Raw genomic sequence first — 72,089 nt, 5'->3', positions numbered from 1 at the left:
ACTAACTAGCAGGCTAGTGGACAGGCTCTAGTCTAACCTATCTATTTAGAGACACTGAGGTGATTACCAAAGTGATCAAAAACAGTATATACTAGAATTAAGTGTTGAGTTATGTATTAACTGATGATGATTCATGCTTTAGTTAAAGCATTAATGAATGCTAATTAATGCACCCTTATTTCCTTATTGTAAAGTGTTACCGATTATCCTATTAATTGATGTGCAGCATTGTTTTTCATTCCAGAATAACATGTGATACCTCATTCATGGCATGGCAGACATCTCTTTTCATAAAAAAAAAATCATAGAATCTGCACCTGTCCAAATGCATTGCATGTACCTCCCTCAATTATTGTTTAATCATGCATGACATGTTAATGACTGTTCAAACCTAAATTCCAAACTGAATATAACTGTTCACTACATTCACTAATTCAAACCTTGAAATCAATTTATACTCAATGACTTTGGTGGTCCCAATGTCTCTTACCACTCATTCAGCTAGGCCTTGAGAGGGAAAACGTAATTCAACTATCACTCTATAAATGCTATTACATCTCTGTGGGTATGACTGTGAATGTGTTGTATCAAATGAAGTGCTTGCAGCAAACTGACTGAACTATGCAGCTGTAGCACACATCACAGAAATACATAAATGGAAGGAGAAAGCAGATAGTTGAGCAGATACACTGTACGTCATGTTTAGTTTTTTTTGTGTTTTTTTTTGTCTCTGGTTGCATTTAATGGGAAGAGCATGTGCATCCTTCTATGGGGTGCACGCACACACGCACATACACACGCACATACACACACACAGGCATCTGTTGTTACTTCCCAGGACTAAAAGGAAGAAAACCCATGGCATCCCATCATGCAGATGCCATACCATTTCCTGACTCTCAGCCACTAAACTGCAGCTTGTGCTCGGTAAGCCTAGCTGTCCATCACCTGCAGCAGTGTTTGGGTTCTTGCCTAACTGCCAAGACTCACTGATTTGTGGGAGTGTACAGATGAGCCATTCGGATGAGTCAGCGACTTGGAGGTGTACTAAGACTCTGCATAAAACATACAAGGCGGAGGTCACTCGCAGGGCTCGCCATCCTCCCAAACAAGTGCGACCCCTGATGTGACACTTTCAACAAGACTTTAATCTCCACAGACACATCCACCACCCTTACACATGATGGTGAAAAAAAACGTCAAGATCAGACACACAGTCTTGATATAGCTACAACTATCCTGATTGACATAATATGGATAAATAAATACAAATTCAATATTAATGTTTCCATGTTACTGTAAGAATAAATGTTAATTATGATCAGTAACTGTATACTCCTATATGTAACATTAAAAAAAATGAACACAAAAAACTCAGTAAGTTAACTTTTTAGGCTGTCATTCAGTTACTCCAGTAGCTTAAGTCACAATAAATGTGTTTACAGATTTCTCCCTTGGACTAGAATCAGTACTTTGTCAAAAAGATTGATGGCGTTTTTCAAAATTGTTGAAAGCCCCCCTAGCACAATGGGTGCCAAATAATTGTTTGCATTTCACTGATGAAATAAACAGTGTAAAATGAAATGAAATCCTCATAGACCACAGCCATCTCTAAATTGAGCAGTGCAATTTGATGGAAATTAGCAAGAGATGAGGACAATCATAGCCTTGCCACCGGCAAAAAATGAACATAACACACACTTAGTAATTCACAAAACATTGACATATGAAAACATCCACCTCTCCATCTTTTCAATCTAATACAATTCCACCCAAAAGAAATTGGCAGAGAAGAGTGAAACATTTTAACTCTAGAGTAACTGTGCTTTAAGATGATCACATGTCCACATTTTTCAATACCTTTCTCAATCTTAAACATGTATATTCACTGTCAATGTCAATTGTATTTGCATTTTCAGTTGTGTCTTACACACTGTATTGTCATTCATCTACATCCACAGTATAATATTGATACTGTATATATTCCTGCTATATATTCCTACAGTATGTCAATGCCCTCGGAAAAGCTCTACATGCAGATATTGTCTGTGTATTATATGTCATTTAGTTGACTTCGAGGGACATATTTCCTTCGTTGGTTTGAGTTTCAAAATAGTGGTGATAAATGCATTGCATTTTCTTCATGTCCTATGAGCAAATATAAGGGAGGGCAGGATAACCTAATGCCGCTATCATTTACCGATTGTTCCAGCCCACCTCTGTGTAAGTGCATCGCCTAATTTCTATTGCCTTTCAGAGGCCATTACTGCTTCTAACCCAATAATGTAATTGGCTCTGTGCACTGGGCTTGAGGGAATATAGCTGCTTGCAATTTCCTCTGGGGGAGATGACAGGCTAAAATACTAACATTGTGTCAATTGTGCTGGGCTCTTGAAACAGTGTCCTTCTTGAATTGAAGAATATTTCATATTTTCATATTTCAGTACATGTTTAGACAGATTTTAGATCAACACCTGAGACAAGTAATTGTCTCAATAATAAATAAAATAAATGAATAACTAAAATGTTTCCAAAAGTGAAGTGGGAAATTAATTGTTGTTTATACAGTAGATACTTGTCATCATACGCATATACATTTACTACTGTATATCCTTATACTACACAGAAATCTTTACATACAATATAACTTAATACTAATAATAAACATGTACTATAAGTTTACTTAACATATTTATTTAGTCCTTCCAGCAATATATGACTGATTGCACATTACCAATCAGAGGGTCTTCTAATGTTGTTGATTGTTCCATGTTTTAATATTTCATGAGGTTGGATTAGAACAAATCATATGGACATCTCGTGGTGGTCACATCAGTTGCAGGAATCATATTGTAGAGCTAACTAACATCCAATCATCTCCCACTGTCAAATCTACCTCAATAAGAAGGGCCAAAGCCAGGTAATTTGACAGATCTACATTTGTGTCAGAGAACTGATGATTGCACTTTGAATAGGGTATTTTAGAGTAATTTCAATCTATGAAAGGCCATCTCTTCCTCTGATGAGCTGAACAATTTGTGATGGGTTGCTAAGCAGTGTGGCAAGGTATGAAGCTTCTTTTGAAAAGTCTGCACTTTTCTCACTTCCTGGAAAAACAAAATATATCATAGACCTTTCACTTGAAACACGATGATGCATTTAGTTGTTTGAATACATACTTTTGGCTCGTAGCCACCATCTTGTGCATGTCTTTGACATGATGGTTGTTGTCCTTGAAGTGAGTTCCTTAGGCCACATGTGGGTTGGTGTTGGCACATTCAATGTGCTGTTGATTGGTGTCCCGCTGTCTCTGTCATTTAATAAATCAACAATCCTCACCCGGTCCAACTCAAAGTCAAGCTCTAGCTCAGAAGCATGGAAACATTATTGTAAGAAAGGGTCAATAATACTGTTTACACCACTACCTCACATTTCACCCAGCATTCTTTAACCAGGAATACAGTATACTGTATCTTGTGTCAAATGGGGTTTGGTCATATCAACTACATAAACAGTACCCCCTATTCTAAATAAGTGTAATGAGGACACCTCCTTCTCTCTAGAGACGGATGGCAGAGTCTGAGGGCTGTCTGAGGCGGGAGCATTTTGTGGAGAGTGATTGCGAGAGGACGGTAGTGGCACAAGATGTCCTCTACAGCAGGGGTCGGCAACAGGCGGCCCGCGGGCCAATTGTGGCCCGCCAGCGATTTTATTTGGCCCGTCAAAATATTTCCAATGATATATTTTTTATAACGTTTTTTTCCCCGTCGACTTTTATTTTGAAACCGGAAACTGGGTATGGTGTCATTAGATGTTGTCGACTTCATGCAGCGCCGGCAGCGCCGGCGTCGCCTGCAGCCCGGTTGACTTGAAGTAACCAATGGCATTCTCAGCTTCAAGGCAGCCGGCTGTCGGCGCTGCCGTCGCTGCATGAAGTCGAATACACTTATTGACTTTTCTGAAGTATTTTTTCGCCATGTCATCGCTACCATATGATCGCTACACCTCACGGCTGACAGATCGCCTGAGGTGAAAGCACAGTTATGGTTAGTAATCATGGGCAGCGCTCTCTATGGCAGCGCTAGGAAGGGGCTAGCAGGTGCTTCAGCACCCCCAAGAAAGACCAAAGCACCCCGATAGCACCCCCCACGACATTGCTTATTAATTTATAGTTTCAGGCCCGGAATGGCCATCGGGAGAATAGGGAGAATTCACGGTGGGCCGCTTTGCCCGCTTATAAATTGGGCCAGAAGATCGCCTGCTTTCTTTTTGTTTTTTTCACACACCGAATAACAGGATATGCCTTAAGTTTGTTAAGTTACTGTGTGACTGAAAAGTAAGCTAATAGGCTACATTATGTTTTAATCTAATTAAGCGCATGATCAGACCGTGCATTAAAAAGTGCAGTTCAGTTGTCGCGCATGTTTCTCAAACACAAACCATAATTTATTGTTGTGGAGGGAGTTAGCTAGATTAAGCTGAAGCGAAAAAAATAAAATGGAAGGGATAAGATCCCAGGAGGAACTGAAAAAGACAGGTAAAAAATTAAATTTTTGCTCGCATTAATGTGAAGTTCCGATTTCACCTCACATTAAAACCTTGACTAGGTCCTAGTAATCCTATTCTCACTTGATGAGACAGTATTTATGTGCACCAACGATGACGACCCACCACGTTGGGATGACAGTGACGACCATGTTGATACAGTTCGTTAACAGACCACCAATGGGCTCATGCACATGGTTTATTATCGTTAGCTATTTGTAGTAGACCTACCCATTCTCCATGTAGGCCTAGTTGTTGCGAGTGCACGTATCGCAAGGGCACCTATCGCAGCGTCTAAATAGGCAGTAACCCAGACTCTGGCCCGCCGTCTAGTGGCGAGGAAAAATACTGGCCCGTGGCCCAAGTTACTTGCCGACCCCTGCTCTACAGGGTGATTAATTCTAGACCCAATGTGATTTATTGCCCATCCATGCCTGTTTTGTAGGTCACTTTGGTGCCATATCAGTCAAGCTGTGCAAACACTGGTCTGATATCAGTGTTGTTTAACTGTAAGGAACACACATGGTGGTGAGAAACAAAACTGGTTGTGTTGATACGTTTGAATTAGTTCAAGCCACTATTTACATTTACAAACCAGGAAAGGAAGACTAGGGAATTTTAGAGACATCACCATTTGCCATGCATGGATCAGTGAATGCATCACACGTTTACAGAGCACCATTTTGATAATTGAGAATATGTTGTGAATGTTTACAGAATTACATTTTGATCGTTTACTTTAGCATCGAGTGACTTTAAATTCTTTATCAGTGCAAAGATGAGTTCAGCAAACCCAGAGCAAGAAGGAGATATCAGCAAAGATACTTTGGTGACTATACTTTACAACGTAAATTAAAGGTTGCCAGGCAACATCAGTCCTGAAATCCATTTCTTTCCTTTCCTTTTTTTTCTCTTTAATTCAGACTTTTCAAGTTAATCTATTTTTTCATTGTAGCTCTGGGATGTTAACGCTCATTTCAAATAATAAACTTTTATGGAGAAGTCTGAAGAAGTTGATGAAAAGACTAGTAAGTGTTCAGGAAAGAGTGATATCGTGCTGTATATATCTGACAGCTTACTTGGAAGCTCTCAACTACTTCACCATCTTTGTAGAACTTCTGCTTTTCAGAGCAAGACATCCACATCTTTCTGTCTACAGTGTGTGTGGAGGGGTAGGAGGTATTTACCATTTGTGCAGCAAACACAGCAAATGTACTTTATAAATGAAGTTCTTGCAAAAGTTCAGTCGGTAAGACCATACTATTCTTTGTTCTATATATTTCCCAGACTATCCTGCTGTTCACTCCTTGCATGCATGCCTACTCAATGTCTTCACTGTCATCCCAAGGACTGTCAATTGTGATATCAGCAGTCCGGAACAGCTCGTCAGATCTATCCAATAGTGCAGTGAAGCACCTTCATCATTAGCCTATCATATTGTTGCTGTCTTTTTAAATGTGATTCTCTCTCTGCCTTACTTCATCCATGCTACTGTTGTGTGGGGTTTGGACTCCATAGTGTCTGGACTCCATAGATGAGTAATCATCACATCATTTGTTCAATAAACAATTATCTTTACTTCATTCACTGTCCTCTCCTGATTGAACTAATATTTTGCTAAAATCTCCAAAATCATGGTACAGTACAGAAATGAGGGACTGGACAACATGGAAGGACTCCTACTATTGAAATAGTGGACAATGATTAACCAGCTACAGTAGCCCAGCCAGACTGCTGAACAAAGCCCTTGACAATGTTGTTAATGAGCACACAAATTATTTTTAAATAATGTATTTCTCTGCAAAAAAGTACACATATTTTTGATCAAAACATGACCTTCCCAAGACATTGAACTTTTCAACAGTAGATTATGCTGATTGGACAAGGACGACTTGCAGGAACATCAAAAACATGCAAAATAGTGGATTCAAATTCAGCAAATTTTGTATAATTCTTCTTAGAATGTGCTCATAATGTTATACTTTCTATATTTACAGTATATGTTTTTTCATAGAGACAAAAACTGTGTGTCTAACAACAGATAAGTTCAAGCTTTGCCTGTTGGTCTCTTTGAATAATGTGGAAGTTGAGTCCTATTTATTTTACTTGTGTAACACATTCTGTTCTATGCTTCATAGAAAACCAAGTGAGGTCATTAACGAAGACCTCAAGTCAGCCCAACAACAAATAAATATGAAATGCCCAGTTAATTTAACTTATCATAAACTGTTCAACTGTCTAGCCTTAATATCGTATGAGCAACACTGTATTATCATGTCAGTTGCAATATGACATGTAACAATAGGCGTAATATATTATTTAAACTAAATTCAAACATTAAAACAATGTTAATTTGAAGTCTCAACAAACATGGTCTTTGATGATGCTAATTGAACCTACATTTTCAATGCACAGCCCATATTCCATTATGTAAATGGGGTCATTCAGGTTAGAGAAATAACTTCAAGGCTGGAGATAATGAAGTTACCTCCCCTCAATACATATCGCAAATGCATTAATTACACAGAGGAAAACTACCCTAGATAAAGAGAGGACAATGAGATTCAGTTTACAGAGGGCACTGTGCATACACACATATGTATGTATTGTAGATAGTTCTACTTGAGGTGCCTCAGTCTTCCTTCGCATGTACACAATAAACAGATTTATCTAACTCTGGCATTAGAAGCCTTCCTTGTCATTCAAGATTGCATGTGTAGACATCCAACATATGTGCTATGGTGAGACACAAACATTTAACCCAGCTGCATTCCTATAATAAATAATCAAGATTCCTGTGAGATTGTGTTGACCAATTGCATGTAATGTATGTATCAAATCGATTTCAAGCCTGACGTTGCATTGCGAGAAAACAGAAAACATTGAGCACTCAATATGTTATTTTGCTTTAACACAAGAAAAACCTATCAGGGGCACACATGAAAAAGAGTGAGTGGTGTTATTATCTATTTTCAACACCATGCTCCTTGCACAACATGACAACCAGAACAGGTGAACATATCTGAACATTGAATATTAGGACTGATATTACACTGAAACTTAAGTTAAACTGTTGCAATAATTTAGATCTTTGCACACTGTGATATTGAATATTTAACACTATTTGAATATTTGTATGCATGCAGCTGTTGTCTTGTGTAATCTTTAGCATCTGGCTGCTATCACACTTTCATTTCCCCACAGGGAATAATAGAGTCAATACAAATTCAGTCTATCTATCCGTACCGACATGGTGAAGACTAGTCTTTCACCTCTGAGATTCCATAGTATTTTATCCGGTTAGTACACTTATAATTTTGAGAAGAGGAAAAAGAACAATAAATCTACAACACTACAAACTGTGCATATTAAAATGGACATGAATACAATTGTGCAGCCCTATATTTTACCATAATAGAAAAAGGAACATGAGTTTCTACAGCCAATTGACAAGTCAAAGAACTCTTCCAGGCATATGAGATGATAGACAACTCTGGAACACAGCAATGTCCAGTTACGCTCATTTCATTAAAATTCAGACAATTCAAAAAAGTGAGCGAGTTTGACTGTGAACATTGTTTTGCATGTCAATACATGATGAATATACTACTTAAATGTCATTACAGGTGGAAATCTGGGACTCTGCTCCGAGGAGAACATTCAGAAACACAGTAAGTCTGTCTGAATGTCCTGAGGAACTGTAAATCCCCTGAAAATAACAGGATTCACTCTAATCCTATCCATGGGCAGTTACTTTCAAGGCTACCCAGACCTGCTCTACAGTAGTTTGAGTCAGACATCGCCAGATGAGGCTGTCATTAGGGGGCGCAAAAATAACCAGGCAGTCTCGTCTGGGATGTAGAGAAATTCAAGCTCAAAGCTTTAGGATCCTGTGAAGCCTCTTCAGTTGGAAGCCAGTGGTGCCAAAACATAATATGGTATCTTAATTTTTCTCAGTCACAATAAGCTACAGTAGTCCCTTAAGTTAAGACATCCCAGTCTCTGTGGTATCTACACAGAGGGTAAGACTCAGTGGAAGACGAGCCACTATTTCCTGCTTGATATAATTTTAACAAGCATCAATAATGAATTGCTGATATTAGGGTTTGTACTGTATGCAGCCCATTAAGAATAAGGTTAAAGTTGGCTGGTGTGTTCCTAGAATGGATTTTAATTTTGTTTGGCATACAACACGGTAAGGTCAGAGATGTTAATGGATCGTGTGCCAATGTTCAATGTTCAAGATCGTTATTAACCGAAGGAATTACTTAATTTGTTCCTGATTAGTTCAGTGATAAGTGATCAGTGATTGTTCTTCCGGCAATTGCAATGCTGTTAAACCACAGTGGTAAGGATATTATTACTGTACAATCAAGGAGAATAAAGGACACATTAAGGTATGTTTTTCAGGAAAGACAGTGTGACAACAAACACCGATCTAGTGTACATGTACAGTATATTGTTGCACATCACATATACTTTCCTTGTAATCTTGCATTGGTGTAAGACCCATACTATTATGGCAAATATGAATTACTGAGAGATGCCCATTATTGAGAGGTGCTATTAGGTTTTCCAAAACCACTGCAAACAGTACATTACAATTATTCGTGTATAGGTTAGCTGTACCAATTTACCCTAAACGTTCCATAAGTGTGTATGTGTGTGCAAGTGTGTTTGTGTGAAAGAGAGAGTCTCACGGTGAACTCTTCCCAAGTAAGAGTCATGTGAGATGTTTAACTTTACCCTTTCAGCTGAAGGTCAAAATAAACTGGGTTGTTTAAAACTGTCTGGGGATGCCACTTTGACTATATTGAGTCAGAAGCTTGAAGGAAACTTTAAAGACTATGTGGAATCTCAAGAGGTTCTGTGATGACCTTAATAAATAGTGTTAACAGCATGGCATCTAAACCGTTGTGTGTTGTTTGGGTCTGTGGGACCCATTTTCGATGTTTACCAAGAGAATAATTTATTATTTTTCAACCTGAAACTCATTGGCCATGCCTCATTTACTGTACAAGAGCCGAGGGTATATTATTATTTTTTAATAAATGTGTATTAGGGAAAGGTTCAACTTAAAGTTATTAAATTAATAAACAGGTTTTGCTGTGTGGCTTCATTTGGTCTTCCACTTATCTGGGACTGCTGTTTCAACATAACACCAATAATCTGTCTGTCTACATACCAGCCCAATCTCTCCAAATGTTTTGTCAAATATGTACGCTGTGTGGAGTTTTCAACTATAAAAAGGATTGCAGAATCTACACAATCTTATTAAATTACATTATTTTGATGCATCATTTAAATTGCAAATCACAATTGTCTTACTCTTTACCCCAGATGAGAAGATTAGGGATTAGTTATCAGAAAGATTTAGGGCACATTCTTTAACCCTATGGAGGTTGTGGGCCTATGATACTTGGTTACATTGGGTGAGTACCAAAATATTGACACCACCCAAGGGTTAATATTGGTCACAAAACCTTCCCTGATCTATATGGACAAATCTATCAAACTCAGTGTTACAGCCTCTTGTGAGGTTACTGGCCTCCCTTGACTTTTCCAATGGATAACCATACTGTATACAGTATGTCTACCATTATGGGCAACATCTGCATCAGTGGAATTATGGGAGAGGAGGGCATAACACATTGTTTCACAATAAACATTTATTATTTTAACAGATGGCTTATGTAAATCAACTTATTGTAACATACATATAGGTGGTGCAATAGATATTCAAGGGCTAGAAGTACAGAGATCTAAATGCATTACCTTTGTTAGTGCAAAAGGAACAATCTGGGTTTTACTAGACAGTGCAACTACAGCATCTCAAAATACAACACACAAATAAGGTAATATTATATGAAGTATTGACATTACCCGTACAGCTGCTTGTTACTCGAGCGGAGTTGAATGAATTGTTACTATAACTGGAGAGTAAGGAGAGAGGAGCATGGCATTGTGGTTAAGCAGGAAAACCTGCATTCCTTTCGCTAATTCCCTGGATTCCCTTTCAATTAATTAGTTGTAAATTAGGCATATTTCACTAGTGGCACAAATGAACACTTCTTTCAGACTCAAAAAATAATTAGACACAAGCTGTTAATATTCCATCCTCATTGGCTTCATTGATACGCTGATACATTAAGAAACAACCATTAGGAGACCAGCATGCACATTCTCTCCTTTTGGCCCCATGCTCCATATCACAAAACTCAAAACACAAGCCACGCATGGTGTCTAAACTGTGTAGAGGTAAGAATATTATCGTTCCATGTTGTGTTTTTATACATCTGAAACTCTGTGTAGAAACTGCTAAGAGTGGTGTTGTTTTATGAGTACACAACTTCACACATTTTGACCCCAGCTCCATAAAGCATTATTACCTGTATCAAAGGAAAGGATATTCAGGACAGGCCATATTGTCAAAGAAGGTTAAAAAAATAAACTACTGCAGTCTTATTTGCCACTTTTACTCACCTGAGCCACAACTAACACTGACTAATTATCAATTATAAATATAAGTCATGTACCCAAATAAATGTCCTGGTGCACGTAACTCTGTCAGGCTATTGCATTTTGTACTTCTGTCAATCAATTTCTTATTTCTTGTCAGTTAGCCTACTGCATCCAATCAGTGCTAAAGTGTAGTACCTACCCTTTCCGTTCAGAGTTAATGTAATGTGTTTTTGAGTTAATGTAATGTCGTTTTCCATTTGGGGGAGCACGTTTTTGTATTGGGGGGAGGTGAACAAGTCATCCGATTTAGGGGGAGTTGACTCGTATTGGGGGGGGAGCGCGTTTTTGTATTGGGGGGAGGTGAACAAGTCATCCGATTTGGGGGGAGTTGACTCGTATTGGGGGGGAGTATTTTCATTTTTGGGGGGAGGTGAACAAGTCATCCGATTTGGGGGGAGTTGACTCGTATTGGGGGGGAGTATTTTCATTTGGGGGATGTACTCATATTAGGGGGTGTCATTTGCACTTCAGGGCCACCGTACATCACCCTCTTGATAACAATGCAACAGTTAAGTAGATTGTAATATGATCATTTCAACCCTACACAGGATAAAGGGGGATTGCATCCATGAATTGCTTTCAGAGCTGTATTTTTAAATGAGCCTTAAATACCATGGTAAAATGACCAAAACTAAAATATCTTCCTTCTCTCCTGTCCCGTAAAAGAAATGGTTATGTGCCCGCTAAACTCTTTTGTATTCTGGTCCTGTCAGTTCATCTAGCACATAATGTGTTTGTCAGGCATGGAGAGCCCAGGGCTACCCTGCCTGAACTTAAGTAATATGTCTTTCTTTCATTACTTTGTCATAGGAATCCAGTGGCCTTGAACAGTGTCTATTAATCTAGGGCCAGCCCTCTGACTCCTAGTAGCATACATGTCCAGCCGCTAGGAGTTTTTAAACACTGTTGTTTGTCCTCTACTTAGTGACCCATGGCATGCTTCTACATAAACATGCATCCCATGAATACAGTGCTGAGTGTGTTATCACTGTAAATGTATACGTTCCGTACATTAAACTTAAAAGGGATGAATATAGATGTCTAAAAAGTTGCTATTGCATACAGTATGTGGTGTATTATGACGTTATTTGTACTGTGTGTATTATGTGACACAAGTAATTATATTATTTACCCAGCCATACTACCCCTGCCCCCTGTAATATAGCCTAGAGCATAAAAATGAAGGTTGTCTCATAAAATTGATGAATAAATGGATAGTCATTAGGATAAGTTACACTGCTTGCTTGACACTGATCAATTCATGTTAGTAATGGGTCTCCCACAAACACACACACACGCCCAAACACACGGGGCTCACACAAACACACACACACACACTCACACACTCACACAAAGGAGAGGGGGTTTAGGATTCACTTTGCATATAATGTGTAATGTGTGAAACAGTGGAGGGATGTACAGTCACATTACATTTCATTTTAATAAAATTACCTTTAATAAAAATATTGTCAACAGTTCCTTGATTACATTTCTCTTTCAATAGTGCTTGATTCACACATTTGAGTCATTACTTAGTCTGCAGGTTATATATGCACAAGTAGACATTATCAAAATATTGTGTCCTTCAATAGAAAGGTGAGAGCCTTTATTGAGCATTGGGATAAACAATGTTTACCATACAGCTTTCCTTAATCTGTCTTTATCCCCTTATAACTGGGTATGACTAAAGCATTCGTAATTTTGTTAATTTGTTGTGTGCAATGTGTACAAAGGGTCTTGGTTCGCTTGAATGCCTTTCATTTTCTGCAGCCAAACACATTAAAGAACACTTCACTAGGTCTCTTGTGTTTTCATGCATACCAATGTGCCAAAATCTGTCAATCGATAGGATTTTTAATTGAATATAGATAAAGACTTTCGTATTCAGTGTGATCCAATGGTCCTTTCACCCCTTCACCGATGCCATGTATTGCTGGTCTGTCTTATGGCTCAGTTACAATTTGGCTTTTTGTTCTGGAGAAATTGTCTGGAATCATTTCTCTTGAGATATAACCACTATTGCACTGAAGGGCTAAGGCTTTAATGTCATTAGTCAATGATAGAATGTTTAATCATGCCTCCTCTATTGATTTGTCATTAGGGAGCAACTTTTTTAAGAAAACCTTGTCATGTATTTCTGGACTCAAAGATCAAGATATCTTTATCACAAAGGCAAAATGGATGACCTTTATATGCTCCTGGCATCACAACATCAATGGACAAATGAATGAATAGTATATCATTTGGAGAACAGTGTTTCATTGAAAGGCATGGACGTGCTTTTGATTGTACTGTAGGTACAGTCAGTGCACATAAGAAATTCATGAGGTAACATGTACGGTCCCGGGGCCAAAACACAGAGGAGTGCTTTGTCCAAGGAGGTTAATAGGTTGGTACAATTTCTGTAAAGTCAATGAACCGACGCTCTGCCTCTTTCAGTGGAGATTGTAGACTAGCTTCAGTTCTTAAAATGCATCTGCCTCCATCTGGAACCACTCTGTGTCTATGGTGACCGGCATCCAATAATTTCTCACAAACAACTAAATGATTGAACTAGACTTAGCTTCACTGGTATATATCTTGGGACATATTATGTCATTTTAGAGTTTCATCTGAGTTAAGATATTAAGTGCCCCAACAATGCACTCTCCGGAAATGATATTGTAAAATTGATATACATTGATACATACAACCAATATATATCTGAGTTACTGTATGTCTCGTAAGACACGTAAGAGAATGTACTGTAAATCATCGAAAAAGATGCATGTGTTTCTTAGTTTTGCCTTAGCAATGACGTTGTATTTTACCTGCATTCCTAAATGATGTGTTCAGTAATTACATGCTGTATTGTCCCTTGAGTCACCACAATGGGAGGGAGGAACATCTTTCTTTTGAGACAAGTTCAAACTGAGTGTCAATGGAATGTTTCTGTTGAAATTAACAGCAAGATTTTACATCATAAAACGTTACTACTTACTTAAGTCATACCTACATGGTGCTGAGTCACACACTTATCCACCATCCATGCTGCAAAACATACCTAAATGTTTTTTATTTTTACATTTGGCACAGAAAACAACATTTTCCCACAAAACCTCAAGAGACACGACAGTGAGAGTTGTAATTAAATTTTACTAGCGGCATCCACACAATCTCACTCAGGAGGAATGCTTTAATTTGGCTGAACAATCCATTTTTTTCAAATAGCTGTAGTTTTCCTGGACCACCCGGAGTGCCTTCCTTGGAACATTCTAAGATTGTGTCCATCATGTGTATTTTTATTATTTTAGAAAAATTAAATTAGTTAAAATTTTAGTTGAGATAGGGTCCGCATTCACACCAGCCATTCTTGGCAAAATATGCTGTCACTTTTGAATATCCTGTCCTCCTTTTCTGTTTGAAACTATCCATTTCAGGCTTTTAGGATGGCTGTCATATGCACATGCAAGTATAGATTTAGATTGAAGCCACAATGACTTTCTGTTGGGATGGGCACAAGTATTGACATGGACATACAGGTTCACATTGTCACCCAGTGTGCAAAAAATAGGATTGACTGCCTTTTGATATTTGCTTTCTTAGCACAAAAAATATGTATAGAAGAACTACAACATGTTTTTGAGAATATTTCAATGGTCTTTTAGAGACATGATAATGCTACGATTACAATTAATTAGATCTCTCTTGGCACAGTAGTACTGAGAAAAACACATGTACATTTCCAACAAAACCCCAGGTGCATCAGTTACGGTTCTCCAAACTCATAGTCACAATCCTTAGTGTGGCCTTCCTGGTGTATTTACCAGATATACAAATGTGCAATGCTATAGCGTGATATTCGAGAATATAATGCTAATATATGCAGCTGTAGACCCTTTAGAATAGTTTGACAGTTAATAAATGCAGGGAATACTATACAGAATCCTGAAAAGTAAATCACCCTTTTCACTATAATATTTACCCACTTGTTGTTTTTTTAGGTGGGAGGGTGACATGGCTGGTAATAACATATGTGAACTTCTTGTCAATTTACCAAACATTTCCTGCATAACCCTACAATTAAAATTTGACTTGCAAATTAGGATTTAAAAGCCTCTGCAGATTGAAAAAGTGTTTGTTTGCCCTGACAAGAGTGGCTTGATTTCTCATTGGATAATGATGACCTGGCCTATTACAAACTGGTGCATGATGAAGGTTTCTTAAAAAAGGACTACATTATATAACATGTTTTGATTCTAAAATTACCATTCAAACAATAGACGCTACATTATTCTAATAATCATTGTATACATTATGCATACTAACACCTACTTTTAAAATAACTGTGTTAAAAAATTATAAAAAAATACATAAACTGTCAACAGATCAGAACATCCTGTTCATTGCTACAGTTGAAATATGTTTACATAATTTCAATATGGTGGCATGTTTTAATTTTCAGTTGTTATGAAACAGACATCCAGCTGTGCGGTGTATTGGTTGATAGGTTACTTTTTTTCCAGAGCATCATGTCCAGAGTGATTGATTGTCCTACGGCTGAAATTGGACTGGCTGAAGATTTATGCAACAGGCACACCTGTTTTCACTGACAACACCATAGTGAGATCAGTATGGGCCATTGTAGGCCACGATATGGTTCAAGAACAGGACATAACATATGACCTATACCCTCATTTCTATTTATGTATTTTTGGTTCTTCAGCCATTGAGGCTGCTATTAGGCCAAGGCAGCATACTAAGTTTACTAAAATATTGTTTATAAATCCTTTTAGGGTAGGCATACTACATTCAGAGATGTGTGGGGCCTTGACTGATGGTCAAGAGTATATTCATGCCTCACTACATCATCTGGTCAGGAATTGATTAATTACTATTTAATGACGTGGTGTCAGGTAAGATTTGTTGATTTAATCTTCCCTAGTGTGTTCCTCAATGGGTGCTTTGACGGAATCATTTGAGTACATTACCTGTCCACTTGTGCACCTTGGAGTCTCTTTCTTAACATAATCCCTCTCTTGTGGTTCTCAAACTGTTGCCACGGCGATGGCAATTACAGACAGCAGGGGAACGACACGGGTGGTGTTTGAGCTCAGTATCACTCAGACTGCAGGGGTCATTTAACCCGGCAAACTCAGCCTCAGGGCTCCACGGATTGTGTTTCATCCTGTCTGATATCACTTCAGAATTACTGCCCATCAGATCTCCGAATGTGGATCGTCCTTATGATAAATATTCCCCTAGAATGAGAAACAGACAATGGTTTTGATATGTGTTTTGTGGAAAACATCCTTCACACAAAAGGGTGATGGCATACACAGCGAGACACAGATCCCCTGCAGAGACACTATGGGAGCCCCAGTATGTGATGATGATGATGATGATGATGATAAGGGTACACTCTCAGTGTGTCTCAGGTGGGGACCTTGTACCAAGGGAAAGAGTACTTATTTCCTGGAGAGTGACCTCCTTGTTTGGTGGCTTTCTTGCCCTGATGCACTCTAAAGTAAATAAATAAATAAATAAATGAAACCCACCAAAACTCTTTCATCTCTAAGCCAATTATGGGTAACAAGCTTCCTACGCTCCCCAAATAAACGCAGTAATGTTAGGTTTAAAGAGCAACTTTGAACAGAGCCTTCCGATTAAATGCTGCTAACTGTAAAAGAAAATCCTATCTTAAACCCCACAAAACGGGGTAATGTGGCTCAGGTTTCTGTTGACTTGAAAGTGAAAAGTCACACATTTAACATTAGCATAAACTCTCAATGAGTACATCAAACCTTCACTGGAGCTGAACTCTGTCGCAGGGTTCATCCAAATACATGGTGGCACATTGACATGGTGTTCCACCGTTATTAACCTCTGTCTATAAGAACCACCCTGACAACCCTGCTCTCCATTTCTAGGATGTCGGGTGATAAAAAGGTAGAAGGAGACGGAACATGATGAATGTTGGTTGATGTTATATAATGCTCTGCATGGCATGCCACTCCATAGATCTCAAAATAGATTTGGGCTTATCTCTTCACTTACTTTTCTAGTCCTTTTATACCGGTACTGTGTGTGGGATCAAAACCACAATCCAAATGTACAATTCCCTGAAGGCTACATACACTGCATTTGTATATATGTTTCTACACGCACACGTTTCTACGTGTCAAATATGGGAAATATGTGTAAGCTGTAGACAATATCAACACTTGCAACTGCCAGATTTCAGGCTGCTATCCAGACTTTGTGGCGTGCAAAAATGTCATGCTTCATCCAGATGAATATGTTCACTTTACTGATCATTCAACTTTCTCCAGCCATTACGTTAGTATTTGTTCTAATTAAACAAATTAAAGCACAATCTGTGACCACTTCTACAATTAACAGAAATATACATTGAGCAATATGAAATGAACACTGTAATTAGTGGGATAAAGTTTAGTCATGTTGGAACAGTAGTCTTTTTTTATAACAGTATAGCATTTGTATATGACAAGAGGAGTATTGAAGCTGAAAAGAGCAGCAAAATACTGGGAACACATTTCCCATCGATTGCATTTTGCTGAAAGTATTATTTTTGGCAAATAACAACTGACAAAGAAATGACCGGCCATCTTTTCAGATACATGTTTACAATCACAAAGTCTCCAGAGATATCTCCAACGACAGTGTGATTAAATCTTATTGTCATGGTCCAAAATACATTTGCATGAAAAAACACCTACATTGAAGTCTCTTATAAATCATACCCTTTTCCTTTGACAACACAGAACCTTCTTGTGCTGAAATGTAAAGCAATCTCTGGCTGAAGGCCCTGCATAAGCACAATTACTAGACTACCAAACAGCGAGTCATGTTAAGTAATTTTGTGAAGTAAATCATAATGTAATGTATTCACTTGCTTATGGGTTGACGCTATTATGTTGTCATATTTTGTTTGCTTCACTAATGTTGTTGTGTTGTGCACCTTAGGGCCATAGTTCTTAACAGACGCTTTTGTCCAAAGTGTTGTAAAGGGGGATTTAAACCTGAGACCTCTTGAACTGCAGGCAAATGTTCCAATGAACTACACTCATGCACAGTGTTATTGTATTCCCCTGGGATCTGATCACTGTGCAGTAAAACAAATTGTGAAACTAAGAATGAGATTCCCATTGGCTGTTGCATTTGGCAGGTGGAGAGTTTGTGGCCCTGTGTGCACATTCATGTTTCCCAGTTCTCTGTGGTGGCAGAAGATTTTTGGAATCACATCAAACAGTGAACAATGCCTAGAGGACACAGGAGTTAGGTTTGTACTTGGTAGAATAATGATAATGTCAACCTTTTGCAGTGAGGAATCACAAAGAGAATATTCAATTTCCTAAGACTTTGTGAGTGCTTCATTGGAATAGTACACACTGTAGCTAACCAGAATGGTCACTCAGAAATCTATGTCATAGAGTCTCCCATTTAGCTTCTCAAACTCAAACTCTATCGAGGTGAATCTGGACTATTGGAAAATAAAGGCATCATATAATTTATTCACCTCTCTTACATCATTCAGTCGTGACCTTATTATGTCAAACCTGCTGTTAGAGGGAAGAAATGCAACCCTCAGGCAATCTCTTTTACTGAAAAGAAAATAAGGTTGTATAGTTAAACTGATCCAATCATCTCCATGGATACTTGAGGCCTGATAGCTGTAGATCAGGCGGAGAGCACCTGAAAGTCAAAATAACATAATAGTGTAACGTTACTGTTGTGCAAACATAGTGTAGTTGACCTTGTGGGTTGGATGTCACTTGATGTGAAATATATCATGGTCATTCAATCTCTCACTAAAAACGCCAACTTGTAAATTCAATTCAGTCATTCTGGTGCCACTTTCCATGTCCAAACCGACTGCACACAACATTCAGTGGAACTTGAAAGGGAAAAACTTCAGTTCTGCCTGTGATGACCTTCAGTCAACAAAACACAAATCAATTAAAACGTCCCTGGTCAACTTGTGAGGGACAAATTATATATATATATAAGCTGTCAAACTATTAAAATATTTAATCGCGATTAATCGCATTAATGTTATAGTTAACTGTATCTATTTTAAATGTCCCTTGATTTCTTTTTCATCCATTCTTCAAATTGTAATGCTCTTATCGACATGGAAAAGTGGTTCGGATTGCTTCGTGCAAATGTTTTTTTTTAAATTGAAAACAACATTGCAATCGCCTGGCTTTGACGAGCAGGCGGAGAATTCGCATCAGCTGTGTGCTTGGCTGTGTGCCATCAAAATTATATTTGATGATAGCTCCTTCCCTCCGGCTCAGTTCACAACGACAGAACACATTGATCACTTTGGTCTTGTCAATGGAACCATTTGGCAATCTTTTAAAAGTAAACTTTCCATTCAGAATCTTATTGGCATCCATTTCGGCGTCTGACGCTGGCAATCAACTCAAAACATAACGTTAGCCTACTACCAGAGAATGTCTAATATCCGTAAACGGGCTCTGCTACGACTGTTTAGCCGGCTCGCAAGCCCAAACAAGTGGGTGTGGTGTGCCCGTTGTTTTGTTTCCGGTCTAGCTAGATCCGGTGTGGTATTGTAGTTTTTCTAACATCAGTGGTTATTGCAACAGAATGTGAAAAGAAAACTACAAAGTTTGCTAGGTCAAAAAGAGCATTAATCGCGCGATAAAACAATTGACGCCGTTAATTTGGGTTTGCGTTAACGCCGTTAATAACGCGTTAAACTGACAGCACTAATATATATATATATATATATATATATATATATATATATATATATATATATATATATATATATATATATATATATATATATGAGCATATAATGAGATACCAATCACTTGCTAGGTCTGATGAGAACAGTGAGGTTGGAGGTCATTAAATTAAATATACTTCTGATTGGAAATCAGCTTAATGAGAGCAATGAACATACTGAGCTAGTTAAGGCAGAAATTTACATAATGCAATGAATATTTAAAAGGGACACTTCAAAATGTTCAACATTTATAGTTCTCTTTTTGAATTAGTTGATTTACGGAAGAAAATGTTTTGGACAGTAATAGCATTAGTTAAACTCTAGTAAGGACCATTGAATGTCAAACGGTCCTAGAAAGGTACTCCAAACAGTGAAGTTACATAAAAACATTCAAACATTTTGTATTTTTTGAATGTTTTTAGATCCAGTGTCAATCCCTGAGCCTTTTGTTGACCCAAAGGCAACATGAGCAGAGATGTTGTGGGTAGCAATAATGCATCTACATCAAAATAATTTAGATCTGTCAAATGTACTGTTTGAATGCACTTCCATGTGCAACAATTAGGATAACATGTTAAGGCTTTTATCTATATTTAAACTGGCAGCTACTTGACTCTTGACGCATAATTTCTGTTCCAAGCCAATGTGATTTTATTTGAGTAAATGAGTTAGGGGCGTTAATTCTGATGTAACGGGCCAAGTGATTCTCTGGGTTTATTGAGAGGTCAGTGGAGATACCAACTTAAAGTATTACATTGAATTTTGCGATTCAAGCAATGCGATTCCAGTTAGTATTCTGTTACAATTTTGCGTGTTTGCTTTTTACTGTAAAGGAGGAATGTAACATATCATATCTAACATAATTATAGGAGGTTTAGTTATACCCGTGAACCCATGTAATTACAAATGTAAGTGGAATGGTATTGTTAAATATAATCTGTAGACGTACTGCATCTTTATGAAAGTATTCATGTATACATTCAGAAAATGACATCATACAATTACACAAAATGCAGCAATGCTCCTTCAATACATGTCATCTGGCCTGGGTATCAAAACAGCTACCAGTGGTGCCATAACCATCAGTCCTGCTGACAAGGCAAGAGGTTAGCCCTATGACAGTTACTCATGTCTCAGGAGCCAATGTCATCAGCCAATGCTACAGTACACATGCTTCTACTTGACATATACATACCACAGAGGGTTCATAACAACAACAAAAAAAACTGGTAGACGAGCCAATGTCAAAGGCTTTCATATGTGCTTCCAGACAATCCTTTATGCCTATTCTGTCCATTCTCGTGTGACTCTTTTGACCTGTTTTCATTGTGCCAGTGGTTCCAGATTGAGTAGACAGTGTGATCCAGCTCAGAGCGCTCCCTTTGACCTTTTAATTTGTGTAGGATTGTGGGAGGGAACCCAAGGAGACTTGTGAAAAGTGTTGTCATATTGATGTTTTCCAGGAGTAAGTGTCACCCTAAGCTGTGCTGTCTTTTCACAAATAAAGAGAATAAGAGATTGTGCAAGAAGAACCTTGCCACCATAAAAGCAGAGAAAGAGAATACATACATATATAAACAGGAGTTTATGTCTGGAGTGCAGTGGGACGTTATTGTGTTACCTTGAGCTATGATTTGGCCCTCACTCTGAGATGAGTTGATCTTAATGCACTGTGAGGTACTGTGGATAGGAGATGTCCTGCCAAATGTGTTGCCATCAGTTCATGTGAAAGAAAACATATACATTGGGTACTCTCACTAGATCAGAGTACGCAATGTATTTGAGATTTTATATATCACTTTTTTTTCTCTTCGATTGTATTTGCTCTTGCATGGTAGTGTGGTTGAGGAAAGGATACATTGACAGGTGGTCAGGTTAATGTAAATGTAAAACAAACAAACAAAAAACATTGCGTAGCGAACCATTTGTTATTGTAGCAGATAGTTGCATCTTCTCACACTTGTTAATATATTACATGATCACTTGGTGAAGAGCATGAGGTGTCTGTTATTGAAGATATGATCCTGATTGCAGTAGCTTCATTTAATCTCTGCAGCTGAACAGAACTAAGAGGAGCACAGCCTTTCAAGTCCACAGGCAGGATGCTGAGAGATAAGGAAACATGCTCCATTGGTCTCCACTCTGTTGGTAAAATTGCTAAGGCAGTCACTAAAGATCCAATACCACACTTAATTTACTGACAAGATAAGGATTGGTTATGTTAATTGTCTGTTAACAGATTGACCACAGCTGTGTGAGTATATGTTAGCCATATGTTCCATGGCTTTTTCTTGCACAATGGATTTGTTGGTAAATTGAAAGTAAATAGAACACTGCAACCAACGAATGATTCTGCGGTTTCCGCTATCACCCAGTTTTCTCAAAAGATGTATTTATTTTTTAGATGAACATGCTTCGATGAAGATTACGTCAAATACCCTTACTGAAAATCAAACTTTGCAGTGAGCACATAACATACGACTATTGAACCACTCAACAGGAAAAGTAAAAAGGGAACAAAGCAGGGCCATTTCTAAGTTGCAAAGTACAAACTTTTTAATAGTACACTGTTGCTGACCTCTGTGTATATCAATGTTTTATATCATTGATTTTTAGAAACCTTGGTGAAGTCCATTCCATATGGGCATTACCAAAGAAAAGTTCAATTCTCAAATGATTCTTTGCTCTATCGCACTAAGCCTGACTTAGGTCATGGATAACCATGTCATGTTTTACTTATGATCTTGGCTCTACGTACATTAGTTCTGTAAGAATGTGATACTGTATCCATGTGATGATTCCTTATGGCCGGCCCTATGAACAGAACATCAGTAAAATAGTTTCCTTGGAGGGAGTCAGTATATATTTCTCTATTAGGATTGTTAGTAGACTATGCTCTAGTACCTCCTTGTCCTAACTTTTTCTGAACTCATGCTTTAAAACAGTCTGATTTAATCTATGGAGTGAAATTTACCTCAGATTATACCCAGTTGTCATGTCTTGTAGTCTGTCTGGATGCTCTACCAGTACACTGCACTGATGCCTACAGTGAAGAGACTCCAATTTCTTCTTCCTCTTTATTCCAAGCTAGGCTGCAGTATGAATGATGTCAAAATGCATTCAAAATTACATTTGGGGAGGAGATTGCAAAGACAATTCGCTGGGACACACCACAACTACAAAGTGAAGGACTGAGTTCAGAGTGCTGCAGGCTCAGCTTCTCCCTCAACCATCAACTTTGAGGCAACCTTTACATTTCCCATTCATCAGCGGCATTGTACCTGCGCTTGGTGCACTCTCGGTACCTTTTCATGTGTAAATTATTTAATCACGGTGTTGCCCACTATGTAAGCTGTATATTTATTTATATATTTCAATGAAGGAAGTGCAAGAAGGTCGTGTTTATCACGCGCGGTAAATGAGATCTGGCACACACATCCAGGTTAAGGGTTCTAATCATCCGCTATTGAGTTACTGTCGCCTGTAAGCTTCATGCAGTTGATTACAATTTACATTTCAGGCTGTTATCTTGCCTTTGGGATCAGTAGCAATTGTATTAGGTTGTCACCTCTTCCCTGAATCTATGACATATCGTCTAACTAGGATATTTTAAAGCACGTCAGTTTGGTGAATAGAACAACGTTTATGAAACATTGGACAAGTGACAATTACTAATTACCAATTACAATCCTCTGCATAGTGTTGAACTGAAATGTAACATGTTCTTGTAAGATTGATAAGTCTTGAGCCTGCTTCACAGGTTAACAAGTATTCCAATAAACTGTAATTAAATTGTAGCTACTGGGTTATAATTAAAAAGTCACCATAGAGATTGTAAAGTCTTTAGATATTATATGCTTTATTATTGCTTCCAGTTTCCACACAGCGTTAACACAACATAATGTCAATTATGTACCCAGAACAGCAATATGTGTTTCCTTTTTTTCACTCATTACAATTGATGTGCAAACAGTTGGTTATGGGGTAGCCAATAATTATTTGGAGAAATATAGATACAGAGAGAGATACAGAGAAAGAGACAGAGAGACAAGGAGACAGATAGACAGGGAGACAGATAGACAGGGAGATGGAGACGTAGAGGGACAGAGAGAGAGAGAGAGAGAGAGAGAGAGAGAGCGAGAGACAGAGAGAAAGAGAAAGAGAAAGAGGGAGAGGGAGAGAGAGCATATCGACATTTCCAAGGCATCCAAAGGCATTCCCTGGTCTGGACAAGTGCAAGAGAAGCCCCGATCGAATTAGATCAGGAGCCCATACTTCAGAGTCAGTGTAGCTTAATGTGGCACAGAGCTCCACTTTGTAATGCAAACACAAATGTCCAGAACCCCCCCTCCCTCTCTCTCTCTCTCTCTTTATTGAACACACACATATGTAGAGCTGACATAAGAGGTCACTTGCAAGTTGAACCCTTGTTTTCCAGAGCTGCACATCCATCATGAGACAAAGATCATCGTCCTCACAACATCTTGATTTAGCCATCATTCATTTATCCCATCTGTGTAATGAGTATTACCCTTTTGACATGGGACATGCACAATGCTGTACGTCCTGTTGGGAATACTGTAATAGCCATCTAATATGAACCCATGTAGAAGTTAAATACAACTACTGTGTCATAGATCTATGATGCCCCTGTAGCGAGCTAATGCTTGACATGAAATAATGCATATGGTAATCAGTGATTCAACCAAATAATACATTAATTGCATCAACATTGGCTGTGGCAGAATTAAGCTTCTTAGGCTATGCTTACTGTGCTATTTTGCAGCCCATTATCTAAATGTGAAGATGTTGATGAAGAGGTTGTTGTAGCCCCTGGGAGCAAGTCAACTGGGAAGACAAGAATAGGCCCTTGGGTCATGTTGTCTATTGGGCCTTTAACTGGAATTCTTGAAATGGCATGAAACTAGCATGCTCACTCCCTCAGATTCAGAAGTTTAATTTTTTTTCTCCTTAGTATTCTGTTTCATCTGCATTCATGATTAAATATACATGTTTTATTTTCCTTCATGTTTAGTTTCTATGAGAAGGTCCTGTTATAACTGGGGGGTTGTTTCAGCCACACGTTGATCATTTAGGTGACTGGGCAGTGTGTATCTGTTACGTAACATGATGACAAATGGCTGATTACAACAATGATGTACACATACTGTACCTCCCCTTGGATATATGATGATTGCTTTTGGAATATGATGCATTTTAAAGACATCAAGTAGAATTGGAAAATATGAACAGTCAATTAGTTGTAATTGCATTGTTCTTGTCAGGTGAAAGCAATCATAATGTTGCATTATTGTACTGTAGGATCATTACAACACTAGTAAAAACAAATGTGAAGTGAAATGAAACAGGTGAATGTACAGTACAGTTTCAATAAAAGTTTTTAAGTGTACTTATTAACAATTCAATCTGGTGCACATCTACAGTGAGATGATGTTTGATTTCAGACAATAAACCCCAAATGGGTGTTATTGAGTTGTATGAATGTACATAAAAAACAATCCTACATCAGCCCAAAGTTGTATCAAAAGCACATTATTTTGTTTTCCTCTCAAGCCGCCTACATATATCATGTTGATCCATCACCAAAGTCATTAACAAAATCACTTTAGCCCGGTTCTGACAAGCCTCAGTGATTGCCACTAATGAACATAGTACAACACAGATAAATCAAAGGAAAGAAAACACTGACAACTCAAAAGAAGTTAAGGTATGTTACCATAAGGACCAGAGGCTAAGGTCAATATAAAATGAATGTAGTTAGGGATAGGTGACTGTTACGGTCGTCGTTGTCAAGGGGGATATCGAGACTGTCACCGACGCTAACAGTGGCAGGCCCAGACAGGTGAAAGGTGGAAAGAGAAACTGGAACACTCACCCCCCAGTCAGGTAGACTCCCACCCCGGTGTCCAGGCCAGCCCAAGCCACCGTTCGGTTCGGCGGACAGCTCGCTCGCGGTTGGTAGTGTTATTTGCCATTCATACTTTTTTTAAAGAAAAGTTTCCAGTGTGGTTTGTTTGTTGAACTAGCAGTGCATTATTCTTTATCTTCCCCCTTCATTTTTTCCATGAACATGCTGATGGGTTTACTGATTCCCCTACTTTTTACAGCTATTTTTAAACTGAGTGGAAAGAATTATCCTCCCAAACAGTGAAATTGATGTGCTTTGTGTCCACCATCCACGCTTAACAAACAGAAAGCACAAATGTCCTCAGAAAACATTTGGAAGCAATTTGCTTCAGCTGAGTGGCCGGCCAAAGCGTTTGATTTATTTCATCCTAAAGACGTGTCATTAGTATTCCTCCATTTGAGTGTCTCTCCTCTGTGTGTTAGTTACATCCACATCAGCTTTCCAGCCACAAGTCTGACTTTGCTGTGCACTGCATCTCCAAAGAAGGGGGAGGGGTCACACACACCATCATCTACAACCTCCACGTGTCTGATTTATAACTTCATGTAAATTTCATTTTGTGTTTCTCTTCCTCATGCATCAATATTTCAGCGCCCATGCTGGTTATAAAATGTGTATTAGTTCAATATATGATTTGTCAAACGCTTATGTGGTGTGTGTTCACCTGACTGACAAACTTGTATTTACTTACCAACCATCAACTTGGGGTTTGAAGCAGACTGGAGATAGCAGGTGTTTTGATGTATTTTGTCATTGCAGTGAAGACATGCAATATTCACAACACACATTGTTTCTTGCATGCCATGGATTGATTGAACTGACAAGAACAAATGTCCATTAGTGACATGTTATTTTTGTAATATCCATGTAGTAAGATTGTATGCGAAGCATCTTTATGTTATAATTTGTTTTAATAATAATATCACAGAAGGGAGTTTTCGTGCATTCCCTCCCATTCAAGGTAAGGTCTCTGACTACATTTTCATCATACATTAGCATGGCAGCCCCATCATTTACAGTTGTGACGATAGTGGTTCAGACAGTGACCCCTTTCCCTCCACGAGGCTAAAGCTCAGTGTTCTTGACGTCGGTATATCCTGCAGGCCTTGCATTTCAAATGGTCTCTGTCGCACAAAGACTGGGCCTGAAGAAAGTGCCTAATGAGACACAAAGGGCTTTACACTACACTACTGAGAATATATCTGGCATGTAAAACAGCTGCTTTGATGATCTCAGTTTCTCTCTCTCTCTCTCTCTCTCTCTCTCTCTCTCTCTCTCTCTCTCTCTCTCTCTCTCTCTCTCTCTCTCTCTCTCTCTCTCTCTATCTCTCTCTCTGTCTCTCTGTCTCTCTCTCTCTTTCGCATCCTTTTTATTTATTTCTCTCTTTTTCTGTTTTCTTACTTCAGAGTGCCATTCAAAGCTCCTGGGCCTCTTCACTACATCCAAGTGCACACGATTCCAAACCACTGATTATTGAAGTGGCCATTTGCAGGCGCCATCCAATAATCAAGTGTGCATTAATCTGAATGTAATCCCTTGTAAACAAATAACATTTTCTTTCACGGCTCCACTGCAGTATATAACTGTACTTTCAAATACAACATATATAGTTGCATTTGTGGCTGTGACATAACATACAGTATTATCCATTATACAATTAAAAAAACATGTCTCATTATAATAGACACACTTTGATTAAGCAGTTAGATATAGTCCCAATTTCTAAATATTCATTTAGAACATGCAAGAAGACATTTTAATGGATATTTTAGAGAAAATTCTTAATTACTGTCAACTCATGTCTTGTATTTTTCAATTGATGATCAGGCAATGTTCTATTTATCCCAGATATAATTGGTTGAAAATACTCGGGTAGACACTTGGATAAGTACAGTAGGTTTGTCACAAAAGGAAGATTGTTTTTAGAAGAATGAACTTGTAAACTTGGCAATCTTACCAACTTTAATGTAATGAATTATAAAGGAATGAGTTAGGATCTTTTTCCCTGTCATCACAATGGGATGCCATAGCTCAGAGCACTCTAGTAACTTTTGAAAGTACAAACACTACCCTTTCAAAACCGTCAAAGATGTGTGGATAATTACAGTGCCATTGGCAATGTATGAGCTCAGCTTTATCCCCACAAAATGCTTCACTAACTTTGACCTTGTATCTCATTTGCTGGCAGAGAATCAAGGATGGATCTGAGAAGACATCAACACAGACTGAAGTACAAGGAGATGAACTGTTGTACTTGCACACTTTGCACTTTCCCTGATGTTTCAATCTGGTAGAGTTCCATCATAAGGGGATCTAGGTACGCTTGCTAGGCATACATAGGTGATTGGCAAACCGAGAGTAGGTATTGTGGATTGTAGGAGATGGATATTGTTGCAATGTGGTCCCAATACTGCATGGAAGACCCTGGCCTAGTTTTGCCTCCGTGCTGCAGCATTCTGAGATGATCAATAACTCCAGAGTGTGCTATAACAGGCCTCATCATGTGCATAATAAGCCTTGTTGCAACTGGAGGGGTGGGACGGTGCATTCAGGCTCCGTGGTCTCACCAGGAGAGACGTCTTTCAGCACAGCGGGCTGGATCCTTGCTCCGATGAGACAGCAGGAGAACGCGTCTGCTCCACAGGCTACCCTGGGACAAAAGGTTTCTCTGAGTGAAATACCAGCTGCTGCCTTTGTCTTTAGCAACTATTTCAGAGTCTCACTGCTAGCTTGGGAGGTTCTTTGCCAGGCCACACTTGTAAGGCTGCCACTTGCACTGTATCGGCTTTCATTCGAACACAAGGACATTTGTTGTGAGATTCTTGCGCAGCCCTCTGATGCCGGTTTTGGTGTTGTAATTGATTCTCCTATTCCAAGACACAGATCTGGTAACTTGTTTGACTTGGTTTAGGGGATTAGAAAGCTTACCATGGAAAGATCCTCAAAATCTATCAACAGATACAAAACCCCTTTTTTCCTAATTTTCTCATTTTCTTTTCAGTGTTGTATCACACTATAATTAAACGATCAAACAAGGTATTCTGATTGACTCTGGCAGTGTTATTAACTTGCTAAGCACAAGAGCCTGTGCATCCATTCAGGATGGTCTAAAATACATCGAAAATAAACACCCTTAAGATAGCTAATTGTATGTTAATATTAAACACAGTGCAGTCCTGTCTTCTTTTTTCTTTAACATGCCAACTAAGCTCAGGAGCAGTAATTGGTTCCCTAGCCCTGTACCTCAAAAGGCTTACCATCATTACCGCCAAGGAGAGAAAAAAAAAGAACAGTGAGCAAGATTCCCGACAATTATCTGTCCCTGGTGAACAACGCCTGGAGAAGTACTGAAGGAAAGCATGGTGAGAAGAGGAATATCAAAGAGATGGCGTTTCTTTTTTAGTCATGGAAATTCTGTCAGTTTCTGCAAACAGGGAGCCTCAGAGAGACACAAATGCTGGAGAAAAAACTTGCATCATCGTGTTGTCTTCAGGAACAAGGATTTCTTTTTTAATGGCACAAACCTGTATTTGTTTTATTTACAGAAAAAAAAAAAACTTGTTGAAGTCACAGGCTCTCGAACAGTAGTAAATTTAGCCTGGTTTCTGTGAAACAGCTTCAGTAACTGAATCTGTTTTAACTGAGTAGAAAACAGTTGGTTTAATAAGATGAGCCTTTACGTAACAATTTAGTTCAGCGGTTCATGTAAGGTCACAAGGTTTTAAAATATCTGAGTTTCTCAAAATTAAACATACACAATTGAAAACAAATTGTGTTTTCAACAGATTATCATAAACACAGGATGGCCACTTTCCATGGCAAAAATCGCATACATAATTAATAGTATAAATCTCTAAAGGTGACACATGCTGGCTCTCACCAAACAATATCCAACCAACCTTGCCCACACCCCAATCTATAGACACGTCCTCTCATACCTATTAGGCTTACACTTTGTCCAAGTTGTACTTTGTCCATTTGAAGACACTATTGAGCAGTTATAGCCACATGTCCCTTCACATTAATTATGTATGTCTGATGTATGTGGTCACTTAAGATATGAATTGAATTTACATGAACCATAGTTTTGAAGTGAGAACATTTCTGCAGAACCAATAAATCCAAATGTCAGTGTCCTAAGCTCATAAGTGCATTAGAAAGCTGTAGGTACTAAAAGTTTTTAATATTCTGGGAGATAGGATCTCAGGATTAGGTTTTAGAGTAAGCATAGTAATTATTGGCTTTTATTAGCATTCATATTGAATGCTAATAATATATATATATATATATATATATATATATATATATATATATATATATATATTACAAAAAAAATGTATATATATGTATATAAATGTAAACTACCCTTGACTGGTGTCTGTAAATGGAATGTGCTTTTCTTGAAATCGGGACTGAAATGAGAAGCAAAGGATGTTAAACTCGTGCTCCTCAGACCCCATGAATGATGATACATACAGGCACACCTTGTTTCACCTGGACATACTTACTATACTGTGTCACAGTACATGCCCGTTTCCCCAAAACTGTATTTCTTTATGAAACCACTGAGACTAACCTGTGACAACACTTGCAAAGTGACTCCTTACTGGGAATCATGCTTTTAAAATCAAGTGGCCCTTGAGTCATTTCAGTGGGGTCTCCATATTCCTGTAATTCGGCCAAACGATTCAACCTTTGATCACACACAAGCTGCTCTGTACTTATATGTGAGTCCTGAAAGAACAAGTGCATCGTCTGAGATTGCCAGCAATAAATGGCTCTCTGAGCGCTTGAGCTTCAATTCGTGGTTAAACTCTAGAAATAGGAAAGCCAGAGCAAGTACGACATGCGTTCACATGTTGGTCTTAGTAAGGTAAAATGTTAACCAGTCTTAGTAGGTTCTATTCCCCAGTTGTCTTTTCAGATATATCTTTATTTTTTGTATTTTGCTGTGGGGGGGGGGGTCAATTCAGTTGAACTTCCTGTGTTAGAAAACCGTTTGTGTGTCTATTTCCTATGGCAGGAAAGAGCAGTAAGCAATAGAATGCAGGAAAGCACAGCAAACTCCACAAGGGTCCATCGCAGCAGTTTAGAGCCGTAAGAGGCTTTGTGGCACAAAAGTATGAAGACAAGTCAAAAGAACTCCAAACACCATTGAGAGGGAGTCAGCACCTTGGGCAGCTTAAAGACCCCGGTCCTTTGTAGTGGAATCACAGGTCTAAGTCCCTCAACACAGTGAAGAACAGATCAGAAGCCGAAAGAACGGAAGACCAATCCCCACGAAACAGGATGCATTTAGAACTACATATGCTTTGCACCATAGCTTAATAATGGGAAAATATGCATGGGTGCTCACCTCCTCACATTAATTAGCTGAAAATACCTGCCGCGCTTATTATAATTATTGACCACTCTGCCACGGGCTCCTTGGCATGCATGCTTTAATTTAAGATGGCCATGCATGCAAGTGAAGGATGCCTCTGCGATATTGGATATGTGGTGAAAATACAGGCCAATCCATGGCTTTCTTCTGGCTGGCCTTCATGTGGTCCCCATATCTTGTTTATTTCATCCTAGATCAAGACAATGAAGTGTAATCAATATTGTACACAAGACCGTATTAAATATGGTCAAAGTTTTGCTGGTCAAATAAAAAGGCATGTGTGCAGTCACACCAATGAAATTGCCACAATATGTTTTTACTTATAGAGGCTAGTCTAACTGAAAATACATTCAGTTACACTTTCTAGGCAGCCTGTCATACTGTCAATGTACACAGAGATGCACAGAGATGTGAAAAGCTGTTGTTTAAATTCTAGCCACTGTAAGAGATGTCCCACCATTCCACGTACATTTCCATCTGACTACTGATGAGTACTGATGAGTCCACTACGATCACCTCTTTATCCAATTATTATATATGCTCCTTTTGAGCAATTTCTGGTCAGTTTCATTGCTGCTTCACATGCGTGTGTAAACCCATCCATCCACACACACAAACAAACACACACACACACAGTATATAGTACACAGCTCTCTAAGATCTATTGTTCCCCATAACAAATTCTTCTGAAATATGCCGCCTAGCTAAATGCTGTGACACTGATCTGTGCATGATTAAAACAGAAGAACGGCCACCTCTATCCCTCTCATCTTGTCTATGCTTCAGCAGTCACATATTCTTTGAAGGAGAGATTTAATTGGATCACTTCAGTAGGTGCTGTCGGATTAACCATGCAGAAAAACAGTTTGGCTGGTCATGCTGTTACCAGGCCCTCATATTGCTTCTGACAGACAGCAATCTGCAAAATTCCATTGAAACATGATAAAAAGAAAATATTCGATCAAAAGCATATACATTTTAAATCCGATGTGGAGGTATTGCGATTGGGAGATAGGCTTATACAGTAATGATGCACCCTTGGGGACTCGTTTTATATGGAAATGATCTCTGCATGGCAACTGTTGATATATGTTTGCTTTCGCAAATGTGGTATTCTCTGTAAATTATCGAAATAAGTGATGCATACACCAGAGACTCAACTCCCAAATTCAAACAAACACCGTTTCCGGGCCACTCCCTTATCCAGATCTAAATCAAACTCTTTGAGTTTCCAGTGTGATGCCATCCAAGGTGACAATAATTCATAGTGACTACAGTATGATGTAGTTGTGAATTATATTCTGACATTGCCAGATACAATGAATGAAGGTCAAAAAATAAAGAGGCATTTCAGCAAGATATAAAATATGGTTTTCAGCTTCATGGTGTGTTGGATTGATAAAACATTGTATTCTGTTGGACTTACTGTGACACTACTGTACTGAGAGGTACTTTATATCTAATGTACATAGACTGAAGCACTGATGGTTTTCTTATCAAAAGTATTCGTCATTGTCAGTTTGTCCATGAGGAGAATGTGCAGTGTGTGATACTGTGTGGAACCAAGACAGGTATCTATGCTGTGTCAATCTCTAACATTTGCTACTACAACACTTCTGCTTTTGATCCAGGGAAGGGTGATGCTTGTAGCAACTAGGACATTTAAGGATGACATCCACAAATTGCTCTCCTTTGAAATGTCCAAATAAGCATGAATGTCAATGAAAGAATTGAATAGGACATTTGTTGCTTTGTTAAGTGCACAGGTAGGCAATGTACATTATGCAATACATATGTATACCATTATCACAGTAATGCATGCATGTCAACAAATGCATGTGTCCATGTATTTTTCTACTCCCGAAAGCTAGAATTAGCCCGGAGAGACCTGATAACTGATTACATGTGTTTCAGATACACAACCATCTGCTTGAATGTATGCTCTGTGATTACATAAAAGGTTTTCTGGTGGTACAACTATGAATACAAAAATATAACGTATCCCATTGATAGCATAATAAAAATAATATTTGAACAGGGATTTGTATGAGGAGCATGACTAGTGTTTGTTTCTGGCTTTGACATGGTTATGGGGAGACTATTTGATTCTGACTGGAATATGGCGACATATAAACCAGTCACACAAATGGCTTTTCCTGCCCTGTCGCTGTGATAAAGCTTCTTTTTTTTTTCTGACTGAGATTATAAACCGATTCGTAATAATATACTTTAGGATATTACTTCCTTATTCTTTTGGTGCCTTGAAATATGGGTCTTTTCAGCTTAGTGCAGCAAAGAATTGCATTCTAGAAAATTGTAATTCAATTTATAGCATGTGTCAACGGTTTTCATTTCATACTTTATTATCTGGATGTATCATTAGGCTGTCACTGTATGCAAATAATATCGTTAATTGCACTACATTATATTTCAGTCTATTGCAATCCCCCCAACTTCAGTTTAATTTCACCTCCCATCAACACAATAATGATAATATGATGATCTATCACTAAAGCTGTAATAATGTTTAGTGACAAATGCCAAATATTGACAATCTATATAGGAAATAGATGCCAATAAATGTTCTATAATAAACATCATGGTGTTCATTAGAGATCTTTATCACCCACATAATAAAATGTTCTTTCCACCGGCCACAATTTATGACCAATTCCACCTCTGGACTGGCAGAGACAGCAGACACTAAGGATGTCAAATGGAAGTAAGTGATAACCAGAAGCTTATTGTTGGTCTTGTTGTGCCTTGACCACTCACAACAGCCATCACATTAGTGCATGTTTCTATTTGATGAGGGTCTTGGGTGGAACTCGAATCAACATGGAAAATACTACTGAGAAATAACTCATGAACCCCATTAGTCAGTGGTGTATTATGCATAGGGGTCCACGAGGAGTATGATAAACTCTCCTGTTGGAAATTACTTTTGATGAAGGTCATATGGTTAAAGACTTTCTGGATGCCTTTCACATATTTAATGTGCTGTGCAAGTGCTGGAGTCCACATTTCCAACGCATGCCCCATTTTGCCTGGGCACACAGGCTAAGGGAACAATTTCTAACAAGAGGTATATATGTAATTGCATTAAATAAGGTACAGTGAAAACCTTTCCAACACAAGTTAAATCAAACAGCAAGTAGATCTCACACAATTGTCAAGCTCAGAAAAGTTCAACTTCAAAATGTCCCTTTGAATGACAGAAACAATCTAGACAGGGTAACGTGTCCTCAAATAAAGGATGATAATGTTACAAATGGAATATACTACATGCCAATTAAGTATATGACAATTATTTTGAAAGGTTCAGCATGAATTAATAATTAATGTCATGTTTCCAACTAATCCATGCTGTCAATGGTTATGAATGTTGCTATGCTGAAAATGTTTAAATGGTGTTGGTCGCCAAGGTTGCCACACTCTCCATCTGCAGTCGATGAGTCAGTGTGTTTCCTTTACATACCTGCAAGCCCCCCCTATCCATTTGAAAGGTCCAACCCCTTCAATACTGTGCATTTAATTTCTCACACACTTAACCTTATAAAAGGTCACGTCCGCATTCAGCAGCTCTTCTGTCAATAGTTACTAAAAGCTATTTTGTCATAAAGGCAGAATATAAACCATTGTCATTTTGAATGCACAACTTGTTGAAAAGGACACAAGAAAGACGTACAGGTGGAAAAAACTGGAAGCAAAGAAAAAAAGAAGAATCTTCAACATATAAGCACGTAATCACCATAGTTAATTGGAAACTGAAAATAATTATTGCTGATGTCCCTTAAGAGCAGTTAACTGATAACTATCTGACACAACTCACTGATCCATTGCTTTGATGTTCAGGGTACTGATTACAAGTTCTTTGAAGTGAATTATTACTAATGTATTTGGCAATGTTTGAGATTACAAATACATTTCTATGTAACGCTATACTGCACATCTACCAATGAAGGGGCTAGCAAAGCATTCAGAGTTTTAGAAATCTTGGTAATTCAGTTAATAAAGATTCACCAATCTGGATTAGATGAGCGATTACAGTCAGACAATCCTTATTTCCCCAAAAAGTGTAACGTTTTGTTTAATCAATTTGGGATTATCATGTTATCATGTTGCCCACCCCAACTAAAACATTTGAACCATTGTATTTTGTAGGATGACCATTGCATACCACTGAAAAATAATAACACATATATATATATATATAATGGTTGTGCTCGCCAAAGGCTTGAGAATACCCAATAACTATGCAAAGACTCCTTACCCTCACAATCTTAATCCATCTACTAAATCCACTGCTGAGATAATATGCACAACATTTTATAATATTCAAACTTTGCACAAGCAATCTGTAATAGATGATAATTCAAAGGATTTTCTGTGCAAGGCACATTGTGCATACATATTTGAGATTATCTTTAATGTCTTTTATGACTAATGGCATGTGTATTCCAACAGTGTACAGATTTAAATGACTCACTCTCCAAACACAGTTGACTAATTATGCAAATTACCTCTCTCAATCTAAATTTTACTCATTCCGAGTCATTTCATTAATGCTGTCTGCTGAAGTTCAGAGACTAATAATGCTGTTTTGGTGCCCTTCTGTTGCAATCACAAAATAAAAAAAAACTATTACATGTGGTAATAACATTTAGAAAAGTTACTTTTGATATAATTGCAAAGGGTAGTCTGCATACTTTTTTTCCACATGTTCAATGTAATCAATGTTGTCATAGTCTCAACCATTGTCTGTTTATAATAATATTTGTGGAATTACAATATGTAGTCATGTCTTTAATTGGTTGCGAATATTAGCCTTGGACCTAAGGAAGTTCCTAATTGTTCTAATGATATAGTAGATGTATGGGTTCCCATTACCTCAGGACTGTTCAACCATATTCTCTGACCTATGGGGATAGCTGTCTCTAACTACTTAAATTGCGCAAACATCTCCAATGGGGCCTAATTAGTGGCAAACACCCCTCAGCTAAACATAAAGCAGTTACCATTAAAATAACCATTGATTGACGTTGAGGAGTTCACCCCAAGTATATCTCAGTGAAATAAAGAGTATCAAACTAATTACCAGCCATTACAAACTGTTCAAAACTTCTTCTTTTTTTACCTGTCCCGCATGAATGTGACATTTATTAAACTTTATTAAAGACATGTTGAATGTCAAACAGTTATTGGTAAGCTTCCTTTAAGGTAGTGTTTCTCTCTGTACACAAACTTAACTTTTTTTTGTTCCCGTGTCTTCAGGAGTGAACTGACTCAGAGACAGGAGTTTGCAAGCCTAATACAAAAAGTGGATGCATTTAAACTCAAATGTTGACAAGTTTGTTTTATACCCTCTGTACCCTCCTAGCACCAATTAACCTTAATCGGGTCACCTCTTCTATGTCCCCTCATGGACTGCGTACCTCTGGCAGTATGCCAAAATGTCAGTAACCACAGTCGTGTGGAAGCTTGACTGATGCAAATTCTTACTTAATAAGTCCTCAAAATGACCAAATTATGCAAAGAACAGGCAGGTAACCTTAAGACAATACCTCCTACACCAATATTAACCAATGGCCCTTCTTTACCTATGCAGCTATAGACGTGAGGGTGAAACACACAACCACTAACAGTGTGCTTAATTAACTATATGTGTGTCTGTGTTTTGTAGTAGTCTGTGGACCTATTCAATTGAATATGAATCTAAATATCTCCCCTAGATTTCTTGTGTCTAATCTACCTCACATCTTTTGCATTAGAACTACCATATGTCAGTCCTATTTAATGGTAGTGCCTATTTTCAGGATACACATGCACATTATGAACGTTTTGAAGACTTCAACAAAGCTCGGATATCATTACGTTTTGATCTCAGTGTCTGAACATAGCAGGATGTGCCTAATAAAATGATCAGCTGGTGACTCATCATCTAGAACTCTGCATCTAAACCAGTCCATACATGTATAAGTCTCCTTGGAAGCGTTCCTGCTGAAAGAAGCCGCCAGTTGCAGTACAACATCCTGATGAATCACATATACACTAGCATATTTAAAAGGGTGTTTATTTATCTCTCTATAGAGAGAACACAAATCTCTATGGCAGCCAGATCACACACACAATATGCTACGGAGCCTGGCACATTTAATATTGTAATCACTGGCCAATAGGATATTTTGTTACAGGCACTTTATTATAGTTTGGTAGTGTTATTCTTGACCCTTGTTGAGTAATAATGTTCTCGTTTCTAAGCTGGACATAAACATGCGTAATTAATTTTATATAACTCAGTAATACATATTTTAGAATCTAACTATGGTATAAATACATTATTGAATGGTTGATCTTACCTTACAGTCCCAGAGTAGGCCTTTTGTTTTGTTTAATGAGACATGGAAATGACAAGGATGTCTGTTCATTCACCACTGCTGAGGCATCTGAACTGTGCTGCTGGAATGATCACAAATGAACCCAAAGTCTGGCAGTTGCCAAAATGAATGTAGACACTTGTTTCTTCTGGGTAACATACATAATTGTATGCAACATCCTTCAAACCCAGAGGTCTGCTATTGATGGTTACAAAGAAAATGGAACTCAATATTTTGCGTTGTGACAAAAATCCAACTGTGTCATAAAACCAGTGTCAGGATTCAACCTAACTCCAAAGCAACAGCAGGATTTCTGTCAGAGAAGGGGAACTAATGCTTTTATCACACACTGTTTATTTCTGGTACAGCAGTTAAGTCAATATTGCTCTGTCGCACCTGCTCAAGACAGGGCTGTTCCGGTCGGCTTTGATAGTGGCACTCTCCCATTCTCTTTCTCTCTTTCTGCACAGCAATCCAGCACCCTCATGGCACACAACTTAATCTGCTGTTGAATAAGAGAGGGCAGAACATTTAGCTTCTATCTCCCTTCTTCTTTTCATCCAGTGCTCCCATTCGCAGCAGACTACCTTGTTATAGGCATGTTCATGTGCCCAGACATGGCGTTGAGGCCAATATTATGATAACTGAAGGGGATTGCTGGATTTTTGCTAGATTCACATCATTCCATATGTTTGACAGGACATTTCCGTCTGAGCTCTCAGTTATGTGTTGAAGTTTTGAACAAGAAGTGCTACTCAATTGATTTAAATTCCTATCATACTAACTGTATTTGTAAATGGCTATGTATACATTTGATCATGATTTATAGCATTAAGGCAATCTCACTTCATCCATCACCACTAACGAAAAGAGTTGTCTATGTTCATGTCATCTTCATGTCACAATAAAATATTGAAGATGCAGATGCACTCGGGTCACTGATGATACATTTTGAGAGTTTTTTTACATTCAAGCAAGCTGACTGTGAAGGGAATTTGAGTAAGTGAAAATTATTCTCAAACTAGTTGATGTGAGACCAACTACTGTGAGACCAAAAGTTCCAGTGAGATTTAATGGATTCAAGTGAGCCATATACCAGAGGGAATTATCTTTATCAGTTGGAAAACTAAAATAATATCTAGACTTCCTAGATCCAATAAGGAATTCAGATTAGAGTGGGATGCAACAAGGAGGAAGAACAAATAAACGATGTGGCCTCTAGCTAACACCCATGCTGGGGTATTTACACCCTTCGTAAAGAGCACTATGAAAATAGTTTGGGAAACGATTATGGCATGTAAATCCATTATTCACTCAGATAAAACCATCATGTTCATTAGCTCTTTGCAAAATGTCACATTGCCAAGATTTGCCTCGACTTGGCATAAACTAAAAGAATTGTCCATTAGAGAACATTTCTTGGTCCAGGATACCACACAATTACCTGTGGTTATATGTAATAGCAAACTCGAGTTCAGGGCAGAATGGGATCTCCCCAGTCAATTGCTTGTGAAAGAAAAAACGCATCATAAAATCAGATTTAGGCATAATCCCAAATATTTGAACATGGTGATAAATACCCAGAAAAAGAAAAGGAAATACTGCAAACTGAGTTTGGTGTGATGTCATATTCATACTCTGGAGACAGATTCATTGCAACAGACATCGCGTGTCGATTACGCTTGTGTTAATTATATGTCTCTGAAGTGGACCGCAAACCGATTATCCCCCCCTTCATTTTAAACATAATGAACAGAGAAAGAAGGCAATGCCAACAAACAAATTGTTTCTTTGTCCAGCAGAATGCAGGTGAAGATGGGCTCCAGGAGGGGTTTATCCTCTTCCCTGGTAGAGAGATTTCGAAGGTTAAACACAGATTATTTGGCAAAGACAAGCCAAAAGGAACATGCAACCAACTGCTTAACTTGTATTTGAAACTCTTTGTTTGGCAGATGAGTGAATGAATCGCAGAAGAATTTGAAAACGTGGAGGTGTTTCACTCAAATAATTTGCTATGGAAGTTTCATGAGATGAAAAAGGATTTGGTCTGCAATGGCAGCTAATTGGTTGAATTGTTTTGGTCTCGCTCATGAAGGCTTAATGAAAGATAAGTAATGATGCATGGAGCTGATGGCATTTTCCTTACCTTGCTGCGGTAAACTGAGCATCTCATGAACATTTCAAGTATAGGCATGTTTGATGCTACTTTTAGTTTTATTTGGCTGCAATCATGTTTGTCTCACTGGCACTATTATTCAGACATTCACTGTTAGCACTGTATTGTTAGCTAGATGTTTAGTGATCTATCTTCTTGACTTGCTACCAGACGCAGTTGGCCATCATGGTTAAAAAAAATTCAATTATTATATCATGCCTTCCCTTAAATTGGCTTTTCTACAAAGCAAGTGGTTGATAGAGGTCTCACAATGTTTCTGACTACCTAGATCAAATTAGTTGCCATCACACCAATTACCTGAGCTCCTAAAGGACACATACTTCCATTTGTTGTTGTAAGTAGGACACTGCTCTGCGGCATATGCAGCCCAGCTTAAAACCCATCTGAGAGCATACGGCCCGAATGGTTGAGCACGAAAAAACCTGCTGGCATACATAGTTCTATTTTTGAGTCTTTAATGGTTAAGAAGTTTAGATGTATCATCATGACATAATAAGTTCCTGATTTGTATGACATAAAACTGTTCTCATTTCAGTTCATGAGTAATGCCCCTCTGGGCTCTCCTTTTTGCAATGGCCTTTGTGTAGACATTAAGGTCAAACTGTTTTCTGAATCCTTTGTGAGTGCCAATATTCACAGAAAGCAAGGCAATCTTAATTCTGCAGTGACTTGTTTTAAATTTAACAGCCACACTGTACCAATGTCCTTAACATTTGTATTTTTGTTTATTGCCAGGTATCTAATGCTCAGTGGATATCTCGGAGCAGTTTATGTGGATATATGGACACTACAATTAATGCTCAATGTTTTAAATGCATAAACATTTGGTCGCATGTTGACATCTGGTGAGCCTGTTATTTTCCTTCAATTCTAACTTGGTAATTGTTAAACAACAAATTCCCGACCTTTCCACAAAAGTCTTAACGTGCATCTCATAATGATGACTGTCACTTGACAACAGTCACCACAGTTACGTCACACAGGTGTCAGTGTTGGACAGAGCTGTCAGGCGACAGTACACTACATGTCTCAGTTGATGTATGTATCTGCAACAGACATTCCTTTCAAAGGAATGGCAGTGGATACAGAAGTACTTATCATTCCTTTTCCCCCTCAGGCTTTTGTCTCTCTTCTCCAAAATTGAATTTAGGATATTTGTCAGGAATTGTGAATCCTGCTGCACTCTGTGTTCACACTGTGACTCACTATGGAAATCGAAACTGTGTCACCAGAGCTGAAGAGGTTAATCTTTCTAGACAGAGAGTGGGCAGTGGGCCTGAGAAGATAGACTTTGGAGTTTACCGCTCGCTATTTGTCATAGTAAGCCTTCCTTTAGATGAGGCTACAGGACACTTTGATCCGGCTAAATTAACTGTCAACATAAATGCTGCAGTGGGGAAAAAATAAATAAAAACACCCCACAAAAGAAGGGCTTTTGGATGGAAAGGTCGACAGGCAGCACAAGAGCAGACAGCTCACAAAGATGAGGTTTGAGTTGTTCTGGATCCATAACACAACTCCTTAAGGAAGAGAAACCTGGAGAACTTGACCTCAACCACTGAGGACTACCAAACTGGCAGTGTGACCCTTATATAGAAAGCATAATTGGAAAACCATGGCTGGCAGATCATCAATGTCAGGCTAATTTCAGACAAGAACTACATCATAGAGAGAATGCTTATGAGCATTTTAAATAGATGGTATGGTTTGGCAAAGCATATTTTCACATAGAAGAAGTTGGCCAAACTTTCCATTGCAGCAGGTGGCATTCCAATATTTTCATTTTGTACAGGACACAAAACAGAAGCTATTTATACAATGCAGCCGATCTGTAAACAACAATTCTAGTAATTGTGAATGCTAGAAGCTGAAGAAGAGCAAGGTCGACACATATTCATTGGTGAGGGTTATACATTTTCTTTACTTAAATCTGGGAGTTCATGCTAATTAGATGTATGGAGCCATACTTGCTCCGCCATATCTTACAAGAGGACAGACCTTGTAAGAAAGAGGTGAAGTCAAGCTCTAAGAAAGTAGAGTGGATTTTTGCTAATGATATTTTATATATGTATTTTTTTTTTCTTTATACTCAAGGAATTTAAGATACATAAGCATCCTTATCAGAATGTATCATTAAAACCTTGACTAATAAATTGTTGAAAGTAGATTCATTATTTTAAAACATAATTCATTGCTGCATATTTTTTTTTTAATGAAGTGCAGTGGGTCTTACGAGTGTCTCACCAGACACAACCTGGACTGGGCTGCCTGAACAGTCTTAAGATGTGTGTTGCACACTCCCAACAAGGCTTCCCTCTCAGCTTCCTGAAATCCCATGCCATTCTGAGGGTCACCCACAGCCACACTTATCCATATGTCCGTCTCTTCTGGATCTAACCAACGCAGAGACACCCCCCATCCCTCTCTAACACCTGTCTACTGTAGACTTGAAAACTGGCATATTTGCCATGATAAGTGTAATAGCCATAATTGCATAATGTCTGTTATTATGTCCCATGTAAGTATTCATTTGATCATAAGTGTACAGTATTGGGGACAAAGGAGGTGTTATTGCTCGAATGCTGTCTCCAAGATTAACGCTGAATTTATCTTTATCAGGTTACATTGTCTATTCATCTAACTATTTATGTTCTCCACAGTTGATCATTCGTGAAGCATCACAGAGAGCACGACCCACAGCGGAAAGAAAAATAGACTACATCAGAAACGTCTTGGAAGAAAAAAAAGATTCTGAGAATTACTAATGAATGCCTGACATCTCATCCTCTTCTGGAGACCATAAACTAGAGGAAAAAAATATATATTATATATATATATATATATATATATATATATGTGTCTAGTTTCGCAGTCACACAGAACTGCCTTGCTTTTTTATATATCATTTAAACACATTGCAGATTTGATGGTTGTCTTAGTATGAGTAGTTTTGCAGTCAGACAGAAATACCTTGCTTTTTTATATATCAAATAAAATAAACACATTGCAGACTTGATGGTTGTCTTAGTATGAGTACATTCAGAAAGAGTGCATACCTAGAGTGATTTCCTTGTGGCCACACCTAGCAGTAAACTAGAGCAAAGGTTGACTAGGTCTCAAATTGTATGCAGCAGTTTCATAAAAGTGGGGAAATTGTGTTGGTTTTCTCTGCCGATATGCAGAGCCAAGGTCAAGGGCATCTCCCTGAATTCTCTCTCCGCTACACCAGAACTGATTGGTGCCTTTATAACATAGCTGATCTATGGGGGTAGTGGGCTACATAAAAACATTTCATGGGAGATTGCAATAAGAAGCACACAATTTAGGAGCAATGTGTATGCATGCATGCATGGAATATGGAAACATCTTTGTCCGCACAAAATACATGTTGTCTAGACATGTCAGAATTACTTTTAAGTAAAGTCTGATAAAAATGATGACATTATTTCAATTTAATTACTATGGTAAAACACGTTTAGAGCCAAACAACTGTGATTATTTAAATCAAATTCAGACTTAGAGCTGACCTAATTCTTGAAATATCAATAATGGCCTGCATTGCAGATGTTCAAAGAATACGCCTCAGTAGAGAGAAGAGTTCAGACCATAGAAGAGTGTGACAAGCATGAGGGAAACTAGTCTGGTCTCATTACAGCACTACTCTGAGGCTCTATACATGGGTCTGTCTAATGTGAGTTCACAGTCCAAGCTCCTGGTTAGACAGTGGAAGAGAAAACCAGTTAGTGTTGGGATACCCACTGTTCTTAAGTCACTTTCTCTCATCGTCTGAAACACCACACACACTCGCACACGCACGCACCAAAGAGCACACACAGACTCAACCCAAACACAACTGCAAAGAAATTTAGAGCTCATAAATTAGATACAGTTACTTAAACAAAAATCTGCCCTTGTCCAAACCCTCTAAATTGATACATTAATTTGTGATCAATCATTGTTGTGTTTGTTGTCTGCTGTATAGATGAATATGGTGCAATTCCTGCATTCATTACACAAAAGCAAAATTACATTTATTACTTTTAGGTATCCTAAAACGAATACAAAATTATCCTTTCATCCTATCAATGCTATTGGATAGTAACTATGTTCCTGTGTGGATAGTAATGATGTTCTACATGTGTTTTCTCTGTAAAAAAAATACAATAACTAAAACATTAAAAAAACAAGGTTATGAACAGAATTTAATGCATAATTATTATTCTGGGCCCTTGTTTGTTGGTCTATTTAACTGCTTGTTGAATTAAGCAAAAACAGGTTTTGAATACTCTGGAAGGTTTTGGGGGATGCTTGTTGCATTGTTCAGATGTGAATGCTCCTGACAGTGAGGATGTATGTCTTCTGGGGATGTATGTATTCCTTTTAGTATGATAAGTACTGTAGAGAGCATAATAGGCTATCAGACAGTATTGTTAGCCTAAAAAATACTTAGCTCTCTACTCTAAACACTGGGTCCACCACCTTATCCATTCCCTTAGGTTATTTTTGACATGTCGTTTAATTGATTCCGTTCTAATCTAATTCAGGTGAACACAACTCTTATCAAACAAATGGTAGGTTGCCAATCTTAAGAGCTCTTTGAATGCTCAGAAGAGACCATCCTCAGGTGATGAGAGTCCAACATACGGGGTCCTAGCAGAGTTCATCTGAATGTCCCACATTCAGATGATGCAAAAAAATCGTAAAAAGACTTGAATGTAATGATTCTGTTCAACTGCTGTTTGGAGAAGCTCGTTCCCGTCCATAAATGAGTTGTGTCAAGAGAATAGGTAAATAGATGAACCAGCTTTGCTGTCAGTGGCATCACTACAGCCAGAATGAGACCCTTTCGAAACAGTACCTTTGGGTTTGTGTCACCATAAAACACAGGGCTTTTTCGGGACGGAACAAGAGAGTAGAAAATAAAACAATAAACCATACGATCAAGGATAACAGTGGTCTGCTTTGGTAGGCAATGGGACAGAGCAGCAGCACAATATCTCCAAATTTTTTAGATAAGTAATATGAAAAAGTTGCTGCAGTGATGCACATAATATGGCCTGCCTCACTGTAATGGCATTGGGCCTTTAAGAAAATTCAGACCTACCTCGGAGGTAAACACAGGATGAGAGGTCAGAGGAATACAAAAAAAAGAAGAAAAAAAAAGATTATTTTCAGATTAATTGGGCCAAATACTTTTGGTTGGTACCAAAGGTGATTTGGTGATCAGCATCCTTGAAAGTGCCTTTCCTAGAGTCCAGGCTTTAGATCAGCAGGCTACATCAGTTAACTGACACTTTACAGATCACTGTGGTTCCTGCCTCATAACTGAACTGTAGCACAAGTGACCCACAGTGCATGAATCAGAAAGCAACGTTACCTCTTACACTATGTGTCTATGTGCACGAAACAACCAAGGAAACGACCAGAGGGTCGAGATACAGGAAATAAGCGAGCCGATGACGGAGTAGCTCTCCCCACTGCAGTTAAGATATAATCCATTACTTCCCCATACTGCAGTTGGAAATCTCCGGGCAAATTTGATCTGTGAGATTACAACCCCCCCACGTACTACTGTACATCATTTAAAGCTCATTTCAGTGGCCTGAGAGGAGTACAATGCATTATCCTGCTGAGTGTCTATCAATTCCTACTGGTGCAGAACCAGTAGATTAGATGAGTGAGGAGTTTGGTTGAACTGGGTCTGGACTGTCAGGTCGAGAGAATGTGAGACACGGACATGTTTAAATGAGTCTTGGAATGGGCGGGGATTCATCATTCTGGGGTGGCAGTGGCGAGCGGGCTGGCCTCGATGGAAGCTAACCGTTAATGATGAACAGGAAAACGAGTGTCTCGGAGCCCTGGCTACAGCCCCACCTCGGCTGCAGACTCTGAAGGGCACGGCCACTTATGTAATTGGAGCGCTGAGGAAAAACCGACAGACTGTTACGTAAAGTTTCCATTGGGAAGATGATAATCCCTCACCTTTTGCCAACTTTGATGGTGAATCCAGGTTACAGTTAAGTTTAGTGTCTATGAGAATGTGTTGAAGCATGTACAGCAGGTTTAAGTTCAGACTTAGAGTCAGCAAAGCTAGACACAAATTGACATTCTTACTGGCTGCTGCTAGGGTAAATGTTATGCCCTAGTATATTTTGGATTTGTCAAGGCTACCGGTAAGTGGGTTTACGTACATTTAAAATGGCTGTAGAACACTATCAATTCAGGTTAGGCCTGAAAGAGAGAAAGTACAAGCGTTTACCAGTTACAGTACATTCACTGTACGTATTCAGTAATTTAGATGAATGAAACTGAAATAGAAACGAGAATCTCTGTTAGATCACCAGCTTGGTTACTGATCTATCATTTGACATTCCGACAGGCTCGCCATTAACACACATTACCATTAACTCATTTGCATTGTGGTCCAGTTCCAGTGTTAATGTTACAAAATATTCCTTTTGAGAGAATTCCCTTTGGGAGCCAAATGTGGATTTAAAATTTGCCCTCAATTATTCATTTGTTTGCCTAGATGCGTGTCCAGATTTGTAAACAATTCATTAGCCTCTCTTTGTAAAGGGCACCTGGTGTTAATACCATGAATTTGCTCTGCCTGTTCCCTTGTGATAGTGTCAAACACATCTGACTGCTGCTGTTGCTAAACTTTCCTCAATCCTCAAAATAAGATACAGACATAATTGTATAGGTCCATTACCACCATGTTAACAACATAGAGATTTTAAGGAAGGTAATTTGAAAACACTCTCTCATAACATGATATATACTTCATGATGGACGATCAAATGTCTCATTGCAGGGTGAGGTCAGATCTAATAATGTGTAATTCCCACTTCTGAAACTATTGATAATGATTAGACCCTCTAAAAGCTATGCAAGTTAGAAGACTGATTTAGCCTGAAGCAAGCAAGTTCAAAGACATAACATTGCCTGTGTATTATATTCACATCAAAATGTGACGGATCAACATAAATTGTTCAATAAAATCCAAAATAATCTGCCTGAAAATAAGAACAATGTTTTAGGGATTCTTTTGTTCAATATTTAAATGTTTTCTTGATGTTTTTTTTCCCTTTAATCCCATCATTAAACTACTGAGTCCTATAGCAAAATTATAATGTGAGTTTTGCACATCATCTATTTTGTCTTCTTCCAAGCAGATGAATAGCTTAAGGTCATACCATCAAATTAGTGGCACCCATTACTCCCCAGACACTAATGGTGTCTTCATGAAAGAAACTATATATAATCTTTCAAAAAGCTTTCTAGGATAAAACACTAAGACATATTCTCTGAAGATGAACTATAGTAGGCTCCCTGTAATGGAAATGCATTTAGAGGCTGACTTACATTGTTTCATCTAAAGGACAGTAATGTATGTGTGTACGTGTGTGTGTATGTGTGTGTCTTTAATTATGGTGTTTTTCAGGCCACACAAGGTGCTTTTGTGGGGTCCCAAAAAAACAACAAACTGACAAAGAATAACTGCATAAAGAACACCATAGGTCACAGGATTTGAGAATGACTAGATAATTGAAAGTCATTTCACTGGGTACCATCACAAGCACAAAGGTTGTGTCTTTGAGGTGCATAATTAGCAGCATGATGGTGTTTTAGTCTCCCATCCAAATAGCGTGATGTTGTTTTAGTCTCCCATCCAAATAGCTTGGTATGGAGCTGGACTTGTGCCAGAACAATGTGAAATCAAACAGCTTGGCCTCACAGTTAGACCTCCGGTACAGCTCTGCTAGTCCATCATGAGGTCACCACCTGAATCCATCTCTGTCATGCTGGTGTCTGGTTTGGAGTTGATGGGCCAGGCATCAGCTATCAAGTCTATCATTACAACAACAGTAATTTAGCTTCCAACTGCAATCCCACCAAAATCATTCCCTCACTTAACCTCTATCTCAATGGGATGCTTTTGGTGGTGCTACCTGGTAAAAACTCAGCATTTCATTCGGTTAATGATTTAAGCTTGACCAAAAAACAAATGATTAAAGTATTGGGTTGTTTAAGGAAACACTCAAATGGTAAATATCATAGTGAGAAATGCCTCTAAGAAATCTAAGAGTATAGCATGTAGCTTTTAACTGGGACTTTCATAAACAGAGGTTAGTGAAGTATTTTTCAATGTATGCTTAAATGTTTTAACAACAGTAGTGCATTGACTAATAATTGTATTTATGTTATGAATTGTGTTGCAAAATGAATACAACATCTGTGACTCATTGAGTGAAACCTGCCAGGACTCATTTGTGTAAAATATCCATTCAATGCTCAGATGCATTTCTCAGAGTAAGGGCAATTAACAAGCTAATTACCAGGGCTGCGAAGATCATGCTAATCAGGAGAAGGAGTTTAAAACGTAGTCAATGGCAGATGAAAACACAGTGGACATTCCAATGGGGACTTGACCTATGCAGAACTTTTGAAAGTGATGCAGTCAGTGATAGATTAAATTGATTGATTCCTTGTGACATGGTAAAGGCCAGACATTGTAATTGTTTTAAGGTTGTAAAGTAATTCAGGACATAAAACCTTATGTATTTCCATGGAAAATTAAAACAAATCTCAGTCATATGCTACATATATAGCAAGACAAAAGCTCCGGTCTACAGCAATGACATTGCAAAGTACAGTGCTATGTATTCCTACTATACTGAAAAGAGGGAGAGAGAGTGTGTGTGTGACAGAGAGAGCTTCTGACTTCTAAGTCAAGAGTGCCTCAGTTACCCATCTGAATGTGATCACTGACAGGAGTCGAATGCCCAATTTAGTGAAGATGTGTGACTTGGAAGGGGAGCAGTGCCCTCCACAGTTATTTGTCTACCCATTTCCCTACTCAAATGTTAGAGTGAGGGTTTTTACAAGCCTATTGACTTCTGAGTTTGCTTCACGTGAAAGTTCAATGTCGCCAGCCAAGACATTCCACATAAACAACTTCACAGGTTTTACCTTTGAACACATGTTCACAATAAAAATGTGATGGTTCTATTTCCAATTTCTTGGATCATTGTAATGAGAAGAATAGCATTGACAAAAGTGAACAAATTATCCCAATTCCAATCGTTCTATGTATCTTTACCTTGTTAGATTTTTTTAATCAAGCACTCTGGTTTGATCTCTTGGGTCACTGTGCTTGGAAATAATACTGAGTTGAGTAACTTGTCTTTCATTAAACATCAATATCTAATGTTAACAAGCTGGAACTTATTTTTCATCTGGCAGATACAGGCTTCCTCTTACTAAATGTATTCAGATAATTAGGCACTGGGGACACAATTATGCAGACAGGTACTGTATGTGTGCCTCAGAGTTAATTGACTGATTTAAAAAGGCTAAGTGTGCAGAATAATGCTATCTGCTTGGCTACTCTTAATGAGTCAATTGTTCACATGGGTAAGATCAGTCAAATCATTGATAATACACCAAATATTGGTATATAACCAAAAACAAATATATTTACGACACATCATAAGTATATACACAATTTTAATTTTCACTTAACAGGGGAATTGATATAAAATGACACAGTAGAGTGATTGATGCAATATACTATATATGCATGTATAGGGGATAACTGTAGTATCACCGTTGTCAAAACACCATTTCTTACACATTTACTTTGTGTACAGGCTCCATAAAAAGGAAAATGGCCTTCTGATTTGCCTATCAGTTCTGTACTTGTTCCATTGGTTTATTTGCCATAGGTGAAATTAATATAAGGCACCAAAGTATATGACAAGTATGTGCAAATAACATGACCCAGGTTTAGATTTTGGGTACTAAAACTTCTGCTCTTGTCTGCTGCAAACACTACCTACTAATTGCATGCAGTATTTGCCAGAGCATGATTCACTGGATCCAAAGTACAGTCATACAGCAGGTAAGGAGGACACAATGAGGTGTACCTGCTGAGATCAGAGTGTGACAAACAGGGTTGAAAAGAGCCTCGAGGGTTGTCTACTTAACCACACAGAGGTGTAAAAGTGCAGGCTTGCATACACAGCGTCCTATCCCCAGATCACCCCTGCAGTTATAGAACACCTATTGTGCAACACTAGGTCAGACTGAAATCCTTTGCCACACAAAGCTGAGGACTGAGCTTTAGATTATTATGTTATATTTGCAAGTCTTTCACTAATGGGACTAGTAATACCGTTTATTTTTGCCAACCTAAAAATTGATAAAGCTGTGTCTCTAATTGTCACAGATATTTACTGTGAGCGAGCAGGTTGCTTTGTAATTATGTTCTTATTTGATCTCACCATGGCTCCCCGTCCACAGTCAATGTTGCTGTATTGATTGTGTGCTCTAATAAGCCTGGTAAGATAAGTGTAAACACTGTTTTCAGCTCTGAAAATACAATTATGAGTCTATCATGTTCTCTTATTCTCAGTGTTTGTTTCTACTCCCAATCCCCAATCATTAGAGAACTGCTGGGAAGAGTAGGCTGTACTTGTTTGTCTTCATGACTATAAGGTCTGCATATAAATAAGCTCCCTACAGTTACGTGAAGCACTAACTCAGACATTCATCCGGGCGGTAGTGTCAGCAGTTCATTAATGTCACAACACAGGTCTTTGGTTTTCCAAAGTATTTCATCCATAAAGAGTACTTGAGTCTGGAACTTTTGAACCAGCATTGTTGAAGGTAACACAATGTAATGATATTGTCATTAAAGGTGACAAAGTCAGAAGTTGTTATGGCTGCCTAATATTTTGTTTGTATATTGAAATAGTTTCATGTGCTTTTTTTAATATCTCAAGGTATCTGAGGTATCTCCAAGTGAATAATTGCATCATGCTGTATTGTACAACATGCCATACTAGTAGATCCTCCACAATTTAAAATATATGAATCTATAATGAGCCTATTCATGAATCGGTGTAGTGGATTATTCATATCAACATGGATGGAAGGACCAATACATCTCACAACTTATAGGGATATGATGTTATAGTATGTTAGTCTGACAGTAATAATGCATTTGATCATAACCTAGACACGGCCATTTCATTAAGGGTTTACATGACACAAACCCAGAGCTCAGGTCTCTTCACACACAATGAATGTCATGTTTCATCTTTTGAGAGTTTTCGAAGATAAATATGCTAATGAGTTTTGAAATATAATTGTGTTATTTCCCAACAGCCCATTGATCAAAGATTGTGTAAAACCTTTTTTCCAAGATTGAACAACAATTTAAATACCATCTTGTCTTACAGCGTCTAGTATCACATTTGAATATGGCTTCACTGTAACAATGGTATTTCCAACAACTACAACAAAGTTAACAAAGTAACTATAAATAAGAGGATGACTTCTGGGATCAAACTACATACTGTATTTACCGGTATATATCGTTGTGAGTGACTGGAGGTTTGCAGTGGTGATGGAGTGAAATAGGAATAGAGGGCAACAGGTTTCCCATGAGCCACACTCTTTTATTTTTTACTTTAGGGATCATCGGAGCAAAGAAAGAGAGTGCAGGAGAAAAAAATTGAGAAATATACTCCTGTACTCCCCAGCAGAATAATAACAGTAGCTCTGTAACCTTCAACTTGACAGTGACCACAACAGCTTTTATTTATTTGTCTCTGTGCAAGAAGTCAGGGTCAAAATACACCCTTTGATTAAAATGATTACTCATTACTCAACACTAAATCCCAATTTTGGAATCCTGTGTTCATATGAATGGTAAGACTAAGTAGTATCATTTGTCATTTCAATCAAATGTGGATGTACAGTGTGTGATGTTCAGAGTGACTATTGCATTTCCATATAACATTCTGAAATTAACTTTGTGCTTTAGAGCCAAGAACTCACAGGTCACGGCAAGCGATTATACTTTCAACAAGAGGCCCCACGGGAGAAAAGCCTGTTCAGCAAAGGCTTCCTAAAGATTGGTTAGGAACAGAAATAAAACCATCCAAAAATGCAGCTCACATTTGTTTGTACGATTGTGAGCTTCTGGAATAAACACGATTATTTGGAAATGTAATGTGATTAGCCTTAGAAAGTGTAAGCCTCAGATCTCAGAGTCAGAATCAGCTGTAAGCGCAGGGGATAGAGGAGGCTCTGGAGAACATATATCATCTGCTACCCCTCTAAAGAGGTTACACATCCCTCTCCTCAGGAAATGTAATGGGTCACTGCAGGATCACTGCATTGAGCAAGTGTGGTATTGACTCCCCAACAAGCATATCATTTGCCATTAGGTTCCCATTCCATGGACTCAGTGGCATTATGGGTAGCATGAAAAAGGCTGAAAGTAAATGGCCCCCTTAAAAGAGCTCTCTCTGTTCAAACAAGGATGATGCAGCCTAATAGACCAAAGCCTCTCTGAATAGCAGACAAAACAGCGCTCCCACTCTGATGCAAAAGCAACCGTAACACCACTGTTGGCTAATGCAGTACCAGTGCTATTCCTCATTGTTCAATTACTGAATTTATTTTACCTTTCTCAGCATGAAGCTGCAATGATGTAACCTGATACACTCAAATAACTGCTGTTGGTGGAAAGGAAGAAAAAGTTGCAAACGGTGCAATCCAGCAACACTCAGCAATGAATGCAAGAATGGTCTCACTAATGGTCAAATAAGACCAATGAAATGAATCATCGCCAATAAAGATTCCATCCTTGAGCCTTACGGTTGCCATGAGATTTAGATTCTGCAAGCATTTCTGCACACTAGCCAGAATCAAAATAGTGTGTTAGTGGGCCAACCAAATTTCTACCTGAGGCGATTGCCTAGTTAACCTCACTTAGTTTCCTTTCAGCTCACAATTGCATTCATTATGCAGGCTTCTTAGAATCGTACTTGACTGCATCCTATGAAGGCATCAGCAGCAACAGAAAAATACATGAGCATTTAATACTTTTACTGTCAGAGTTCATTTATGTATTGCCCAATGGCTTTTCTTCACACCACCAAGATGTCCTAGATGTGATTGTGGTGTCAATTAATCTGTAACCTATAGTTTAACAGTGGTTAGAATGCACATAGTAAAAATGCACATTTGTTTTCAATAAATAATTCATCAATGTTAAATATTTGATAGAATGTGAACCAGAAATGTATAGTAGCCACATGACCATGCAAAACAATCTAATAATATATTAATCAAGTACACATAACATCAGGTGTCAGATGCTTTAAAAGACGCAAAGAAATGTAAAGTATAAAGGTACTGAAACAAATCAATTCACAAAATAAAGTCTTAGAGAGGATTTAAGTTAGCTATGGTTGAATGAAGATTCAATTTGCTGATATTTTGTGCCGCAACACATTTTGTCATATTGACAAAGAACAAAAGAAATCAGTGTAATTAACTATACATGGTTAAATACATTTGGTCATACCCTCATTAGAGGGAGTGAAGCTGTATGCCAGGGCCGAACGTCAAAACCACTGAAAAGAAATTAAATGAGGCTCAATGACAACGGCAGACAACATCTGTTTTCTGAGTATCAGTGTGCAATGGAGTGCTAATTGCAAATGCCAGAAGATACAAAACTATGGCAAAGGTCTTTGGCAACTTCACTTCTGCTCAGTTGTGGCTGCTTGGGGGGTAAACACGAGATAAGCCCAGTAGCTAAACAATCACATTATACTGCAGCACCTCACGCTGTTGTTAGTGTGAGTCCCTACCTCAGGCTCTTTCCCCAACCAGACCCTAATATGTCCCTGACAGGGACTGTCATATTATGGTCACACATTTTCACTCTTTATCTTATAGTGTCAGGAAAGCTCATCTACTGGTTGTTTGGTACTTGGATGTTCTTAGAAATACAAGCATAGCATGTGCTTGTATTTCACACATTTTCATATCATAGTGAGATGTGGTTAAAGACAGATCCTTCCTTGACTGATCAATGAAATACCGCTGGAACTAAGCACTCCTGATCCTTGGTCTTCTGATGTCCTTTCTATTTGCACTAGGTGTCTGCTAAATGAACAAACTGTAAATACAATGTCATGTTTTTTTTTTCTTCTCTCCAAAATGTCCTGTTAATACTTGGCCCAGTCCTTCCTAGATATATTATGTGTTGAGTGTTTCTCCCATAGGAGCAATAACCCTTCTTCCGTTCTTCACTCTGTGTTCCTTCACTGTTCATTTTATGCAAGCCATTTATCAGCCAGATGTTTCCAATCAGTCACAAGATTAAGTACCTACGGCAATAAATGAGACTTTATCATTCATGAAAAGATTTGTATGGCAAAACTGACTTTCGACGTCAGTATAAATTGATGTGTGGGTCAAAAGAAAAGTGTCTATGATGCAGTGAAAAGGGGAGCAATACTTTACATTAAGGTTACGAAATAACTACATGGCAAAATCTATAGCAATAATATGAATAAGTACCTAGGAACTGTTATGTAGTGAAATAGTATTAAGTGGCAGCAGTATATGAAAAGTGCATGAAGGGGGAGGGGTGTAAAGGATAAGTGGATGTTGGAAAAGGCAAATTGAAGGTTGTGTTGCTGTGATTGGTCATTATGTTGGGGAAAAAGTTACATATAATACTTGGAAAAGTAAATGAAGGGTTAGCACTGATGAGATGGTTGCATTGTGGACCATATACTTGAAGAAGAACAAATACTGACGATTTGGAAAAAAAGGGGGAAGCGTAGTAGGGATATTGTGGTTTTGATGTTCAATAGGTGCTTGACCCCAGAAGAGACCAGATCCCAGATGCAGATTGGCTGAGACTGAATTGAAAAACAAATTTGGAGTCAATGCTGCTGTGCTGAATTTGGTGGAGAGAAAAGAAGCAAGATGACATGGGAGGGGGGGGGGGGGGGGGGGGGGGGGGCATTACTCTCGGTGGACCAGTTTTAAATGCTCTATATCTTTTACTCATGTTCTTATTGATTACCTATATGGGTAAGGTCGGAATGTATGTGTGTATTTACACTGGAAGGAACCAGAGAACTTTTGACCTGGTAGACCATTAAGGTTTTCTGCTTTCCAAGATCAGTCACTAAACACCTTTGTGTATGCTACGTTAGCTAAATATCTTCTGTAGTTCCCATGGGTTAGACGTCGACTGATAATCTGCTAAATATTTTATGAATTGTTTTAACTTTTTGTAAGTATGTAATTAAGATTGTAACTAAGTATGTAACTTGTTGGAGTTTTTGTAATAACATTGCTGAATATAGTGCTACAATTCAGTCAACTGTTCTGATCTGTTGGGGATCACACAAAGGGGGCCTTATGGGAAAAGGGTTTGGACACTAACACTTGGTCTGAGTTGACCGTTACCTCTCCCCAGGTGGCATTACCAAAACAAGATCAAAGTTAACATTCACTTTTTCCTGAAAAGTCGAAACTTCACATACAGTGCCAAGTTTCACTTGTGTAATAACTTGTACAGTTACATTGTAATGAAGTACCACCTTCGATGCAACTTCAATGTTGTTACTATAGGTAGTGCTACATAGTGACATATAAGAGTTTATTAGGGCCTGGGGTGGAATTTCTATGATTAAATGTCCAAGGTCAGAAGAAGTTGTCTTTATCTGTTTATTCTTGCAGCAAGGAGGAGCAGTCCTAAAACAGTACCATAAATGATGTCTGGAGTAGAAAGGCTCTCTAAAAATATCATGATCTGAGCACTCTTTTATAAAGTAGTTCTAGACAGTTACATCATTAGTTCAATTGTTAATGTCTATCAACAGAGGAAATCTTCAATAAACAAGAAAGTAAAAAAGGAAATAAGTTGCAGAACTTGATACAGATCCTCAATATTAAAAACATAGCTTGAGACAAGAAAGAAAAACTTGTCAGCTAAAATCTCTGGAGTATGGGCAAAACAACCAGGGTTAAACAGTCAACGTTAGACGTTTGTCAGCAAACGGAAACTTAAGCAATACTGTCTTAGGCCAAAAGGTTATGCTAACTTTACAGAAGTTAAAACCTCAGCAATAATTTTTCTAGGCCAAAGAATATTATAGACATCTTAAAAAATTGTAACTTTCTATTACAAGCCAATCAAAAGTGGGTGACTTACTGCTTGTTGAAATGGCCCATCAGATCAGTATCCAAAGCAGGTATGTTGACAACACTGGTTGGTGGAATAGTTTTCTTTCTATTCATGGGGTAATTAATAGTGTTGAAAATGAGAAATAGATCCCATGGCACTTAAGAGAGTCCACACGAGTCCAGCCTAACTAATGTGTTGTATAATTACCTTTGTATTCAACCACGCTGTGACTAGTATAATATGGAATCAAACAGCATTACATCATTCTCAAAAGTGACCATATAGACATTTATATTGTAATATTTTTTTAATCAAAATAGAGCATATTCAAATTTGTAGCAAACCAAAATGATTATCATTATGATTATCCTGTTTCATTATACGCAATATCCATGAAAACCATTTTCTTCATGCATGGTCTAACTGGATTATGTATGATGAGGAGTTTTGACAACTAATGCATGGTGACTGATTCCATTACCATTACACTCAGGTAGACAATGAAGGGATTATTTGTATAGTTGTCTGTTTCTTTACCTTGAATACTTTGGAAGTTTTGGGGTTAAAGTATTTGTGGTCGCTATCCTCAGATGCACTGTAGATCATCATGCACACAGTCAGAAATCACCTGCATTTCTGAAAATTGAAATGGAAATCCTGACAGACCCCCGCAGATCTCGGTCAAAGGTGGTCTGTTCACACTAGGACATCAATAGATGCAGCACTAATGAGGCTGTGGGTGGGAACACCCCCAATAGGTGGAGATCTGATTGGGGTCCGTGACAGGAATACCGCCTTCCTGTTGGATTCCTGGTTGCCAGACGAACCCTCGTAAATTTCCCACCAACTTGCAGAGTTTGCCTCCAGCACAGAAAAATCTGTTCACATGGTGTGCAATGGTACTTGGGATTCCCTTACAAGTCATTATCAATCTGCTTCTTTCCTCAGATGCAGTAAACACACACACACACCATAAACACAAGGACATAATGTACACATAAGCATGCATGCATGAAACTATTTTATTGATTATTAATATTATTATGCATGGCGGCACGTATATGATAATATATGTGGATATTATCATGTGACATGTCAATGGGGAAAAAAAACATGTAAATAATGAGTTGCTCCTCTCTGGGACATGATTACAGTGATTATAGTGAACTGTAAAATGCTGTTTTGGTTTCTGAAGCAATCAGATTGTCAAAACAATCAATGATTCAAAAAGGACTTTTTGTGAAAGCTGTAATTCAAGCTGCTGTCACTTACAGCATGTAGAGGAATCTTCTAGTGTGTCATCAAAGTTTAAATGTGTCAAAACCATAGGTAAATCATTCAGTAGCCTGGGATTATACTGTACCCATTTCCCCATGCCCTCCTAATAACACATAGAACCTTTGGTACACTGGACACTGGTTATGTCCAGTGTATCCTGGTAATGTACTCCAAAGGTTATTCATCTGAAAACAGAAGTCATGTGAAGGAACTGCTGTGACAGATTCCAAGACAAAAGAAGATACTGGTCTGTCACAGAGCAAACACCATATTTGACATCCCATCTAATGCATTATTCAGGGTAAGCATATGACAATACAAAAAACAAGCCAAGTTGTATGATTCCACACTCCGCTAACAAACCGATAAGCGAATACCATGCACATTCATTATCTGCATTGACGAAAGCTTATCCAAGACAGTTTTGTCCTGTACAGAGTGAGGAAAGCTTAAGGAGCAGGAGTGTATGCATGTTTTTTGTGTTTTGTAAGGGTATTGCAGTTGGGTAAGCTTTTTACTTTTGCAACAAAACCCTACAAACTGCACGATAGCCATACATTAATCAGTTACTTATTTAATAAACAAAACTACAATTCAAACTGTAACATGATATAAAGGCAACTGGAAGTACAATGGCGCTCTCAAGAAACCTGAATCTGAATAGTGGAGTGAGACAAGTGTCTTAAACCAACAAAGAGGATGATGACAGAAACCTTCTGAAAAGATGGTCTCCCTTAGACCCACACAATTACAAAGATACACAGAAGGCTCGAAGAGGATCAATTGCCTAACACAGGGGAAACAGCGATCATGTACAGTAAGTGGCCACACCCTGAGCAAAGGTTAGTCTTTTGTTGCTAATTGGCTCAACCGTTACTTGGCATCTGGTTGCCAAGGTCTAAGGGTCAGCTGTGAAGTGCAGACTGGTAGCACATCATCATCTGCAGCTGTACAATTATTTTGAATCCTGTAACCTTTAACTTGATGTGGGTTAGGTTTATCCCACAGTAGTTTCTAAAAGTTTCCTTTCTTTAGCTGTTGTTTTTCTTACATCCAATAAAAACATTAAATAGATTATATTGACTCCAATAGTAGGTGTGGGTAAAACCCTGATAAAACATAAACACTGATTTAAGTTTTGAAGCAGAGGCAAATGATGGGAGCTAATCCCAGTCAATGCTTTATGATTTGATCTTATCTAATCAAACCTTTCCCTCGACTGCATTAACAGTTGAAAGCCCCAATGAAGGCTGTCTCTTCAAAAACACTTTGTGTTTTGGCTCTGTAAAATTGTTGTTTACCTTTGATGCCTGTGATTTAAGGAACCAAACATTTAAAAAGTGATGGTTCCCACCACTGAACAGCAATAAAACGCACAGTAGTTCAAAATTACCTTGTCTTTGGAAAGGAAAACATTAGGAAAACTGAGGAGAAAATAAAATGACGATTGTTTATCAACCATGGTTTTGAAATTATTGATACCACTCAAGAATTTAAATATTGTAAATTGAAACTGTACACTTCATATCTTTTGACTGGAATGACTATCGTGAAAAGAGACCATTAATCATTATCTCTGTACTGTACTGTCCTTAACGCATGCTCCATCAAAACTTGAATCAAACAAAGCAATAAACTAATTCATGCTAACTGGGACATTAGTGATTGATGCAAAGTCAATGAAAAGGAGAAAGTCTTGGAAGTTCCCCGTGCTCAATTACAAACATCCTGATCGAAGAACTTAGAGAGAAAAGCAAAAAACATGCAAGCAAAGACTGCACAGCATGAATAAAATGTGGTTCATTGGATTTTCTTTTATTTACAATGCCAGTAGAGAAATGATGGACTGGTCCGAAAGGAGGATGAAAATAATGAGATAAACTTTCCTAAGGAATTACTGAGGGCTTAATTAACACTCACTGCTTATAACACTGTACCATTCCTAGGCATGAGGACTGCAAGATTCTTTACTTGAGAAGTACAAGGACTGAACTTGACACCACTTGGATACAAAACGTCTCATTCTAAAACCTTTGTAAATGTCGTCTTTGCACCAAGGGACTGCAGGATTTTTGGGGGTCAATTAGTTGGAGATGGTAACTCCTTTGCTGTGTTCAATTCCTTCATGCCATTGACAAAGGCAGGCCTCCAATTCTTAGTGGTAGTGTGGTGGGAAATCCATCAGCAAGCACAGTTCCACGCATGAGAGGATGCTGTCAAGCCTCTCACTGAGGAAAATGGCCCCGGACCCTTAATTTACCGCTTCAGTCAAGGAAAGATCCATTGATGCAGTCAGAACTAACTAGCTGTGTTCAAAGATCCATCTCTCTATCCTATTCTTTGCAGCTGTGCAATCAGATCTAATTGTGATATTCTCTGGATAGGGTATATTTCAGTTTCAGACACCCTTTTGTAATTGAAAAGAATAAGGACAGGTAGTAAGAGTTCATTTTTAAGACACAAGTTAAAAGCCATTCAGGTTGCTTACTCGTAATTGCGGTCATGATTGTTCTATGCAACCTATTTAAAAATACCTAAAATACAACATTATAATGCCCAAATGAATGAAGCCCACTTCACGTGACAAATATATTGTTGTCAAGGTGATGCGTGAAGCCAATGCAAACCAAAGCCGAAGTCAACCTGTTATATACACAGTACTTTGGAGAAAATAAATCAATATACGATTAGAAAAACATTCTCACCAATGCAATGTGTAAACGGCATGATTCTTTTCATTCAGAGTTTTACTGTAATGTTGTAGAGGAGAGGAGAGAAAAAAGTTGCATATAGGCCACAGAGAAATGGGTTGAATATAGTGTGTTCTTAATAGTCTAGTTAAATTGTAACAAAAAAAAGAAAGACTTGGCTACAAGCACTAAAATTGTTTCACGGTAACTCTATTATGAAAAAAAGCAATTAACTGCACAGTCCAAAATGTACAATCACCCAATGAAAAAAGGAACCCAAAAATGTTAAATGCCAATACAGTAGTCTGCAGTTGTGTAGTAGCAAAGGAACAAAACAACACCGCTTCATCACTTGCATGCCCAGCAACAGTGCTTCCCTTGAATATTTATTTTTGCTCGGGTAACCAAGGTAACCTCAGAGCAATGGGAACGCCCCTCGGTTTGAATTGAAGAAATGAGACGATACCGCTACTGTAACTATTCTTGAGCAGCAGCAGTATTAGCATCTGATTCTGAGAAAGCAGTGAATGTTATGCTAATGTGCCCCTCGATCTCTCTTCCGAAACGGACTGCTTGTGGAACAGTATCCATGGAAACTCACAATTATCGGTGACATTGACAATTCATGTTGAATAATTTTATCAGCAACTGCCTATAGAAACAGCAGCCTCATTCCCTCACCCCATTTAGTTCTCTGCTCATTAAGCATGCATTTCAGCGAAACGCAGATTTGTGAGAGTAAATATAGCATACTGGAAACAAATTATGCCAAGCAGTGGGATGACATGCTGAAATAAATAAGAGAGATCCCAATGAGTGGCTCTTCTCTGCTCCTGATACTACCTTTACTCAGGCACTGAACCCACAGAGGCCCAATTATTGAGACATGTGTTGTTGACTACACTGTTTTCCCCCCCTTCCCTCACAAAAGAAAAAAATGAACAAACAAGAGAAACAAAGGGAACTTTTGATTCACGTGCCGTGACCAAGGTCAAAATATTGTGTCACTGTTAAAACCTACCACTGGTGATGTTTTCTTTTGGTCATCAAGCTCTTGGGTTGGAGCTTGCATGTCATCAGTTTGGAAGTGTGCTTCGAAAAAGTCAATAACACAATTTGTTGTCTGTCTAGACATAATTAAAACAGCATTTCTCAGCCTCAAGATCCCCAGAATAATTTTTTGCATTCAGTCTGGGATTTGACAGGCGTCGAGTGTGAATGTTGTGTCAGCAGAACATGGTGGCCTCAATGTGATCATCTAAAGCTGTGGGCTTGGTTTGATGATGTGTGTAAAAACGGGCAGTGCATTGTCGTGATTTTAAATTCACTGCACTCTTGTTGAACTGAGCAGTCAGACAACAAACACGACTGTCCTTTTGAGGGTTCTTTTGTTACCAGTTTCAGTATCCCACCCCCGCAACCACCGGTGTGACAAGAGCATCACTGGCTTCAACGACAGCCCCTCTGCCACACTCTTCCCGCAGTCGCTAATCTCCCTTTGAATTAAGAGCAGCGGGATATCGTGACACTCCTGTACTGTTGAAAGACATTAACGTCAGCGTTAATGCAGTGGCCACCGTCCACTGGTTATGCCCTAGATCCACATCAGACTGGCGGGTCGCTCAAGCCTGCACTGCGCCTGTCCCTCTCAGGCCTAGTCGTTAGAGCGCGCTACCATACAGCTACTGGGGAAAACGCTGTGAGGCCAGAATCCCTGGGCCATTACATAAGCTAAAGACGCAATGTCACAGAGAGAGAGAGAGAGAGAGAGAGAGAGAGAGAGAGAGGGGGGCGTTATGCAGGTGGCATGACATGACAGACGTTAAAACACACATGGCAGTGTCACAGTGCAGGGATGGGTGCTCAGGGCAGGGTCGGGTAGGAGTGCTTTTAGTGATCCTCAGGAGAGGGAGTGTTCTTCCAATCATTATAAATCATGTCTTCGTTGTTGCTCTTGAATAAGATATGGTTGTAGTGTTGCTGGGAAAGGGGGATGTATTCGTGATGCTTTCCTCTCATGTTCTGTACAGTACAAAACTCACTTTTACCTATTCCAGTCTCAACAGAATTGACAGCTGTAACAAGTGAGAATACATTGACTTTTAGCATTTTGTATACAATTCCTGAAAGATCTACAGTGCCAGCCATACTTTCATTATTGTAATCGCACACAGACACACGTGCAAAAAAAAAATGGTTATGAATCCAAACAATTTTTTCCATCCTTTCCCATACCAAATACCCAGACTCAATCGATTTCAAAACAGGTGTGAAGCAAGGATGCGTCACTGAACCAACCTGATTCTTATACTCTTGACAGGAGTGGTAAATGTGACAGAAAGCATCTTCCCAAGAGGCACATACAATGCCTGCAGGGCTGATGGGACTGTTGTTAACCTTGACTGTGTCAGTGTTTATGTCTCAATGACGTCCACATGATATTGATGTCGTGGGCAGTGGACAGGAACTTGAGCTGTACTGTTGGTGCATCAAACTTGTTCACAAATCCCACCAAACCTGGCTCTGTATTGTGTGACAACTAGCAAGACAAAGAAATAACACTGTCCTTGGACAAACATCCAGCATTCAGATTGAGGAGATTTTAAACAAACGCCTCGCCTACTTGGCAGGCCAAATATATAAGGACATCTTAAATTCTTAAGATGCATATCGCAGATAAATGACGATGAGAAGCAGGGACAGACCAGGGGCACAGATATAGGGCATTCCTTAACACTGTTAAAAGAGGACACTGAATGTGTGGTCGTAGAAAGCTGACTTCATCCTGCTAGACGACTCTTCACCAGTGACACGGCTACCATTACAGCCCATAGTCAGCAGTCTGTATTAGCATACAGTATTTCACAACCATGGTCCATTTATCTGATTCCAATCTATATCCCCATCAACCTGTAATTGAAACTTTTATTGAGATGGAAGAGATAATGGCAGTAAATGGGTTACAGTAACTGCACCCTCCATGAGATGTGGTGTAGAGCCATCCAAAGACATAAAGCCCAGTCCCTCCACTTCCAAGATGGCCATGTCATGTAACAAATGCTACCATTAGGACACATGCCAGCAGTAACAGTGCATCAAGTTTGTACTACTGTGCAAGCCATATCTGTCTAAGACCAAGTCTGTAATTGCAGAAGACAGGGTTCATTTCCCATTAGGTCTTTCTCACGGTCTCCTTCATTAGATTTATCGCAATGTGTTTAGATGTGAAACATGCAAATTCAGTGACAGCACTATTGCTGGCAGATCACATACGATTATGCCTGTAGAGATGTCTACTGAATCGTCCCACATGACTGAGCTTCAGCACACATGGTTGCTGCTTTAGAATTGTCAACCAACTCGTTTACACTGACCAAGCCATAATATCTGGCTGTTTATCATTGTTTGTGCTCAGCGCTACCTACCTAGTGGGACTATGCAGTGTTTGCAGAAGTGCCTTGCGTACTCGACCCAGCACAAAGGGAAAAAAGGTAAAATAAGATGGATGGATCTTAAAGAACCCCATGGCCTCCAAATAAGCTGTAATGTAATTTCAGTTCTTCTGTGATTTTCTTTATGACCCTGTGTGAGTAACAATCAGCAACTTTCCACGAGGAGGGGTGCCAAGGTTCAAATATCCCAAAGGAGGGGGGGAGGGGGGGGGGGAGGGGAGAAAGAAACACACACAACAGCTGAAAAAAGTGACCTCGGAGTGAAACCCTGGAAACATAGCAGGGGTGACCACTTGAATGTGCTGATGCACACTCTCTGTTGAAGGGTTCTAAAAATGAACCAAGATACTGCACGGGTACAACAATGTTACGCTCGACTATATGAAAGGACTGTATACTGTGCATATTTAGATGCCAATTGTACATACAAATCCACTTATATTCTGGCAAATACATCAATGTATGCACTGGGATGAGGTGAAAACGTAATTGTAATTGAATAGTCTACCTAAACAAGATATGCAGAGCTCTGTAAGAGGCCTGGACCTTTCTTTCCACCAGTGTATTCTGTTCGTGTGTTTCATCTTCCCTGTCATGGAGCAGGATCCAGGCAATCCTTCTGAAGTATGGCTGGACACACAATTGCCTAGTCATGTTTGCGATGATACCCCACTGGGTGAAGATCTAAGAAAATAATCTCAAACCTTTGAAGTCTCTCCCTCCCTCTCATGAATTCCCTATCCTGCAATATCCGACTCAGACGGCACCGAGTAAGCATCACCAAACAGGAAGGATTACACCCAAAAACCCAAGGCTGTCCACTAGCTTGCTGCTGAACTGGCTTGCCAAACGTGCTGTTTAGGGGTTATATCTGTGTGTGTGTGTGTTTGCGTGAGCGTATGTGGTTGAGATTCACCGCCAAGAGTTACCAACACAAATCAGCGACTGCTAGTTATCTGACTGTTTCCTATGCGGTGGACATAGAATAGGGCACAGCGTGAGCGCTGATGGGACGCCCGAGATTGGAACAGCTTTGTATGTCCTTTATCCTAACCATCTTTTAATTTACCCGCTGTAATTATTAAAACATATCTTCCATATTCACAACACTGGGCAGATAGCAAAGCTTTGGCGTCACTCACTGTCTGTAGAGGCACCTAAGGACAAATCCTCTTTGGTTCTAGATAAAATCCCAGTGATGGTGACGCACCTGCATTGGTGGGTCACATCAAACAAAGCAGACAGAGGCTATCAGTATTTTGAGTGTGATACAGCAGAAAGGTAGGTATTAAACCTCAGTTAATGTCTTGGAAAAGTCTAGTGTCTCAGTCTCCCCTATCATGGTAACATTCACTTAGTGGTTCTGGAGAAAAAAAAAACTAAGTGGAATCTCGTGTACGCTTTGTCTGATTTGAAAGTCAACATTTGACGAAAGGGTAGGAAAATTGCACAGTAAATCCCAACTATCCACTTTGGATTAAAAGGAGTATGCGTTTAACTTTTTGACATTTGATGTTTTGTCTGTTTAGCAGACGAGTGCAGAAATAGTGGATATCCAAAAAATCCTGATGCCCTGACAATAGAGCTAGTCTGCTTACAGGAGTCCTAGCTCTCGTTTTCTTCATGGTCAAAACAAACTACAAAATTGTGTTTGAACAGTTCAGACATGGATAAATGTAGAATCCTTAGAAAGGAAAACAATTACCATTGTTTGCAAAATTAGAGGAATAGTTTTGACTTTCTAGTTTATAAACAAAGCAAATATATAGTGCAGAAAAGATTGTGCTCCTGATAGACTGAGTTTGAGTTGTTCAATAGAGGGTTTGTACCATGTCAAAAATGACATTTAAACAGACATTCCTTTTTCAGTATGTACTTTTGTTTCACTAAGGTACCCAAGGATTGCTGCAATCATCAGGGTGAATGTATTGACACCTGCCACATTCACCCCTAAGAGGTCAAAGGCCATTGAGCTCCAACGGAGACTCCAATTGAACCCATGAGAGCTAAAATCCCAGTAGGGCCAGTTCCAATCACTGAGGTTTTGCCTAGAAAGCATTGACCTATAGGACATCACAATGGTCTCGTAAAGACGGTCTGGATTGTAGTGAGGCCATTTCTAGGCAATTCAGCCTGTCGATATTGGTCATGCTGCAGGCCATTTCCTTCTTCTTTTCCTTAGCCAGAGACCCACAGTCCCCAGATAACCTCCTCATTAAAATAGCTCAGGTAAAGTGTTTAAAGTCCAATTTCCTTATAGATTTCCCAAGACAGCCTCAAATCACCCCACCCCACCTTCCCCCACTTCAGAAGTCCACAGGGACGGAACTACATAATTATGCATGTCATTTGAACATGCAGCGGATTCCTTCACTTTTGTTTGCAAGTCGAAATGGGACGGCGCAAAATTCTAATTGATTTCACACTGATCTCGTCGGATCCTTTTTTTTAAAACACAATTCTCATTTTTATGTTAACTACATTAGTGTCAGTCTCATTATGTCTTATTTGAAGAATGAAAGAAAAGCTCATTAACCATTTAAATCAGGAAGCTGGTGTATATTTTCTTTTGAGTAGTCTGTTTTCTTCACTGTACATGACAACAGTCAAGGTCAGAGAAAAAGGGGAGACGTGGACACATCATAAGTAAATATAATGTGTTGAAGTGACAGAAGCCCTGGGCCGTGTGCTGAACTCTTACACATCAACCATATTTAAAAGATTTAGAAATATTTGCTGTCATGTAATATCACAGTTGATTTGAAAGGCATTGTTTTGAGGTATCTAAGCTAGATACATGATTCAGAGGGAGTGACAGACAAGTCTATCACACTAAATAAAACTTACCCTGCCCTTGTCCAGACTCTCGAGGGGTACAGAGTTGTCTTTCCAATCACTGATGTGAATGGAACTCCCAATCTCCCAGGGTAGAAATGCAAGTGACACAAACAAACACACCCAGAAATAGAGAGAGAGAGAGAGAGAGAGAGAGGGGAGAGAGAGAGAGAGAGAGAGAGAGAGAGGGAGAGAGAGAGAGAGAGGGAGAGAGAGAGAGAGAGAGAGAGAGAGAGAGAGAGAGAGAGAGAGAGAGAGAGAGAGAGAGAGAGTGTGATGATCTTTATTTAGTTGAGTGTGGAAGGATTCAACTATTATGCCATGAGTGGTACTTGGGCTGATGAATACTTTGTTTAAATAGACATTTTCAAATGGCCAATTAAAGTTGCACAGACAGAATGTAAAGAATCCGTCTGTGTGTGTGTGCCTTATTTCTCAAAAAAAAAACTTTCCCTTGAAAAAAAGAACTTGCTGACAAACGCCTGTCGTAGGATTTTCGAGATAAACACCTCCACTTTACTCTGAAGAGGGTCAAACAATAGGCTTATTGAGCATACAGTGCTCGCTTGAAGACGGGCACTCGGTAACGATCAGAAACAATGGGCAATTGCACACAAGCACACATCCCACACCAACACACATCCCACACCAACACACATCCCACACCAACACATCCCACACCAACACATCCCACACCAACACATAGCCACACCAATACTGGCTCTTGGTACTTGATATGTGGCAAATATGCCAGAGAGCTGAAACCACTGCATTGCATCAGTGCTCCAAGATGTGAAGGTAATTTCAAGTTCACTCAGTGAGGGATGCCACTCCCGCCCACCCCAAAATATAGAGCGGGAAATATCCTTATCCTCAACTGCTCGTGTGTGTGATATTGTTGGCATGTTCACCATAATGAATTATGCATTGATCCTTGAAAATTACTGATTATATGTAATGGAGGATGTCAGGTAAATACATTTCCTGCTTGATCCCATCACTATTATTGGACCTGCATGTGTCACAGGCCGAGGTACACGAAAAGTTCATTAAGACATGTCAGCCATAAGCACTGAGCTGTTGGATGCCTTCATTAGCCCTGCCTGCAGATTTGAGTAATGTGTAAGCAGTGTATATGTCACTGCAGAGAACCTTCAGATATATGTAGTGAGACAGTTTCAATAAACAGAAGATGCCTGCCTCTTTCTACTTTCGACAGGATCCAAGAATAAATTGAACGCCATTCATTTGACATATAGAACAGGCATTGAGTTATATGACCTTTGTCTCAATGTGGCATATGCTATGGGAACAGTCCAGAAGTGACTTTATAGCTGAGAAAGATACAACTGCGTTTCCTCAGGAGTTGGTATATGACTTGGTGCCAGTCTCTTCTTTGGATTGGACAAAAACGGTTTCTAAACTGTGCAACAAAGCACATTCTTTTGGCAAACTGCATGTCTAGACAGCTAATACAAATATGACCCTGTGAGCGATGGGTTTGTCCATGGAAATGATTGAGAGCAAGGAAGCTTTTACACTCCAAAACGTCACAATGGAAGGATAAAGCTCCATGACTCAGATATGGAAAAAGATAATGTCAACAGCACAACTCACTCGGTGCTCCGATTTCTAATATCACAATATTGGTTTTCTGCTGTCAAGGAGACTACAATTAATGCTGTATTTGGCAGCCATCTCTTTTTTCCCCGATAGCAATAATAATCAAACAGAAGCGCAAACAGCCCTGACACAACCTTTTCTAATCACTTATTCCCACTAACTTCTTAAACTGGGAGCATGACAGTATGCAAAATCTATACATTTCTGAATACCATTAAAATGACCATATCCCCAAACAGACATCATTCTGAGACAGAATAGAATAAGAGAGCAAGTCTGGGTGTGACATAGCTTAGGATGGCTTTGCTCTCTGAATGCAAAATATTGCTTCCCCCAGCGTCCTAGAAACGCAGAGGGTTACGCAATGTTGACTTTCCACTGTTGTCATGGTCAGACCAGGGAAATGGAGTCTGACTCGCAAGATGCTCTCTCCAGATGTCTGAGTACCGGAAGGGGTCACCAAAGGTCAGGAGAGCTGTTGATTTAATCCATGTCTGATGTTGTCTCAGCTTACTGAAGCTCAAATGACGGCAGTGGGGCACTCTTGTCACCTGCCAAAGAGGCAGATAAGACTCACTGAGCTTGGCACTGATGTTGGTCTCCACAAAGATATCAGTCTGATGAGTGGCCACGGTCGTTTTAACTCGGGAATAGAATAGGATGGAATATGATAGAATAAAAGTGCATTAACAGCAGCCTCTAAAGCTGTTAAGAACCACCGAAACGGCCCCCGTTCCGACAAGCAAGCAGCTGTCTTTGCATGCCGTTCATTTACTTTTAGATGATACTTTGGAATGAGAAGTCGAATGAGTATTGACTGACTTGGTGATTCTCTTTTTCTCCTGCAAAATACGTATGGATTTTCGCAACAGTTTTTTTCCCTGTTCCTTTCTCAGTCAACATTACCACTGTTTTAGAACAAGGTCACTCAAGGAGATGAACATACATGCTACTGATTAAGCTTCCTTTTGGGCCTGTGGCAAAGCATTAAATTATACATATGTTCTCATTCCATTACGACTCTGCTCGGAAAGAGTTCCCAGCATTTCCATTACCAAATTGAACTTACACAAACATGATATAAAAACAACGTGGCCCACTTCTTTTACCCTAATAGAGCTAACCCTGATGTTACATTCACGGAATGGACTGTTTTGTGTGAATACTATCCCTTTCATGTTTTATGCATTCATTCATTTAGCTGATGCTTTTATCCAACATGCCAATGGCGTCCTTATCATTCAAATTTCCCTCTAATCATGTATCAATCATTAGTGTGTACTTGTAGAGTGACAGACATGCAGTCATGTCTTCACAATAACAACAAAGACTGAATTGAAAACACTGAATTGTTTTCTTCTTAGTGTTTCAACCTCCATAACAGTCATTATCTCTTCTTGTATCGCTGCCTGACAGGCAATTCAGATTCCAAACACTACCACAAAAGGGTGGCGTCTTTTCAGGACTATCTGCTTTTACAATGGAGTGTGAGAATGCAATCATCACGGTCGTTTCGAACGGGGAGAAAACAATTTAAGGCAGAAGCGGCACACTCCCTGGCATGTTTATGGAGCCTTCAGTTGAGAGACAGACGAGAGAGGAAAAGAGAGAGAGAGCAAGAGAGACAGAGAAAGATGTATATAGAAAGACACCGGAAGACAGAACGAGAGCGAGGGAGAGAAGAAAAAAAAAGGAAAAAAAAGCAAGAGAACACCTCCTCGTCCGCCACCATCAGTGCCATGTAACCCCCACCATGTCATTTCCTGCAGACTCGCTTACATCATCAGCGTCTCCCTCAAACCAACCCCCGACCGCCACCTCCCAGGTTTATTAATCCGCCCCACTCCCTTTTATGTTACGGCGGAGCCACCATGAGATTGATAGCAGTGCTTTGAGTTTTTTCCTTCAGTTTTCTATTTCCGCCGTTTGTTTCTCTCCCTCACGGCAGACACTTGCTGTAATAAACTAAATGAGGTTGGGAAATGGCAAGACTCAAGGTGATATTTCAGCCCACACTCACAGCGACAGTCGGAGGGCTAAGATGTTGAATGAGATGTTGTTGTTGTGGTGCACAGTCAATACTATGGAGCAACAACATAACAATAACCTTCTGTAGAATTTACAGAACCATTTCCGAGAAACAAGCTGGCCTTTTTTTTTTTTCATAGTAGAAGTTTAGAAAGGTACATTTGCAAGCATTTTGTGCTACCATCATCATACTGAAGGAGAATTATCTCAAGACTATACACTGTATATCAACGTGTAAACAGTTAGGGTACTTTCAGTGAGCATGGCTCTAAGTGGATGTCATTATATAATGAAAAAATATTTATGTCCCCTTTCAATATTTTCTAGTAGCCCTTCAGCCAGCATTTTTACTTCAAGCTTCTGGTAAACTGAGGCAATTTATTACAGAGTTGACTTTTATTGTGCTTCAATTGAATGCCTCCGGGGATGCTGTAGAGGTTTGTGAGAGAGTGCCAACAACAAAGATATACTCCAGCTTTTATATTGTTCATTTGTTGTCTATCTTCCTGTGGCTGGAACTCTTTTCAGTCTCTCTCTGAGTACAATGACTTCCCTGTAATAAACATACTCCTCCACAAAGACAGCTTGAAATCAATGAATGCAAAGAGTCTGAGGGTTTGGTTTCCTGAGCAGGGGGTCAGGGTGGCTGACCTTTCCAACTACACACTCTCCACTCCAAACTTGATGCCTCCGGGGTTGGTGCGCTGAGTTGTGGTTGCGGTGACCACTTACCAAAGAACGTTGTCCTCTCCCATCTGTCTCTTATTGCAACTATTTTCCTCAAAACCCTGTGGCTATGCATATCTGTCAAGAAAAGCATTTCCTTGTTCAATGATGCCTGTCGCTGTGAGGTAGGTGGCACCAGCACATGAGGTGCCCATCTGTATCATCCGTGGCTGGACCGCCCTGCAACATTTAGAATCATGAAATGAGAGTAGGGCTGGCATTGGGCGCCCTCTCCATTTGGACCAGGTTTTGATTCAGAGTGACACATCACGCTCCTTTGTAGGTATTCCATTTGTAACTTGGCTCCTCACATTAGATCATTATTTGGCAATGGCTTGATGTCTGCTTCAACAAGCCTCTGTTTTCTGGGCATACTCTTCTTCCTCAAAGTCCCTTTCAATAATGTAAATGTCCCTCACCAGAATCCCTCCCCTCCCCCCCCTTTCCTGTGTAATTGTGTCTGGCTGCTCTATGTGGCTATTCTCATTCATTGTGGCATCTTGCTGTTCATAGATTGGGCTGGGTTATTGGAGCTTTTTGAGAGGGGGAGGGGCAGGTGCAATTGAAATGGCAGGGGCCGCGATGCTAATCAGTTGACTGATAAGTAAGATGGAGACAACTTGTTTGGTTGATGTATTGCATGGTTTGTTTCTTAGTTTCAGTTCTCCCCCTGGGCTGGAATGTCTGTGAAAATACTACAAATTTTTGTTCATAACAGGATAATATAATTGGTTATAGATTAATCTGAATGCAGGCAGTTACACAGTGATTTGGGCCATCCTTAGTGGGATAAAGTTGTTTATGAAAATACTTTTAAAGGGAATGTTTTGAATAAGTTGTAGCAACAGTGTACAGATTAAATCGAAGCAATGCTCATTTATTTATTTCATTTATATTATTTTGGTAGCTTTATTTGCTTGGTGATGATGAGAACCTTGACAACTTCTATAATATGTATCTACTGTCTGTGTTGTTTCTAAAATGTGTGTCAAGATGGATGACTCGTCTACTGTAAACCAAATTTACCTATGGGTACAAATAAAGTAACCTGACATCATCCAGCCATATGTACATACTTCGCTCTGTAACACCAGGTTGTCTTGGGATCCCTGCCCAGAAAAAGAAGGCTCCTCGCACTCCCATCATGCAGTGCTTCTCCTTCCATGCTCCACAGTGGTGGAGTGACCTCACCATTCAACTTTGCACCTTTCTGTCCCTATGGTCATCCCGACATGGCCTTCAGATGCTCCTCTTCTTCACTTCGGCCTTGGATAACTATTTTGCCTGGCACAATGGCACTAAAAGCAGAACAGCAATGCATTACTTCTCCTGACGGCTGCTAATGTGTCCCTTCTCCGCATGTTGTTTTTGAGATCCTGTTGTCCCACGGTCTGACAGGAGACTGCACCCACAAAGTTGTTTGATGTTATTGTTGCACTGTAGTTATTAATATTGTTCACCGAGCCTGGCTGTTGAGATGTGGTAAGGTTGTGCTGTGACTAGTAAATACAAACCGCTCCTTGACTGACCACAGAAATACAATCAGAGCAAGGCCCTTTTGCTTCTTGATTTTCTGCTGTACTAAGTATAGATTTATATTTTGCTTTGTGTAAAACTGTCGGCAAAAAAAAAAGAAAGAAAGGTTAAATGTGAATATAATTCAATCACTGCATTCATGTAGACTGACTGCAAGTATGAACACCAAGTACCATGCAGAAACGGAACTATCCCATAAGGCCATTGAAGGACTGATTT

This window comes from Hypomesus transpacificus, chromosome 12 (assembly GCF_021917145.1).
Source record: "Hypomesus transpacificus isolate Combined female chromosome 12, fHypTra1, whole genome shotgun sequence".
NCBI classification, from domain to species: domain Eukaryota; kingdom Metazoa; phylum Chordata; class Actinopteri; order Osmeriformes; family Osmeridae; genus Hypomesus; species Hypomesus transpacificus.
Note: the sequence above shows the minus strand (reverse complement) of the source record.